The sequence below is a fragment of the Teleopsis dalmanni genome, chromosome X, assembly GCF_002237135.1.
Source record: "Teleopsis dalmanni isolate 2A chromosome X, ASM223713v2, whole genome shotgun sequence".
NCBI lineage: Eukaryota > Metazoa > Arthropoda > Insecta > Diptera > Diopsidae > Teleopsis > Teleopsis dalmanni.
In genome coordinates, this window is record NC_051848.1 from 14,352,588 (window position 1) to 14,422,839 (window position 70,252).

General features: G+C 31.5%; 3 protein-coding genes and 1 long non-coding RNA gene across 4 annotated transcripts; 1 reads left to right on the top strand and 3 right to left on the bottom strand.

Moving 5' to 3' along the window:
* Nucleotides 1–1,979: 1,979 nt before the first annotated feature.
* LOC119689147 (UDP-glycosyltransferase UGT5) lies at nucleotides 1,980–14,120 on the bottom strand. The gene is made up of 5 exons (XM_038103906.1): nucleotides 13,727–14,120; nucleotides 4,279–4,525; nucleotides 3,764–4,210; nucleotides 3,519–3,676; nucleotides 1,980–2,792 (listed from the first exon to the last, which is right to left on the bottom strand). The coding sequence occupies exons 2-5, from the start codon at nucleotides 4,523–4,525 to the stop codon at nucleotides 2,061–2,063; spliced, it is 1,584 nt and encodes a 527-aa protein (XP_037959834.1). The 5' UTR covers nucleotides 13,727–14,120; the 3' UTR covers nucleotides 1,980–2,060.
* A 5,904-nt stretch (nucleotides 14,121–20,024) lies between these two features.
* On the bottom strand, nucleotides 20,025–23,721 carry LOC119662439. Its single transcript, XR_005250777.1, has 3 exons — nucleotides 22,809–23,721; nucleotides 20,301–20,582; nucleotides 20,025–20,243 (listed from the first exon to the last, which is right to left on the bottom strand). It is a non-coding gene; the product is annotated as an uncharacterized LOC119662439 (long non-coding RNA).
* A 12,831-nt stretch (nucleotides 23,722–36,552) lies between these two features.
* LOC119687646 (chondroitin sulfate proteoglycan 4) lies at nucleotides 36,553–58,853 on the top strand. Its single transcript, XM_038102051.1, has 12 exons — nucleotides 36,553–37,161; nucleotides 48,990–49,186; nucleotides 49,267–49,497; nucleotides 49,551–49,732; nucleotides 49,811–50,393; nucleotides 51,698–52,726; nucleotides 52,913–53,164; nucleotides 53,229–54,379; nucleotides 54,443–54,897; nucleotides 54,957–55,319; nucleotides 55,435–56,338; nucleotides 56,515–58,853. The coding sequence occupies exons 1-12, from the start codon at nucleotides 37,068–37,070 to the stop codon at nucleotides 58,208–58,210; spliced, it is 7,137 nt and encodes a 2,378-aa protein (XP_037957979.1). The 5' UTR covers nucleotides 36,553–37,067; the 3' UTR covers nucleotides 58,211–58,853.
* Nucleotides 58,854–62,136: 3,283 nt separating this feature from the next.
* LOC119662583 (protein grindelwald) lies at nucleotides 62,137–66,349 on the bottom strand. Its single transcript, XM_038072227.1, has 3 exons — nucleotides 65,374–66,349; nucleotides 62,455–62,751; nucleotides 62,137–62,331 (listed from the first exon to the last, which is right to left on the bottom strand). Exons 1-3 carry the CDS (start codon nucleotides 65,618–65,620, stop codon nucleotides 62,165–62,167), a joined length of 711 nt encoding a protein of 236 aa, XP_037928155.1. The 5' UTR covers nucleotides 65,621–66,349; the 3' UTR covers nucleotides 62,137–62,164.
* Between the last annotated feature and the right edge of the window lie 3,903 nt (nucleotides 66,350–70,252).

Genomic DNA, 70,252 nt, shown 5'->3' on the forward strand with positions numbered 1-70,252 from the left:
TGAAACTCAAAAGAATATGGTTATTTAAAAGATAATCACACATATAAGAAAGAATTTCACTTCCAGTATCAAATCATGCAAGTATATTCCATATTCGTAACTGGGATCCTATAACTACTGTTCAGTGGTAAAGCAGCATGAACATCATCAAAAATATTGAGGATGAATCGATTATGCAGATGGACATAAGTGTTTTTTATATGGATCCAGTATTTGACTTAATAATTGTCCTTTTCCTCTTTCATTTCCTAACTAACTTCAAAAAGGGAAAGATATCCAGACAGTGAAGTAATTCGTTCCAAGTGTTATTTCTTACGTTTTCTGACTTTAGTTTAAACAATTTATTTTTAATGGTTTATAATTTCTAAATCAGTTTTTGAAATGTATTGGGAATAATTTTGGGTACGTTAGATCAATCAACTAATAAAATATTTTATATTCGCGTGAAGCTCAATTAGGATTTTTACTCTATTAAGATGGTCATTATCGTGGTTAGCAGACATAAATTTAGAATAAATAAGCCTATTGGCATTTTCAAATTATTATGTTAATATCTTAATTGGAGAATTATTTACTAATTAATGCTAATCAAAAAAATAGCCATCACTCATTTCAACTGAAGATCTGACTATAAACTTTTAAAAGCTTTTTTGTGCTTTAAATTATTTGCTGTGAAGTGTGGGATTAATGCTGAAAATAGTGTAGCATACTTTTAGGCACTTGATAAATTATTCTGTGAAGACGCACTATATCTAATCAAATAATGTTGCTTATGATTAAAGATACGGCACGATTAATAAAAAAATAACAGTTGCCTAGTAACAGGAAACTGATATATAACCAAATAATTCGTCCGTCACTTCTATATGGTTGTGTAGCGTTTAGCAAAGCTTCAAACACTACTATTCACCAGCTAGAAATTGCACAAAGCCAGGCTCTGAGAAGACTTTTCAAAGTTCCATGGTATATTAGGACGAATGACATCCTCAGGGACATCAAGACTGATCCCATCAAAAAATACATAAAGGATAGAACCCTGAAATTATTTGCGAAAACTGACAGACTTACCAACACCGCGTTATCAAATCTTAAAATGGTTACAGGTTCCTCGGGGAGGTATGCAGATCTGAGGGCAATTATTGCTTAGTCTGATGAAGTGATAAACAATAATCTAGTCAAGGTGTAGAGAGGGGTTTTGAAGAAACCTCGTGCTAAAAAAGAGTATAAGTGCTTAAGTGCACTAGCTCAAAATTGCTTCAACATAATAATTTTTTTCAAATTTTTTATTTTCTGCTAAAATATATGAATGATTTATCATTTTAAAAAAAAATATGTTAGTAATAAATAAATAACGATAAATACAACTTTTGAAACTAAAAATTATAAAAATCCCACAAAAAATTCTACTTAAATTTAAGTTTAGTAATATTAGTATTTTTTTAATATTAATTAATACATGCGGATTTAAACAAAGCACTGAGAGTACTTCTCAATATACTGAATGTGTCGAATTTCTGAGTTTTCTTCAATTGTTAATTAAACTTCATAATCACTTATGTTACTATCTAATCATTAATTATATACAAAAATTTATATTTTTATTATTTTTAAAGCACATGGGCATAAAAATAGTGCTTCATATATATACATTATATAGCACTAAAGTCAGTGTTATAGATATTTGTAACTTAACAGATGTGTCACTGAGATACTGATTAAAAGAGTCATAAGAAAAAAATTGTTTAAAACATACCAGAAAACCTAGTTCACAAATAATTACTGTGTATTGAACTGTGTATTGAAAAAATTGGAATTTAATGTATATTATACTCGTGTATGAAAATTCGGAACCCTACAGTAAGACGCCGATATTGTTTAATAAGCAGCCCAGCGCCACTTTCAAAAATTCCTTCTGTATGAGATTTACTTATAATTGTGGCAAAAAATCAATACAACTTCAGTAACAAAACTCAATTTATTGCGTTTTTAACAAGTAATACTAATAATTTTTTAAAATTAGGAAACAGCAATTCAACAACTACAACAAAAATAAAGCGAATTCAACTCCGCTTCTTTTCATCACACACCGTTGTTGCTTTGGCGGTACTCGCGAAATAACGTCTAATAGCGTGGATCAACTTTATTGGAAGCCACACTGTCATATAGATGGCAAACAACGCACAAGTCAGTACATCCAGCAACAAATACTGGTAAAGTGGCATGGATGCTCCATACGACTTCAAATATGGTGCACCCTTGTGACGCATGATGTACTCAATCCAGAAGGAAGCCTCATCAAGTGGATGCATTGGATTATCTTTGAATATTGCTGATACCTCTAAAGCTTTGCGCTTATATTTTGGATCATGTATGAGTAATTGTATATTATAGACCAAATCTTCTGTTGTCATATCAGCGAACACCAGAGAGCGTGCATATCCGCCACGCACAGATTTCACAGTATTACGATGTTGATCACCATACAATGGTATGCAAAGCATTGGTATGGCATGGAAAATACCTTCTTGTGTGCCAAACAATCCACCATGAGTTATGAAGACCTTAACATTGCGATGTGCTAATATATCATTCTGAGGCATCCATTTTTTGATCATCACATTGGTGGGCAAATGACCAATAGATTCGTTTTCGTATTTCCATAAAACATTCTGTTTCAATTTACTGAATGCTTGCAATATCAAATTAATTTTTTCCTGTGGCACATCGGTGCTCTTGACATACGAACCCAAACTGAAGTAAACCACGCCATTTGTAGAACTATCCAAAAATTGCTGAAAAAGAGAATGGTAAAAAGTTAATATAGGTATATGTATTTTGTATATGTAGTTTCAGAAAAAGAAAAACCTCTAAACAGTTTCGCGATTTTAAGAAGTTGCAACTTTCTGAGACAAAGTCATCAAATATTTTTTAAAGAGTATTTTTAAACCTTACCGTAATAAAATTTTAATTCAGATCCCGTTCGCCAAAAGTTAATACATACACCGTCCTATCCGCGCAGTCCTGATTCACCTTAACCTACTGAAAATTATTAAATGTACACAAAGCGCTAAGCCACACCAAAATAGCCTTGCAAATCGTCCACCTATTTAATAAAAACCGGAACATGTTTTTTTCAAGAGTTTTAGATTTCGTGCACATACGCCAAGAAACAAGTGACAGGAGATCCTTATTATTCCATCTGAACAGAAATGGTATGCTTCATCGAAAATTATTATTTTCAGATGACAGCACAGGTCTCGAATAACACAGAATACAGGTAACACATAATAAACCAAGCAAAATCTTACCTTTGCTTAAGTAAATGGATGAATTAGTTTCCATAAGTTTTTTTTTGATTATTATTCGATTGTCTGGCAGAGCGTTTTATTAAAAATCGGTTAATATTAAATTAAGCCTACGGTTCGCAAAGTTTCATGACTGAATCCATTCTCATAAATTTATTTGAAAACTTGTTCAAACTATCCTAACCAGTGTTTTACTGTTGATATTTTATTTACCTGTAAGTCATGTGGTAAAGGTTTGACTGGCTGAATGTGGGCACCACCTACATCTAAAAGCCCCGGCATGCTAGGTCGTGGTAAGTCGGTACTGCGATGGCTGTTTATTAACATGAGTGAAATATTCTTCTCCAAATCACGCAATGAAGGCAAAGGACCTGACACAGAAAATCGTAAATTTATTATTAATTAAACAATAATAGCGATTTTTATATTATGCATAAACCCATGTAAGTACTACCTACCTGCAATATGCTTTCCAAAGTGTTTCTCTGCCATTTCCTGCATTTTGGGTATATAAAACCAACTACGCATGATGTTATCATAAATCGAAAGATAAACATTATAAGTTCGCTGCAGGAAAGTCATGTGATCTGTGTGTGAAAGCAGTAGGTGCGGTATTACAGACCAAGGTGTCACCAGGCCCATGGCATGATCCATATTGTCAGCATAGCCCATTGTACCAATAGTTACCAGAGGACAATTGAATTTGTGTGCGAACATTAGGAAGCTCTCATGAAAGAATTGTTCCAATATGACCAAATCAAATTTTTGGTCATTACTTGCTATTAACGCCTTCACTTTTCCATCGTTTAGTGCGTGTTCACTGGTCAGCAAACCAATATGCCACCACATCTGCATATTCTCAAAATCGCTGGAGAAACGCATTTTAAAAATGTTTTCCTTGGGCACTGATATATATAGTGAGAAGGTTGATGATACATAATATAATTTTAAATAGATAAACGCTTTTACTTACGATAGTAAGGTATATCAAATTTTGGATCCAGTATAAGTTCTGTCAAATTTGCATGCGGATGTTTAGTGGGATGATTATTCACTGAGGTAACATGATGGCCACGTTTGAGTAGATCACGTTGAAAATGTTCTAGCCACATCCAGTGACTTGGTGCCGGAAATGGACCCATAAATAGGATATTGTAACCCAAGACTAACTCAGGTACAAGTAGTGCGATCAAACTGAGTAGTGTGATTTTGGAGAACATCTTTAAAAAACAAATACAATTGTTAATATGACAAAAGTTGATAAATATATATATTGCTTTGATCTACATTTTGTGTATATATTCATTCGAAAATGGATGAATAAGTTTATGAGATAAGTATACTGATTTCATTACTTTATCTTATTTATTTTAAGGTCAAAAATTCTACAAGAGAGGTATTACAATGTTAGAGAAGCGCTGGAATGATTTTATTATTCTTGGAGAAAACAACGTTGTCGAATTTGGGCAAAAAGGTTGTTGGTATATGAAGTATCTTTTCTTCAGAAAACTTTTTACTTCATGATACCGAACATAATTAAAGTTAATTATATCGCATTATAGGCACAAATCTCTTTAGCTTTTTCATGGCCTAGGTTGACTTAATAAAAGGAAACGTTTTCGCACCTTTCCAACATATCATTTATATATCATAATACTGTCTATACTCGTATTAAACGCAGTTATAATGATACGCAGTTTTTTGTTTTTGGAATTCATTCGAGCTCTTCATTGTTTTAGTTATCGTACATTTCTAAAATAATTGCTATACTTTGAACATTTTTTGTTAGCAATATTTTCCACATTTTTGTTGTTTTATAAATTATATAATATGCACTTGATTTACCTTACGTGCAGCGAATACAGTTTTTAATAAACTCATAACATGCGGTTTTATAATTCATTTATTACAGAGGCGCAGCTATTTTTCTTTTTTAAAACAAAAAGGGATCGGAAAGAAAATTAAAAATATTTAAATAAAAATAAACTACAAAGAGAAAATGTTACTTACTCTACTCGTCAATTCTAAAGACTCAGTAAAGGCCTCCAAATAGTGAAAACAACCATTGTTCCCGAAGGAACTAAGCCACCAGAACTACCCCAACAATGTCTCTTACCAGAATTAGTCAACCATCTTTATCGTGAAACAAAGTTTTAATTTTTATTAGTTACCTATGAATATCAGATAGTGCAAAATGTAGCAAGTCACATGTAACAATGAATAGTAATCATATAGGAATCGATCTTATTTAGTTGGCAGTGACACGAACAATATGGGCTTTTGTGAATATAGTGAAAGATTCCGTCTGTGACTGCCCAGCTCTAGTTAGAAGCAGTTCGAGGTTCTGTAGTGTAAATGCTTTTAGCTTTCTTCAGAAAGCGTTCAATGTTAAGTATAAATAGATCCTTCGCGTTAGGAACTGATATTATAATGTGCAATTAGAGTCTAAGTAAGCTGGTCAACTGAAACGACCACGACATTAACATAAACTAATCTGCATTATAGTGAACAAATATATATTATAAAGCAGGAAAACATGTTTTTTTTATATATCGAATTTAAGAAATTTCACCATTCAAGTAATTGATTTCCCCGTTAATGTAATAATCTGAATTTATATAGATGGACAAAAGAATGAGCCTAATGTGTAAGTCTTAAATTATATATTATATCTCCACATATTTCTTTATAGCTGCATTAAAACTTTCGTACCTAGCTATAACTGCTTCAGCTTTCAATTTCAATCAGTTTTTATAAAGAATATATTCGCTTTCCCAATATATAAACTGATATGCTTATTTCTTTTGATTTATTATAAGATCTGTTGTGCTATCCCATAAAAAGTACACTTAACCCAACCACAATCGGAAATAAGAATGTTAATATCTTTTAGTTCAAAAAGCGAATCACTATAAGGATACTAAGAATTAAGGTAATGTTATTACTTGCTTAGGTTAAGTTGGAGTTGAGGCCTTGTGTCCAAGAAAGTCCACTTGAACTCTCATAATGGCCCTTTGTGGTACCACACAAATAGCTTTGATTCAAACATAAACTAAAAGGTCTGTAAATGACCAACGCTGAAAAGCAACGACTTCCCCTATCAGGTAAAGGTAAACCAACCTGACAATAATCTTGTTACAAATATGAAAAAATATGAAGTGGTGAATATAATGAATATGGATTGGAGAAAAAGTATTCATCATCCAAAACCAAGTATTATTACTATTATTTCTTTATTGTAGTATTCCTCAGTTAAATTTTAAAAAACGGAACACAATTTTCTTTTGCAGTTAATTTAAATCAGCAATTGAATGGTTACAGACGTCTGATAAAATTTAAAGACTTAGGTATGTAGGGACTTATATTAGTGGTTGGGACAGATGATAGTAGCTTATAATCGCTGGTATCCTAACATTTTCACTAAATTACTTTACTTCACGTCAAACTCGCTTCGAAAGCTTCTTTTTTTACCAGAACCGTTTTCTACAACATTATTATATGTGGTTCTACTTTTTTTATCTGCTACCATACGCCTTAAATGTATTACGACATCAATCCGTTTCAGCACCGATTCGGAGATAAACATTTAGTCTATTCAATCTGTTTTTACTCTGTTTATAAGTTTAGAATGCAGAGGCACATAACAACTATTTCAGATACAAATACAAAGCTCCAAAATTGATTCAAATCAAAGAATTTTGGACATAAACATCCCGTGTTGTATGACGTCAATAGCGGTAGCCACGGATTTGATTACGCGTATAAATGGAACAACTGTGATTTGAAGGATTTAAAAGCTAAGCATTTTTAATATAAACAGTCTTTTTTATAACATTGAATTGATTGAGTATTGTAAGTCAAAGCCAAAGCTTCAACTGTAAATTAAGGGGCTTTGCAAAATATTGCATCTGCATATTTGTATCTGACGAATATTTGTCTTTTCTAATTGTTTATTTATGCAATATTGTGCCTTACATGAAATAACAATGCTTCAATCTTTGGCTTTTTAAAGCCACGCATGTAAATTGGTCTTTGTTAAGATCAGCAATTTTTAAGGAATCAGCTGAACACAAGAGGAACGTCATGTCATATACAAAATACTTGCTATTTAGAGAGAACTCCAATCTTCGCTCTTCCGTTCATTGTCAAATTTAAATTCGCACAGCTTGATAAAGACGACCTCGAAGCAGGAATATAAGTCGACCTTTAAAAACTCTTTGAAGATTTTAGAGAAAGGATCGAGTATTGCTTGCAATAACTTTGATGATTACTTTAAAGGCTACTAAGCGAATCGCAATGAATAGTTAAGCTTCTATTGCAGCATTTATTTATTTCGAATCATAGGTTGTAGGTGTACGCAGGTTCACTTCCACTTCTGGGGTCGGTGCCAGCGTTCCCCTATAGTTTTACTTTTAGATATACCAATGATCGAGTTAGAAATGATTCTATTCATATACATCAATATAGCTTTTTCGAAAACCGAATACATTGTTTTTTTATACTCAACACAACTGTTTAACCTTGCAGTCTCTAGGTCGTCGCAAGTACGTCACTGTCTATACCTTCTTATCAGACAAATTCAGATTTTGTTAAGCGTTTTTAATTTATCATATTTACATTTTTGTTTATATTTGTGTTAATTTTGCAATTATTTTTTTTTTCGTTCAATAAAGTTATTGTTTGCCCAGACTTTCAGTTTTACGGTTATTGCAGTTCAAGATACTTCCTCGTCGCGCGAGCAAAACTGAAATGTGAAGCCATGCGCTCCACTTTTGCTATGCATATTTTTATTTTATCTCTAAAAAGTATTAAATATATTTGATATGAAATTATTTAATTAATTAAATATATATTAAATAACATTAGTTGCAATTGGGATGACCTTCGACCGCTTCATATAGTTAGCACAACATTTAAGATTAAATATATCTATTCTCTCTTAAAATTTAAAAAGTTCAAATTTGAAATTTAAAAACTAATTCATAAATATTAATATATAAATATATTTAATATGTGGCAGTGGTTATCACGTACTTAAAATGTTTAAATCATATATCTTGACATAAATTGCTTAATGGAGTTCAACAAAATGGGAAAGTATTTAAGATACGTTATTGCAGAACTGAAGCAAAAAATAAAAAGGAATAGAAGCTATTGCTATTATTATTAATTCGTGGCAGTTATGACCCCACTTGATCGGAACTTTGCACAAAAAAAAGTTTTTTCTTTCTATAATCTGTCTTTAACTTGAATCTTTTCCCATAATCCCAACTGCCAATGCGCTGCGTGAAAAGATCACAACCGTGAAGTACGTGGGCGATCAGGCCTATGATCTCCTTAATGGTTTCATTGAAAGAATATTTTTCCTGCATGTGAATCTTCCATACGCAGCGTGTGACCTATGGTAATCATTGGCATTACTTTCTTCTGATCTCGGATTCCACAGTGAGTAAATCATAGTTTAAAACTGCCCTTCATTAAAAGATATTGCAAATACAAGGTACCCAAGAGTTTTCAACGAACTGACAAAGTTTTTTGATTGCGCCTATATTGAAATATAGGTTCAGTGAAATGTGTTAAAACATTTCATTTTCAAAATCGGCTTAAATACTTTTTACTCCATTTAAAAACTTAGTAATGATTTAATATTTAATATAGCATATATGAAATTAAAAACACACGAATGTGAGCTCTATTTTAGGCCCACATAGTATAATTGAAGTAATAGGGATAAAATAATGCAGTATATAGTATATATAAATATATATCTGTACCTATTGGAATCCTAACAAGAATTAGGATATGTAAGTGGTAGACAAAAGCTCTATTGAGTTCCTTAACTGTTACTGCCTGGACTGTAAGATAAGACAGAAACACTCAAAAACTTTAACAAAGGTATCGAAAAATGATAAATATAGATTTAGAGAAGCTTCCGACTGCTTACACTCCAAATGAAGAACTCTGGAGGCAAACTAACCAAACGTCTATTAATGTTGAAATTCAAAAGCGAAAATATGGGAGGATAGGCCATACCCTGCGTAAACCTTGTGACGATATCCCGCACACAGCGCTAACATGGAATCCCCAGGGAACCCGGCATAGAGGCAGGCCAACGACAATATGGCGAAGAACAATTAATACTGAAACTAGCAATTAGTTTAAAGAACTTCGACAAATTTCGGAAAATAGAGATACTTGGAAATTATTTGTTGTATCCTTAGACTCCTAATGGACTATGGAATAAAATCAAATAATAATAGATTTGGAAGGTTCAATAAATACCACAATTGATTTAGCAGGAAACAATGATATTTCAATAATTATACGACAACACAACGGAACTTAATGCAACTGAAACTTTATATTATTATTAGAAGCCAAGATGCACGGCAACTGTAATAAATCTATATAAAGCTAATCTTGATTATTAACCCTGAGTGTTTAGGGTTTTAATAAGTTGTTCTCTGAAGTTACTTTTTAAACCAACATATTTCAGACCTTTATCTTAATTTTAATTATTCGATATTATTTTTCAACCTATACCTGAACTAACTAATCAGTATACGACTATAAGCTCTCAAATTTATGATGAGAGAAATCACTGAGCTGCATCGATGTTATAGCCAATATTTTATTTTCTAATCAATAGAAAGCAGAAGAATTATGTGGTTAAAATTTTAGATCTTATTAGATATTATATATCATAAAAATGTACGGATATGACTTGTTGGCATGACTCTGGAATATTATTATATACATCAATAGAAAGCAGAAGAATTATGTGGTTAAAATTTTAGATCTTATTAGATATTATATATCATAAAAATGTACGGATATGACTTGTTGGTATGACTCTGGAATATTATTATATACATCAATAGAAAGCAGAAGAATTATGTGGTTAAAATTTTAGATCTTATTAGATATTATATATCATAAAAATGTACGGATATGACTTGTTGGTATGACTCTGGAATATTATTATATACATCAATAGAAAGCAGAAGAATTATGTGGTTAAAGTTTTAGATCTTATTAGATATTATATATCATAAAAATGTACGGATATGACTTGTTGGTATGGCTCTGGAATATTTATACTTCTTAATTGGCAGACTTACGTAAAAAAGATCTGATCAATATTTTGAGAAAAACAATTTTTTTTATTTTTAGAAACAATTCAAATAGTCTTAAAATGCATGTTTTTATGAAGTAATAAAGAGAAAATAATCTTTACTTAATGGCTTTGAATTCTATTTTAAAATTATTATCATTAATTGACGCCTGCTATTCGTTCCGCATTGAAACTAAATAATAACTTAGTGCATTTTATGAAACAATGAAAAAGCAGTTAAGGCATCTGCCATGTGAATTGCCGATAAAGATACAACTATCAACTGTTAAGTCTTGATTACAAATAGAAAAATATTTCCGTAAGAAAAAACATGTGCAAAAGCTGTCTTATCAGTAACAGATTAACCTTCTTCTCACCACAAACATTTATAAATAAAATATGAAACCAATGAGCAGTCAAGAAGAAATGGGTTAAAGGTACTTTATTTAATGCGAATGAATAGCTGATAATGATAATGATCTATGGGCTATCTGACAACGAAATAAACTCAATAAGATTTTTCATATACAAGTACAGGGTGTTTTCCCTTGAAATGCACTTAGTTCAGAACAAAATTTTTTGCTTCAAGAATTGAAGAAAATGTGTTCTTACGATGGGCGTCAGTTTGTAATATCGATGGAGAAGGAACCTTAGTCATACAAATTATATAAATGGTTTTTTTTTACATGTTAAATTAAAAATTATTTTCCCTTAGTGGACTAGTTTAATTGGAAACATCTTGAAAATAATAAAAGTAATTATATTTCATATATTGAATATTCGAATAATTTATTGTTTTTGTGACCAAACTTTATTTATATATTTTTTAAGAAAGTTAATATTTTAAGATTTATATGAACTACGTAGATAAGAAAAAATCATACCTAATCTTTAATATCATAAGGGGTCTGTACAAAGTATGCTCCTTTTCTGCCTTTACACGCATAGTGTAAGAAAAATATATTAAATTTTGTTATGTGTTTGAGACACTGTAAAGCTAATATCAGTGTCTCTATCTTGTCTATACAAGTCCCAATACATACATTGTCAGACGCGGTATTCTTGCTCAGTGTAGCTGTTTATCTGTCCATCTATCTTTCTGTTTGTGTTTCGGCATATTTGATCGCCTGTCTATCTGTCTATCCTCCCAACTATCTATATATCTTAATGTTAATATATCTGTCTGTCTGTCTGTGTGTTATATGTATATCAATACGAACACTTAAAACCTATAATTATAATATTAATATTATTACTATACACCACTACGATTTTGAAATAGATTATGTCGATTTTAAGTCTAATTTCGACAATAAATAATAATCATCATCATCAGTTCCTATATCTCCCATTGAATAGCATAGAGCCTAAGCAATAAAATAAATAATAGTATTTGTCTTATTTTTCGGAGTTGTGTGATCCAAAAGTTCCTCTTCTTTATCCATCACTGCAGAGTAAAAGCTGACCGTTTCATTTCATTTAACTTCCAATAAGTAGTAGTAGTAGTATTTAAATCTACAGTGTTTTGTTAGGGTTCATAATATTATTCTAACATTGTTTTTCATTAAGTTCAACAAATACTGATATTGACTTCGGTTATAGTAGGGACCTATAAGCGATTGGGAATATGACTATATATGTCATACTATATAATACAAATATATGAACTGAATAACCTGAATTAATTAATCTTTATTATTAATGAACGTAGTTAGTTAAAATTTTGTATGCAATAAATTAAATTACAACCGTTGAATTCAGTATGCAATCTCTATATAAACTAACGTTTCAGATACTATAACCACAATTAACAAAACTACTGACTACATAATATTATCTCTATTTTATAGCTATATTGGTCTTAAACCTGTGATTCAGACACATTTTTCACATTCTACAATATAAAGGAATCAGTAGTTAGAGATAAATCTTTCTATAAATGGCTACTGTGTATATAAAATGCTTTTAACTGTCTTTTCAGATGTATACAGGTAAGTGCCTAAACTTGCCGGCGCTTGTCATAGATGATATATATGCACACTTCTCATATTTTGAAAGAGTGATATTTATTTTGGACAAATTTTTTAAGAAGCAATGTAGATTTTACGTCTACTTACAAAGTTTGAGGGTAAAGTTCTCATACCATTGGTTTAGTTCTTCCGTTACCAGACACTTTCAAATCAAAAGAATTCTTAGACTAAATTCAGACCAATACTAACTGTAACCAAATATGAAGTCAGTCCATCTGAATTTGCGTATAGCTGTATTGTAACACAATACCGGAATCATTGGATTCCGGTTCACATTTTTATATGAAATTTTTTTTCCACTTTTAAACATTAACACCTACGAATGCTGCAAATAAGTCTTTAGATTTTCTACCAAAAATAATACTGATCGGGGCGAAAGTACAGCTAGGTCATGATCCTCATCCAACATGCTATATTTTTTAGCAAACATTGAGCACATAAGATGAGTTAGACTATTTAATCATTAATACATCTAAGGTTAAACACAGCACTTTACAATTATTCCAGGAACTGTCACAACACTTGATGAAACTTGCCATAAATAATGTTGATCAGGTTGAAAGCTATATCGGTTCAACACTGAATCATGTCCCAAATTTAGGTCAAGTGAAGTATAAGTATAGTTAAAAGCGAAAAATCTTTCTGTTGGGTGCTATCCTCTTATCTTAGCAGTTTATATGAACCGCTTTTGGGTTCGCTATATTATTTAGAAAATAATATAGAAAATAATTCACTTTTAATAAATATGTTGAGAACACTTTGTTATGTTGTTTATGATTTAATTTTAAGGAACTATAATTGAGATCAGTCTTATGACTAGAATTTTTTTTTCAATATCGACTGTTTAATATTTTTTATCTAACTAAAGTTAAAATTATCAAAATAAAAAATATAAATGAATGAATTAAGTAAAAATCTATTCAAGATATACCAGATAAAATCAAAATTAAATTCATTATCTAACTCTTGTTCAGTTGTTTTTTTTTTTTTTTTTTTTTTTTTTGTAATAGAGTTAACTATTCATTAAGTGAAACACTTCCTTATTGTCTTCTCCATTTACTTTGTATAGCACAAAATCCTACATTCACTTTTAGTGCAACTGCATTCGAATATTAAAAAACTGATTTCCTTACATAAATTACATAAATTAAATTTTATGTAGATAGATGTAGATGTAGATATTTTGTTAACAAATTTTTATTCAAAAGATTGAATTCATGCCAAATTTTTCGTTTTTTTTTTTAATTAGCACTGGTCGTGTGAAAACTGGTACGAACCTTTTTCCCCACAGCAAATCGAGTACGAATTCTTTTTAATGACTTAAGAATTAACAAATTAATTCTTTTTTATGTTCGATAATTTTTTTAATAATTCTTAAAAAAAGTGTTTTTTTTTCGTAAACTAATTTCTATCACTTTTTTATATGCAAAAATTCGTGCGAGAACTCTAAAACGCGTCCGCTTAACCGCAAAGCGCAGTTATCACTGCCAAATGCAAGTGCAAGGCGAATGTGAATGCGGACACGAAATGCACTGGCGAATTCAATCCAATGTCGCGACAAAGCGCAATTCGGGAGCGCTAAAAATGCATGAAAAAATTCGATTCTGCAACTTTTTTTTCGTTTAATTCGAATGGAACTCAATCGAAATGCAACAACATCAACGCTCGTAATTATACGACTGGCAACAACACGTTTGTTGGAGCAAACCTCAACCCTGACAATGAAATTTTCGCAATGTCAGTGGCAACAGACAATGCGAATAGCAAGAGAAATGCTCATGAAATTCGAGTTCGAACGCAACAAGTGAAAAAACAGTGGCGGCACAACATTTTTTCAATGGTGAAATTTTACATATAATATTTCATTCATTTACAGCCCAACTAACTCTAGATAAGTATACTTTGTGTTTAATTCGTAAACATACTCCTTCTATGCTCACAGAAATACATATGTCCAGTCGGCACGTCCTCCACGAGACGAATTGGACCAATCCCTTCCGAGTATATATATATGAGTCTGCACATCTTTTACTAGATAACTAAAATGTAGATAAATGTAGGCTTTTACATAATTCCACGGGGATGGAAAGTGCAAAATAAACCATATTTCAAAACTCTGAAATAGATATTCTTAATTGTGGGTACGACAGCCTTTTTAGTTTCCACACCCCATTAATTGAATTTGATATCAACAATATCTTATTTCAACTTGTCAACAAGCTCAATTACCTTGAGATCTTGCTCTCTCCCAATTATAGCTTCATTCCTCATATTAGATAAGCCAGCCTAATACATATCCAACTATTTATGCCCTTCTCTGGCATAATGAACAAAGTTATAACGACTAGTACTCCACAATTCCCTTGTTTACATTAACGCTAAAATTACCCGCTTCGACGAATAGCTACTATCATATTTTCGGCAGTATGATCGCACTACCACCGTCCCGGTTTTTAAAGCCCCATTAAGTCTCATTCATGGAATTTTTACCTAATAATTATTCTATGATTCTTGAATTAGTCCTTATCACCAATCTAACCTGTTTCCTTCTACCATTCGTATGCTTTTGCTTAGACAAGTTATTATTTATTAACGTTTAAACTATTTATTTTGAGTCTCTCATTCATGATCCCAATAACAGGTATCTTCATTTTTAAGCCCTAAAAAGTGGTTTTATTAAGTTTACATACCGCATGTTGTCCTTTTATGCCGTCCATCTTCTATAAAATAACCAAAAACATTTAGTTAAGTTAGCTAGTTAGTCAGTTCAAACTTTTATAAGCTTTTCAAGCTATTACTTTACGTCAATATGCTTAGCAGAAAGTAAAGTAGGTATACCTGTGGCACATTGATGTGTATTGAAATATAGGCAATCATAGGATCAATGAGTACTCGTATTTGGGCAATAAAGGTATTGTATCAAATCTTATGTACAAATTCTGCAATGGAAAAACTGAGTCACTGGAATACATACTAAGATAACGCACTAAGATGCACAGAAACAAGAGCGGAACACACGGAATCATAATTAATACCAAGCAAGAAATTAGCAACACTATGAGCTTGTCACTCACTCATCAACCTAAATTACTATGTTGAAGCTATTTGATCCAGTGCATTTGATCACTTCTACTCTTTATTAACTCGAGATATCTTCAAAACCCACCTCTCTACGCCTTGACTATGATTATTCTTTATCACTTCATCAGACTAATAATTGACCTCAGATCTGCACACCTCCCCAAGGAGCCTGTAACCAGTGTTGGTAAGTCTGTTAAACAGCATGAATTCGCACGTTAATGGAATATCTACTCCAACTGGTAGCTATAATCGTGTGCAAAATCTTCCTGCCACAGCAGCAAGAACGGTCTTGAAACTGTGGAATTAAATTCACGAAACATTTATGAATGAAACCGGAACGATTCAATTAAATCAAAACTGGATAAGATTAGAAATAAAGAAAGAGTTATATACCGAAAGATTTATATTGCAATATTAATTTATTTATTTATAAAAAACAATGTCTTCCAAATCTCTTCAATACTTTCCAGCTCTCCAGCTCCAGGAACATTTAGTATTTATGAGTGAGTGGTTTGCTAAGATACGAATATATTGAAGCATTAATATTGATTAGCGAGATTAAAATAAAAATTAATATAAAAAAATTTGAATTTTTTATTTAAATGTTGTTTTTGTGTTCTTTGTTACAAGGAAAATTATAAAAATATATCTCACCACAGACCCAGTTTTTTATTGTCACAAACATTATAAAATCACAAAAAAATTAATAACTTGCAAATGCGACGACTTTTATTACTTTGAGTGCAATTGCACCTTTTTGTTTTGAATTACTTGCGATTTAAAGTACAACAAAATAACAGATATAATTTTTTATCTCAAAAAGATAAGAACCTCAAATTAACAGAACAAATAATTTAATAAATATGTGAAGTCGTTGACTTGTTTAAAATTTCACGAACAAATCAATTTAAAATTTATCTTCTGGATTTGCTGCGATTGTTGTCTTCAGTTTTGATTAAGTTGACAAAAATGTTTTATCTCAAAATATTGCATAAATTACATATGTAATGTATTTGAATATATATATGAAACATAATCGTCTTAATCCGCCCCTGCCTTTAAAACAATAATTGTAAACTGCTTCCATAAATTTGGAGAAACGGTTTAATGGCATGATCAACTCATCGCCCTTCAAATTGTTGCTACTTGTTTACTCCAAATTTATAGAAACGGTAAACTAGCATGTTTTAAATAAACTAAGGTACTATATTGTATAATGGAAAATAAGAAATAAATCTTTAACTTCAACAATCTAGTTGAAAAGAGGTATTTGATACTAAATACATTACTTATACAAATGTATATATGTGCCATACTCATACACTCTAAATAATAACACAATACACTGTTAATTGTATACGTTCAGATAGATCTGTTAAAGGTTTTAAAAATATCGACTTAAAATAAATGTATTCCTACCAATTAATAGCTGTAATAACATGAATAGCATCTCTACTCGCCAGAATGACTATATATCATCTATATTGTAAACATGTATGGTATAATATTCATCGAGAAGGAAGAAACGAATCACAGCAAAAATTTTATGTACCTAATCCAAACTAATAACGAAAAACTGCTCTCTCTTCAAGATAGTATAGTAGTAGAGTGGATGATTTTTTTTTTGTGGTGAAGAGGTGGAATGGTGTGTCCGATTCCCTAACATTAATATGTAGTATACGAACTAAAACACCCCCTCTTCAGCGAGTAGTGTCGATGATAAAGGTAGTCAATTATACAAAGTGCATTACTGAACTCTCTCCAAAGTGGGTGCTATTAACATGCAATTCCCACAGCAATTTTATAAACCTCAAATGAATAATCCGGTGATAAATATTTACTTCGAATAAAGAAATGGTCTACAAAACAAAATTTATTCAATAGGACATATTCTATTCATCATCAGGATAAGAACAAATTAATAAACATTAATTAATATTAATAAAATATATACTTTCGTCATGTTTTTGGTTCCGTTGCACTTTTTAATATATGTGTGTAGAGCGGGGCTGTCGCGGACCCGCAGCTAACTTTTGTACGGCCCGCGACATGTTTTTAATCTACTACAAATACAAAAACTTTTTTTTGGTGTCCTGGTAAAACATTATTTTATTTTTATGATATACCAAATAAATAAATTTAAATTGATAAATGAATACAACTAAATATAACATTATAACCGTGTTTTTAGATGTTACGTTTCTGTACTTAAATGCACACCGTTTATGACAGATAATCGTAAACAATGGAATCATCTAAATCTAATTAAGTCCAAATTTACAACATTTTGAAGAATGGGTTCAGTATAACTACAACTACTTGCACCAACTGCTAAATAAAGTAAATAAGAAGAACAAAGAAAGGCCTAATAGAAGTTAAGATTAGAAGAAAAATATAGATGATAATGTTATGTTATATCAGAACTCATGCAAATTTCCTTGCACAAAAACAAAAAAATAAAAATTTTGCGTTATTATAGAAGCGAAAAAAATCTATAAATTTATATTTTTCTGAAAGCCTACATAAACATCGACGTATTAGAAATAGAAGTTCAATTAAAAAAAAATAATATTTAAATAGATAGACCATATAAGAGCGGGGTGACATCACTTAATATCGGTGTATGTTCGCAAGTCTACTTTGCTCAAGTTGAGGACAGGATAAACTTCAGTCATTCAGTTGACCATTGGCCCAACAATCTCCAACAAAAGTTGAGTATGAATAACAAACATTAAGTTTATTTTTATATTAACTTATTTTTAAATTAAGTAATTAAATTAAATTACTATACGGACGCTCTGTTTTTTACGACATCGTCAGATATTTCAAAACACTGCGTTATGATGATTAGCAAATACTCCTTGTGCTTAACAAATAAACAAAAGACAATGCAAGCTGATAAGCTAGCTGATAAAATTAGCTAACAAGTCAGTATTATACTAAACCTATTTATACGATTACAAGGCAGATATGTGGATCTTGGTAGTATATTCTTTCCAAACTAACGACAGCATCTTCACTCCCAAGTTAAGCACCCTAAGTGACTACATGTTAACTATAAGGTGGAATTAGGTACTAATGATGGACTAAAGATGTTATTTTTCTCTATGCTTTAATATGTAAATCTATTCAAAATTTGCAATAATCGACGCATTTTGTAATCTAATCTCATAGTCAAATATATACAACCTCACTTGAGCTAAAAGAACACATCAAGCGTATCTGAAACTCTGACAATTATTTACAATTTTATGGTGTGTTTAACTGGCACTCCTCGTCAATAATGTAATTTCGCGCTAAATTCATGTTCTAATTGTTATTAACAATTCAAACTTAGTATATATATGTTGCGATAACATAAATTAATGAAACCAACAAAATTAATCAATTAAAGTGAATTTATCAAAGCCCTTAATTAAGACGAGCACAAAAACATTTTTAAGGCTACTACTTTTGCATCCGCAGCTTGGAGTGTGCGCTATTATTTTTTTAAAAATACGAGTATCTAAAAACAAAAAACCCATAAAACCAAACAATTAAGATACAAAAATAGAAGAATCACCACTCAATTTAATATTACATCTATAAATTGCTAAATAAAGATCGAACACACCCGCTTTGGATTTTCGACGAATTTCTTCCAAAATTAAATTTTTCATTAGAAGCGCAGCGGTTGTTGCGCATGATTAGCGCTTCACGAAGACGTGGACAGAGCAAAAAACCTCCACTTAAACGCAGAAGTGCTTATAAGCCATGCACTTAATTTCTTCTCAGCTGGAAAGGATGGCAGCACCCTATATAAATTTCTATTTCAGCTAAAAAAAGAGGATTAAAAGCGACCTCAGTAAATTAATTTTTGCCCCATCTTGTGTAAATCTTTTTATTGCAACTACTCATCAAATTAAATAATTTACTACTCGTATACGAGTACATACATATTTTCGCTCATATGTATGGCAATAGAAGTACATCCATACGTTCTCCATACAGTTTTTAGAAGAAGTAAAATTAGATGAACCTAGTTCACTCGATATTAAGTCTATCTACTTTCTCTCTCACCTGTTTAGTATAACGAAGTTTCCACATTACTCTGAGAATCTTCTCCATTCAGTCCTAAGAGGTGGTTTTAGTGGGTTCAAGTCTCACACTGTAGCTAGAAGAAGTAAAATTCCGTTTTATTGGTGATTTTAATAGATGACACACTTTATTATAAAAAATTAATTTATTCCTATTCTTATTTTAAATATTCTAAATTTTCGCTTAGGATTTAAATTAAAATACTGCACCTCGTTTATGAATTCAAAGTATTAGTCCAATTTTCTCAAACACTTACTGGTATTAAACCTACTTTACTGGATCTTATTTCTGCATATGTAGTTATTTCGTTTATACATAATATATTCCTTATATATTTTGCATTATCTCTATTACCTATAAAATAAATACTTTCTTATAACTAAACATTTCAATATGTAGTAAGGTATAATTGTTTCGAATTGTACAATTTATATGGCAACTAAGGATTCGATACGGAATTCGATTTTGATCATTCCGATGTACAGGTATGTCCAAAGTCCCACACTTTTTGAGTGTTTGTAAAATATTATTCCACCATATTAAAAGTTTTAAGGTTTTAAGTCTAGTCTGCTTGTAGTCTGCATATTATTTATTAGCAACATAAATTTCATCTGGTTCACTGATAATCGATACTCCCTAGGAATGAAAAACAATTTTTGTACAAGTAATACAAAAATCAATTAAGACTCTTACAAACTCTCTCCTTGAGCATGTACGTCATGATGAGTTCATCATGTTCGGATTGAACGCGTTCTGCACGGCGAAAAAGGGGTACGGGTTCGTTATAATAAGATTTAATGGCCTATTCGTCAACTTCCTCATGTGTACTTATTCCACCAGCTTCAGCACACACACCACTACTTACAGTACCACGTAGGTCAGCTGAATCATATCGAATTTTTCCACCATGAAGATTACCGTCATTGTCTACCTCGCGTCCTTCTCCCGTTGTTAGTAGAAATGTTATTAGTTATACTAAATAAACGAAAGAATCGTATCCTACATTATACTGTCAATAAATTATATTTGTTTATAATACTGAAAATAAATGGAAATAACACAGAAATCGCTTTGGAGCATATAGAATATATGTATGACTTATATGTAAGGATATATATGTGTGTACTCATAAGATGAACACTAATTTAGCAACATCGTTTTAACTGATTTTTTGTCTGTTTGAAAGTCGGTATTAGATTAGATTTCATTAGATAAAAAAATATAAGATTCAACTGAGAATATCTATTATCTTTCAACTCTTCAAATAATGAAAAACGTATCTTCTGACACATTTGCACACATATACACTATATATAGTTAAAGAATTTCTAACTAATACTGTCTGCGTCGACATTACATATACATATTTAGTTTATTAATAATTTACCTAAATGTAGATAAATATGTACCCATTAAGAAATAACTTCCCTTATTCAAAATATGTTTCTACTATTAGATCCCACGGTTGACAAGATATAATCATGATATGAAATTAATTGGGCATTTAATTTCTCATACAATCACATTTCACTCCGCAAACTCTCTAAATTTCACCCTCATTTCTCCGATTTTCCAACGCAGCGACAGTCGCTCTTCACATGGCGTACCAGCGGTACTAGAAGTTTGGTTTTGAGAACCCAAGAACAGTAACAACAACCCTAGCGGTTGTTGTGCGGGCACGGAACGGCATGTGCAACAGGAGAAGTTTTGAGCGCCGGCTGAGCTGTCAATGTGTCAATTTAAATTTATTAATTTTTACTGCTTAAAAAGAAATAAAATTAAAAAAAAACAATTCGAACAAAATGTTATCTTATTTCAAATAAAACACACACGAGTTCAAAAGAACTTCAAAATATTAACTTCGTTTCTTTCACTTTTTGTAATTTCAGTTATTGGAACAATAACAGAAAAAAGTTCACGGCGTGCAGTGAACCGCGCTTCTAAACTAATTATTTTCAATTTAATTTCATTTTAAAATCAGAAAATTAAAAAACAAATTTATATTTAATTTATTTACGTAATAAATTTTGTATTTTTTTTTTTTGGTTGGTATAATAAAAGTCATTTAGGGTCTCCAAATCGGTATAGTAGTGGAAGATTTATCTATAAACCAAAAAAATATATTATAAATTATTCTTTGCTTTAATTATACATTATATATATTATAAAAATTTATAAAATTATAATTATATTTTTATATTATAAAAATTGCTATAATTATCTTTATAGATCCTGATCCTGATAATAATAAAAAAATAGGTCACCAAAAATAGGCCGGATATGAAATATAAAAAAATCATTATTATAAACGAATTTTTTTACATGAAAAATTTGGCACAGAGTTAGAGAAGGATTAACAATAGGCTATGAAAACTGTACTTCAAGATTATGGCAACTTTATTAAAACATATAGCTTTAGTGAAAAAATATAGTATGTTTTTCTATTGCTGTTAAAAACAGCTATAAGAAACCCAGCCATATACACATTAAATATTCTACGTGAAGTCAGTTTTCCTTTCTAAATCTTTAAGATAGAAATTTCGCATAGAAAAAAATGCAAGAATAATTTTTTTCAGCACCCATTTTCAGCACCATCATACATTTGATTCACTGATAGACAAATACTCAAAAATCTGTAGAGCAGCAGCCCCGGTGTACATGGAGTGCAATGTAATTTAGCCATTACCTGTTCCAAATTTTCCTATTAATTTCAAATAGAAATGTACTTGTGTTATTAATGGATTAAACCTATCGAACGCGTATGGATACTAGTATGTAGTGTTTAAAAACGATAAAGTTATACTTGCACCCACGGACACTTCACCCAGTACTTTCATCTAACCGATTGATCTGAATGGCTTTACATACAGTTAGTTACACATTTTCCATGCCATTTCCAGTTTTTAAAGTTGAAACTAAGTGATTCTGTCACATAAAGCATTCACTTATCCATTTTACTTATTTGCAGGGAATGTCAAAAAACGAGACTAGTACTTTCAAAAAATAGACTTAAAAACTTAAACTAAAAGATTTTCTTATGAACACTTATAGTCTCACTATTTGCTGATTGGGGGTCAGGTTGGTAACACTACTCAGACAAATCATAATATCTCTTATAGATCATGAAGTACTACTCATGATCATGAAGTAAAACAAGTATTTTGCTCTAAATCCTAAATTCTATACTCAAAAGATATATACCTTCGCTGTATATTCTGTTTTCCTTCCTCTCAATGCAATTTTGTTTCCATAATATATTCGTGATATATGAAACCTTATCCGCTCAGTATTTTCCGTATGCAAAGAGATGGTCAGTGATGCATTTGAATAGTTGAAATAATAAATGTGCGGACAACATTTTGTCAACGACCAATTCGATTTCCCAAGAGCAATAAGTGCAACACATTTAGGCCTAACCCAGTTCCTAAAAGTGAATGCATTCATAGACACGCAGCTGCAACAGCCACCAAACGGTTGGTATTTTTCTTTAAATGTTTCAAGTGCAACTACTCGGCACTCCCTTGCGTTGCGGTTCACCATATACGATGGCCGCGTGGTAACAATAAACTGTTTTTAAAAGGTGCCACGTTCCATATTTACACAAGTCTTCAAATCTATTTCATTATTTGCAGGATTTAAGCGTGCACTGAAGTCGTTTGAAATCGAAAAGGAGTTGGACGGACTACCAATTATGATTTCAACAAGGGTTGCGGTTTAATCTATAAACATATTTACGATGGAAAAAAGAGCACTTTTTTATTTATTTTCAATTTTGGGTTTTATTTCATTTCACACCGCGTTTTCAAAAGCGAAACTAACAAGTTCAGGTTATGGAAATGTGGGAGCTCATTTGATTTATGATTCCATATACCACAAAAGAGTATAAGGTAATGAAGATGTTTACTGGGTTTGCACTACTCTCTTAATAATGAAATTATGCATAATAAACGAGGAAACCTTAAAAGTAATTTAATGCCAAAAAAAGGTGTGTTCATGTTCCATTTAACAAAAACCACCACTCCACGAGTTTCTATCTCTCGGAAATGCTCTAACAAGGTTGATTGAAGGGCTACTTCAAATTATTTGATATGTTGTATTTATAGAAGAATGTTTGTGTCATTTAGAAGATTTTAATGCAAATAAAAAGGGTTTAATAAGTTCAAATATCTGAAAGATTATGAGATTAAAAGAGTTTCTTATTGCTGAAGAAAGTTTAACATCTTCAAGAATAAAGAGGCTCTAGAAAGTAATTTGAAAGCAAACTAAGACCGTAGGGGGGTTATAATCTCCTTATTTGCGAAATATCTTTTCACTTGTAATTACAAGGGAAAACTAATTCCTTTATATATTGGGTAAGTATATATATTGAATACTTAAATTTAAATATATTCATATCAGTTATAAGATGACTTATTTAAAGTTTTAAGAAAAATTTTTCTTGGTTAACCTGCTAAAAGTACATTTTAACAAAATAAGGTTTGACAATATACTATTGTGTGGACAATATAAGCCATAGAATCGTTTAAACCAAGCTCTTTAAACCAAGCTCTTTAAACCAAGCTCTTTAAACCAATTAAAAATATTATATAAAGAATACCGAGATCAATCTAAATATCCTAGAATATCTGGTTAATAGCTTATTTTATATTAGGAACAAAAAAGCTCCAAATTTTCATTAAATCAAAAACTAAATTTCTATAAATAGGTGTCGACCTTTGAAAGAGTTTTGAACCTGCGCCATCATATGTTACATTTATCGACGCAAACCTGTGAGAATGTAACTCCTTCACCAATTTCATTAGTGTTAGTAATTTTGCACTACTAGTCCTATCGGTGTACTTCGTATTCTTTAATACTGTTAATACTGATGTTCGACATTTTCGTATAAGCGATAACTCTGTAGTTAGATTTTATTTATTTATTGTATTGGAACATTAAAGCAAGAGAATAATAAACAAATAATTGTTTACGAACAATATATTATAAAAGTTTTAATGTTTTTATCGTATCAAAGTTATGATATAAAGTTGGTCATCGCATCATTCTGAAAAAATTATTGGCAGTCATCAGGAATATGGACAACAATCTAATGTAAGTGTCGACAAGGGCACATTTGATTGCTTTTTAAACCTCTTTTCTCACTCATCTGTGAATTGATGTTAACCAATAGGTTATGGCGTTAACCATATTTATCGACACAATCCTGTAAGAAGGTGACCCTTTCACCTATTTTCTTAGTCTCAATAGTTTTGCTCTACGCGTTCTGTCGGTAGACAGACTTATTGCCACCCCATTCGAATAAAAGATCCATCATAATTTCTTTATATTCTTTTTATTTGTACGAGGGGAAATACTGCATCAACAAGCAATTTAATAAAAATAATAAAGAAGAAGAATGAAAACAGAATTCAGAGTTTAAATCAACAAAAGAACAACAACCACAACAAGAACAAGCAGAACAACAGGATAAAGACGACAACGACAACGACAAAGATACTGCGATGCATCCGCGACTCTCGCGTAAAAATAAAATAATTATCATCTTCAATGCGGGCGACGACGACGAAAGAGTAAAACAAAACAAAAACATGAACGATCCGAAAACATGTGCTCAGAATATCTGTAGCACGGATAGTGGATGGTAGCGGATGGCATCGGATGGGAGCGCGTAATGAATTCATTTGTGGACACAACAAATGTTTGCATGCAGTCCAACAATCGGCAGCTATACTCCGCCGCCGTCCTCAACAAAAACAAACCGAAACATTGATCTCACCGCAGAGCCAGAGCCCGCGATCTACAAATGCGGAGCCTCGTTCGCTCTTCAAGCGAGCAAGTTTTCCTCTTGCGCGCATATGGGAATTTCAACTTCTTCAATATTTTTCCACACACAAATAACGAAATAATATTTCGCAGATAATTTAGACTATCAAATGTACATAAAAAATACTGAGAATAAAAAAAAAACAAATAATAAAAAATTTTACATACGAAATGTAAATGAAAATGAAATGCAAAGAAAAGCAAGGAAAGGAGCAACACGCCAGCCAGCGAAGAAAATTCAATTCCACGTTGCCGAAGTGGAAGCACAGCACACCAACCACAAAAAGTATCTAGATACAATGGAAGCACTGAGCAACTTTGACTGCTCAGCCAAAATAGCATATTTGTCGATTCCCCTGTCTGTCTGTCTGTCTGTCTGTCCGTCCATCTGTCTATCTGTCCGTCTGTCTATCTTGATATACAAATGCTGCTATAAGTATTTTTTTTTTTTTTTTTTTTTTTTTTTTTTGTTGCACGAAAAGTGACTCGCGGGTGCGCCGCTCGCCTTTGGAATTAATTTTCAGTCTATGAGAAAACGTTGCGCTGTTTGGTTTGAAATCGTTGAGTGTCGGCACGAAATATCGCTCGTTCTGCAGTCTTGAGTTTCAGAATTGGAATCGATGGAAGGCGCGCTACATACGCGCTTCATAACTGTGAATTGTGAGGGCGGTCGGAAAATTGTGCGTGTAAATAAAATTATAAGCAACCTAAGCGGTTTCTGACATATCGCAGAAAAAACGCTATAAACGCTACAAACGCTAGAAACGCTAGTAACGCTAGAAATGCTGAAAAGTGGAAATTATCTCACAGTAGCATTGCCCTGCGTGTGTATATGTTTCAGTTTCAAAAATTAATTTTCAGTTTGTATTTTTTTTTTTGCCGCCAACTTAATTAAAAAATTCCCAGAAAAATAAGAGCATAAGGTTCTAAGAAATTCAGCATTGTCAATAGTGAAGCTTCATGTACTTTTATGGAAGTCGCGAAAAACTGAAATATATTTCCGAAAATTAAAAGAAAATTAAAATTTGAAAAAATCAACTAAAATTGTGAATAAAACTAAAAAAAATTCGCCTATGCAGAATCTTAAATTCATATCAAGTAAAGGGTCTTAAGAAAACCATTTCGGAAAAGCATATTTGTAAGACCAAAAATAAGTGGGGCGAATATTTAATAAAAAAAAACGCAAAATTTTGTAAATAAATAAACAATGTTTAATTGAAAGCTATAAAAATACTTAATATAATTATAAAAAATAAAAATAACAAATTGAGTTCACAGAAATTTTTAATGCAATGACTAAGTACTTGAATCATGAACACAAAGATACTTCGTTCTCACTCACAGTTATAAATCAAAATTTATTATTTATTATTTATTATACAATATAATATTTATTATATATATACAAAGAATAATTGGTCTAGGTATATATAAAAAACTATTCTTATATATTGCACACGATTTACGCGCGATCTATTCCTTATGCCACAGTATCATTGCCGAATTTTTCCAACAAATACCCATATACTTTCATATATTCCTAGTCTCTATACAAACTTTTTCAACAGCATATCAAACAGAAATTACTTTACATTCTCTAATACAAATTCGAAGTTATTGGTATATAGCTCTTGTTTTGAGAATCGAAAACATTAAACATTGAGCAGGAGTTTTCTATGGATTTTTCTAAACCCCACACACGGTGAATTTATTCGTCAATCTCTATATGCACTTATATTAACTTGCTATAGTTGTCAGATTTTTGTTGTTATTCTTTTCTTCTCAATAAAAAATGATGAGATGAGAAGCGAAAAATAGGAAAGAATAACATGGAAGTGAAAAAAATTCAAATTAGCAACAACAACGATGATGTCTTGTGCATTGTCTATAACAGATTTTCGAACTCATATTCATCTTGAAGTAAACGTTAAACGATTATAATAATAATCGTTGAAAAAAACTTTTAACTAGTCGACATGATTTCGCATAACACGTTATCTCGTCGATACGGTGATTGTATCGGACGATGAAAACTGAGTTCTTTATTGATTGTGGATGGATATTGCAATCTCATGGTGTAGTTTGACATGTGTATTTTTCGTATAAAACTAAAAGGACATGCATATTTGTTTGTTAGCAATGAACAATTCACTAAAAACGAAAGTCAATAACATAGAATAAAGTAATCTATATAAACTATAAAACAGAGTAAATTGTTAGAACAAAGTAATCAATAGAACCTCTGAAGAAGAAAGAAAATATTTTCATTCAACAAGATTTTAAAAATGACAGAAGAAAGCAACCAGTTTTCCCATTGTATTTATATTAGATCATAGTTATCTGTTATGAGGATTAAGTATTTCTTTAATACCCGATATTGACTGCGGTGCTACTGCTACTGCTACTTTTAAATTTAATATTATTAACACAATCTATAGTGTAGTTCCCAAATTAGTTATATTACTTGTATTACTGAAGTTGTTAGTTGTAAGTATTTCTGTGTTGTGACATATAAAATAAGGACGAAAAGATATAGGAAATAAGGGTTTAGTATATATTGTCTAACAGAAAAATAAGAGTCTTTAAAACAAAATATTTAGAAAATAAAATTTATTGTAAAAAAACAAGACAATGGAGCATACTAATCTCAAATGTATGTAATTTAAATTTTTGGAGATAAAATGAGTAAGATAATAATAATAAAAAAAAAAGAAGAGAGATCTAGCCTCTTTTTTGTGAAGAGATCAAAAATAAGTATTATGAAGAAGTTATCTTATATGAAAATAAAAATACTCAAGACTAAATTACTATAATATTACTTAAATCTACTTATAAAATTAAAACCGATATTTAAATATTGGTAAGTGAAAAGGCTATTCGCAATATAAGATCATAACAGGACTCAGATTTATGTAAGACCCATTTAGTTTAGAACTGACATTATATTTCATACGAAAAAAAGGAGAATGTGAGCATTTGCTTTCAAACATAGAAACCTTGCTAAGGTCTATCCAGTCTACTCTTGTTGCTCAGCCATCAACAGTAAGTGGCTGCAGTATCTGACATCTCTCTGCAGTACTGTGTTCCAATAATACTGACTAGTGTAGCCAGTGATCGTTGCTTAATCCTTCGTTGGGTACTCAGTAGAACTTATAGTTTATATGGTTTGTTGGTGTGATTTTGTCAGTCCTAATGATTTTGGATTTCCTAATCATGGAATAATACTGCAACGGAAACAAAGGTGTGGGAGAAAAAGACAGAGAGAACTAAATAAATGAAACAGATAACTTAAAAGGATTTCACTCTGTTTTCCAAACCTGAGTACAATAAAACCAAGTCAGATTCTAATTACAATCTAAAGTGTTATTACCAGCGTTCAGAAAAAGATTTTTCCTGTCTGTTTTAGTTTTTGTACATTTCATCATATAAAAAATTTCTTTTTTTTAAATTTGCAAGGAAAAATATTCTCATGAATTTTATTTAAAATAACTTCGGACAAAAGTTTTATTGTCTTGCCTCAAGTCAATGCGCTACTTTGAAAATGAGTTGAATCCGATTATCTCAGTTTCTGTCCTTTTATAACAATCGTTTAGATACGATTGTTATAAAAGGATTTCATGAAAACTTAAACGAGCATGAAAAAGTGAATTTAGCTTTTATGCAAATCATAAAATACGCAAGAAATTAAATTGCAATGAAATGTTTATGCGCGCCGTCTACTGCGTGTTTATGTTGCGTTATAAAATACAAGATTTAATACACGAGATACAAGATACAAAACATGTCATTTATAGCTAAATTAGAAGGAAAAACGAAGACGAAAACAAAAACGAAAACGAAAACGAAAACAAAGCCAGAGCAACTTAATTCAGCACACATCCAAAGTTGTAGAAACAAACGCTTTCGGGTCTCGATTGCCCATAAAAGATATTTTGTGCACGGTTTTATTAGTTGCGAGTCATATGAAAAAATCAAAGATATAAAACTCTTAATTAACGAAACATAATATCGAAAGCTGCACTGCCATAGTACGTAGTACGTACCATATAAAAAGCACGACTCAAGCGCTATTAATTATTGAAATCCTCAACATATAACGAAATAAAATATCTCGCGCAAAGATCTGTGAACATATGGCGCAGCATGGACTGGCATGCCAAAGTGTGAGAGTATCTCAAAAATATAACTTTTAAATATAATTCAAAACAGAAAAAAATATTTTTTTAATAAAACATAATCTTTAATTTTATGTGTGCTCAAGATATTTGCATAAAACGAAAGCGGCATGAGATATATGCCGATCCGTGTCTAATGGTGAAGCAAGAAATAAAACTCAATAGATAAGAAAAATATTAATTTCAAATTAAATAAATTACACTTGGAATAGATCTTAGGTTACCAAAGTAACCAACAAAGTGAGGGACTAGTTTCCTACTTGAAAACAGATAAACGCAATAAATGCCAATAGACGAATGTCCAATAGACGAATGTGCAATAGACGAACAGATAGATAGATGTGGTTAAATCGATTCGTATTGTCGTGCTGATCCAAAAGGTCTGCAACGGGTCCTGTGCTCTGTAATGAATATAGTGTACACTTTCATCATAATAGTATCTATAAGGTGAAAAAATAAATAAAAAGTGCTTTCTAATACATACAGAGTATATAGGAATTGATTTTTGTTTCACGGGTTTTTGATTATTTTTAATATTTAACGCTGTAACCTTTTTTGAACTCTCTTACGTGAAATTATAAAACGTGTGAGCTTCGGAGTAGAAAAGTCCTCAAGTCACAGTGTTGCTGGTTTATTAAAGAAAACAATTTTCGTTTCTTCCGAAACATGGCGGAGCTGCAATGGATTTGGCATGCTCCAATGAAGCACAAAAATGAAAAGCGTAGGCAGCATTTTGAGCTCTTCCGCGATCGAATTGTATGCAAACACGAACAACCGCGGTGCGTCTTTTGAAGCTGAGCACTTCATTCATAAATTTCTGAAAAAGCGTTGAATTAAATTAAATTGAATTGCATGCCTCGAAAGCAATCGGCATAGTTAAGCAAAAATGGTGCATGCCCCTTGCATGAGAGTAGCTAAGAGGCATGCCTCTTAACTCACTATTATCTTGTCAATATTGCAGGCAAGAACTATAAGAAGTGGCACTAATATGAATAATAAGAGCTTCGAATATAATGAAAGAAACTTAACAAATTTCAATTATGTTGGGTCAGAGGAAAATATATTTATTTGTAAGCAATTTCCATCTACTCAAAAAAGATACTACGATTTTGAAGTGTTTGAGTTTTCTTAGCATTTCCCCTCTGGGTGGTTTAAAGCTTTCTCCAAAATTTTCTCTCAAACATCTATCGTTATGAGATTACTTACTACGGCATGATTCCATCTATTCTGAGGTTTTTTCTCACTTTTGTGCCAAATACTCGTAACTAAAATATATTCCTAATAGTGGAATTAGATTGGGTCACAAGGACTCTTCCAGAAAAACTACGCATTCGCTTCAACCAAAAATGCAGTAGTTACATGAAAATAACGGAATAAAACCACTGAGTACTTCCTTTACAAATATTAAGTTCTGCAAGATTGAGATATTCCTCTAGAGAAGTCTATAAACTAAGTAGACTGACGGGTGTCTTAATAGTAGATCATACAAGAAAAATCTCTTTTACCAATCGTTCAGATTGATTTTAACACATAGAATTTGCACTACTTGGAAAGAAAGAAAGTTCTGTCACCATTAAAACGAAACAACTTACGAGCATTCAATGTACATATTCCACACCCAAAGATCAAAATTTGACTAACAGGACAGTAATTAAGAACAGTAATGAAGTTTACTGACTGATGAATAATATTTTATAAAGATTTGAAGTATACGCCACTAATGTTTCCCAAAGATCATAGTGAACAAGTTTATCTCAACCCAAAAGACACTTCGAATTGGAGATTCATTACTGAATCTCAAGAGTTTCATGTGAGCACGCATACATTTATTTTCCTAGCATTGATTACCACTTCTAGAGATAAGTAATTCCCAGGTACTTTAAGTACTATACTGCTTCAAAATAATTAATCTAACATGAAATTAACTTTGATTCTAATTTAAGGTACAACAATTTTTCCCTTTATAAATTATAGAAAGTTTTTATAATGTTTAATGATATCTTATTTTTTCAAGCAGCTCACTAATCACTTAAGCCTACAATTATTTATCAATTCTCATTTTTATGAAACCTTTTACTGGGTATTGAAGTAAATCAGCTCGATAACTTTAAGTTAAATTTATATTATATATATTAAAATTGGTCACATCCTATCTAGACCCAATGATACACTTCAACACTACATATATTTCATTGTATTCAAAATTAATGAGAATTATAAATCATAACCTTAACCGGAATAACTTCTTTAGTTTAAATTTATAAAAATAAAACAAAGACAATCATATACGCTAATATCTATTGCCCGACCAAACAACAAGAGGTGGCTAAATAATTTACTAATCAGTAAAGTCCGATTATAATGAATACTGTAGCTAGCGACTATTGCTCAATCAAAAGTGGTGCTACTAAAGAGTAGAACTATTATAAACTATTGTAGCCAGTAACATTTACCTTATCCTCCAAAGGGTATATGTTTCCATTCAGGCTTCCGAGCTCGTAGTGGTGACGTTGGGTATATCTCTTTATATAGTATAATTACTATTCAAAAGATTTAACCAAAAATTGACGGTAGGACCTGCACTTCCTTATAATTTTATGTCCATTTTATGTATATAATACCGCGAATACAACCCTGTTGCCATATTTGTACCGCATTAAAGCATAAAATGTGTTTCAAAAGAAAAAAAATTATTGAAAAATAAAAATAAATGAATAAAAAATTCAGGAAAATGTGGGTATGCAAAGTTTTAACTCAGCACAGATCAAAGGGCAAACCATAAAATCCGCATGAGCAACTCACGACACTTAACAAGCCGCACTTTAAGTGCATGAAAAATTGTATTTAGTCACAAAAAAAAACCGCATAACGATAGTTTTTGTACTTAAATTAAGTTTTAGATAGAAAAAGAAAAATGTGCCTAACTTTACCCGAACTGAAATATGTACTTACCTAAACATTATTACATTACTTTATTGCCATAAGAGTTATATGTAACTATCAATCAATCTGCCAGACACTCATCGTTATACATATGAAACAGTTCCCTTTCTGAGTATTTGGATCTAGCAGATAAATATTAACTAAAAAATATTTGAACCAACTGAACAGTAAACTTACAACTTATAAAAATTTTATGTAGATACATTTCGAAGAACCCCTTTTTTTTTGAAGTATATGTAACTAAGTAATCGATATGTATATCAACAACTAAAATTAACTGGACAACTGCACAAGCTAGAGAGTGTGGATTATATCGAACATTAGTACATAATAGGTATATGCATATTAATGGATGTGTGCTGTCGGTAATTATATTAAAGCACTTTAATCTGGTATCGGTATGAATCTATCAGTTTTATAAACTTTTTGCAACTAATTTTAACCACCTATATCGAACTACATCAAGTTTTTTTAAAATACTTATGTACAATTCATAATTGTCAGATATATTATCCAATAAATTTATTAGTAATACTGATCTACTTTTACTCCACATATTGTTAATTAGATGTAAACAATATATTTCAATTATCAATGCTCCATGGTATGTCCGTTACAGCGACCTCTATCGTGACTTGGACTTTTCGACAGTTGCTGAAATAATCACGCTTCAGGCTGAAGCACATAAAAAAGACTTGAAGTTCACTGCAACACAGCAGACCACGTACGACGGCTTAAGAACACCAAACCTTCTGATTTAACTAATTAAATTACATATTAATCTTTGTACTGTAATATTACAGATAAGAAATTAATATCGCATACTTTATATCGGGGTCGTGAAAATTTTCCTTATTAGTTTTTATTTTTAACGGGGCGGAATTGAATATAATAATAAAAAAGAAATCGTACATTTAAGTAGTGTCTTTAAAGAGTTTATATGACCGGTTTTACTCTTCTTTTATTTACTTTCAGTTTAACGGGAATTCACTACGTCAAGCTTATGCACTTATATTAAACAAATGACCTACATAATATCCAAATAGACCTTGATAAATATAAATAAATAGGACTATATGGTACAGTAGTTTACGCAACGATTGCAAAACCTCCGACTCACACCATTAACACTACCGATCTGTAAAATACTTTCTTCCTTAACCGTATTATTTTTTGTGAAGATATCGGTACTGGTCCTTGAACGATACATTGAACATGTTACCAGTCCTTGTAAAAGACTTAAAATATTTTTTCACTTCGCAGTATATTTTGGGTTGAGATAAACTTGTTCACTATGATCTATGGAAAACATTATTGGCGTATACTTCAAATATATTTAGAAAATATTATTTATCAGTCAGTAAACTTCATTACTGTAACTCACTCACATCCACCTCGATGTTATTTCTTTGTAATTTTTTTTTCAGGGTTTTTCTTTATACTAGCGCCAAATGCCTACAAATGTTTATAGTTTTCTTATTGCATAATCTGTGAAGAATATCTTTACTAGCGTTTATCTTACAGATATTACCTATTTAATGCGTGACAGGAGTCCAGACAGTACTAAAACCTTTACCCTTCGCATAAGCTTAGCAGATTTCCTAAGTCTCTGCATAGTGATGCCACAGCACTGCCACTTCAAACTCTTCATATTATTGTAGTTGCGATCATCATTTCCTTTTTCGATTCTACACATAATTTGTCTGCTCGTTGCCCTTTCGAAGGTTGCAACACGTACAAGAAAATGCACTTCTCTATACGTACCGGTAAGAGCATAGCATGCCAGAATTATTTAAAAATCATCCGAATATGCACTACATAAAGGCGACAAAATGCGACATGGGCTCTTACGTGCGGAAGAACGTAAACGACAGCAACAACGACAACGACAACAACAAGACAGTTCCAAACGTTGGCACTACTGGAAAGAGAATTATTTACGGCTATGTTAATGTTAAAGTATCTAAAAATAAAATATTTGAAGCTGATTTCCTTTAATACACATTTCGGTGCATTACACTTAGGAGCATATAACACGGGGGTACGCACTGCAGCACATATTGAAGCGAGTTCCTAACAACTAATAGATATTTCACTGCTACATTTCACACACAAACACAAACACATATTTATGTGATATGTATATTTATAGTATCGGTAGTAACGGCTCTATGTGAGGTGGCGAGGGTGGCATTGATAAAGCAGGAAGAAGCTCATATGTGCGTTCGTTTGATTGCATTGCCTATCAGTTCAGTTGGTGTCAACTGCAATTTATGTGCGCATTTGTACCTTTCCAGTTGCTATTTAACATTGGTGTTGCATTTTATGAGATACTTTATACGTAATATATGAGCAAAAGATGCATATACACGTTCTTGCTTGAGCGTAACTAATTTTAAATACGCTGCTGCTGGTGCTGCTGCTGCTGCTGTGATCACCGTTTACCGCTTAGTCGAGTATCTCGAGAAAAAGCGTAATTTATGCTTGTCAAGTTAGCCGCAGCTTCATCGCACGTATTTTGTATTGCACCACTCAACCCAACCGAATATATAGTTGTCGAATAGACACTCTTCCAAGCCAGCAAATTCGGCTGCACACACTGACTAACCTAATGGCGACAAAATTTCTTGAAACATAATTTTTATTGATGGGATGCTGCATCTGCATATTTACGCATCGCACTTCCATGAGTTTCCCAATTTTTAAGCTCTCTCCCAAGATCACGAAAGAAGTATAAGTTTTCTTTAAATTAAATAAAAGCCATAAATGTGCATATGTTTCTCTACAAATTAAAAAATTTATTCTTTATTTTATGAGCAAATAAAAATCATTTTAAATAACGAAAATATAATCAAACGCATAAAATCCATTCGGAAACTAATTTATTTTAATGCCTATAACGCATTTTATAGATTCGACTTTATGATTATGGAAAATACTTAAGAAAATAAAGAGATAGTTAATTTATATTCATTAATGGTGTAAACTTGTGCCTTTACACACAATTTCGTAGTAAAATTATGCACTTCAGTGTAAAACGAACAATATTGTGCCCAGCATCCAAACAATTAATTTTTTAATTCCCATCTTTAACGCATCTTATGGTAGAATGGGTATTGAAGTAAATCAGCTCGATAACTCTAAGTTAAATTGATATTATTTATATTAAAAGAAGACATTCTATCGCAAAATTGAATAGAGTACTTATAGTGCATTGGATTCAAAATGAATGAGAATTATAAATCATAAATATAACTCAAATAGATTGTTTATTTCATATTCTAACATAAAAGCTAACTCCAACATAAACGCTTTCTGAATCGAATATCCGACGTCCAACTGAAGAACTCTTGCTGGTAACATCAGTTGATGACTCTCAGTAAGGTATGTTGATATTGAATATTGTGGCTTACGGATTTTGTTCAATTAAACGTTGTGCTACTAAAGAGCATTTGCTTAACTACAATTTCGAGATTTCTAAATATTGGAAAAGTTTTATTTAAAACCCCATTGGTTCATATAAACGTTTAAGATCATTTTCCTCAAGTTTGAAGATATTTGTTATAAGCAATTATAAAGCAATAGATGGGTTGGATTTGGTGCTGCGTATGGGACTACGTAGTTATTTGTATATCTATTCCCACTGTTATCTTTCATTAATTTACGAGGAATGTTGGAGAGCAACAACTTAGACTTTAATATAACCACCTTAGAAAGATTTTAGTTGATCATATGTAAACCAGAACTGTTAATGTTCCATTGTTATTTGTGTTTATTTAATAAATATAATGGTCTAATATCTTACGATTTATAACTTTATATACAATATATATAATTACTTTCAGATTTAATAATTGAAATAAAAAACTGATAAAAGAAAATAAAAATTTAAAAAGTTAAAGATAAGAGTGAATCTGAAAAAAAAAATCAAATTCCAATAAATTAAAAAATTATAATTAATAATAATAATATAATAATAATTATAATTAATCAATATCGTAGAAATGCATGATCTGATTCGATATGAAATTCATTTTGCAACACGGTAGCCGCTTCAAGCTGGAAATAATTTAACAGACTAAAAAGTGTTTAAAATTCTGCTTTAATTTTAAGAAATAAAAAATTTTTGATTTAAATTTAAAATAAAAACTTAAAATTCATTCATCACTCCTTCGTATTGTGAGGCATGTCAAGATTTTATTGACATAATGCATTTTTCCATCAAGTCGCAAGGCAGAAATTCTTCGCTACACTGAAAGAGTTTTGCTCGTTATTTGTCTGTGAGCAGAAGAATTCCGTTGGACATCTCAACATTATCAATATTTCCATCAAGAAGAAACTCATCAGCAAGGACGGGAAGTAGAGGTTCGAACTTCAATTCATCATTTAACTTACCGACGACTGCTTCAAATTTTGACAGCTGCAATCAGTATTCGCTTACGCCTTTTAAATGTTCTTTTAATCAAAGTCGTCCTCAGTCAACAGTTGCCGAATTTAAATTTCTGGGGAATTTTCGAAGATGCACCACCACAAAATGTTGCACACACATTGTCTGCTGCTGTGTGCAGTGGCATTTTTAGCCGAGTTCATTGACGGCGGATATACAATGAAAGGTGGGTGAGTCGTTGTAACATTAAAACTAAAAATATTGAAAGAATAAAAATTTTAATTATATTAAAAAAATTTTATTATATTCTAATATACATATATGCTCAAAATATGCAATTTGAAACCATTACACCTTTAGGTTATTGTTTTCATTTACTTATTTAAATTGTAAAAAAACAACATCTATTAGGGAACCTCTCTCCGAAAATTTACTAAAAGCCCCGTCCCAAAAATGCCGCATGATTACCCTTACTAAGCAGCCGTTTAACTTCATTTATCCCAGAACTCACAAAACATTCCGTTGAAATGAGGCTAGCGAACCTTACTTACCCCAAGACTTGGAACCCACATTCCATTCCGCTGAAGGCACACAATTTCCATGTATTTAAACAGTCTTCAGTCAACCAACGAGTGAAGCAACCTCCTTTTGACTAAAATGTAATGGATGGAGGCTATTGTTAAGCAAAACATTTAACAAAAGTGTGAACACACCTTTCAAGCCATCCAATTACATTTAACGTTTACTCGTTAATAATGCATAAGTTATTTACTCAAAGTGTGAGTACAACCTATTAAACATCTTCATTATACTCTGTTATTTTATATTGAACTATAAACCAAAAGAGTTCCCACAAATCCATTATTGGATAGCATAACTTCAACACCAAATGAAATCAATACAGAAGTAAAAAATAAATAAAATTGAACTAATATAACTAATATAACAGTTTTGTATGAAAGACAAGGCAATGCAATTTATTCACCAAGACCGAATCAAAATTTCTTAAGAAGAAGAAGCCACAACCCTTATTAAAATCAAAAATTAAAGCCATGCTCCCTACCTTAAATGACAGCCTTGCACGCTTGCATTGGAAGTTTTGAGCATGTATGGAATATGTGACAGCGTTTTAAGATAGTTTATGCTCACCACACGGTCATTGCATACGGTGAACCGCAACGGAAGGGAGTGCCAAGAACTCCATTTACAAAAACATACACTTGAAGTAGAAAAATTTTTCAAGAAAAGTACAAACTAGTTATGGTTATTGGTTTCTGTTTTAGTGCCTGTTGCAGTCACAAGCATTTATGTGTGTTCCCATAAGGGAACTGGGTTAGGCCGCACTAAAACACATCACACTAATTATATCTGGAGAGCCGAATTGACGAAGTGTTATCCACTGTGCATATTTATCATTTTAACCCTCTAATCCCATCGCTAAGTCACATGTTGCAAACGCTAATCAATGCCATTATCAATATTATTCAAAAAATCTAAAAAAATTTGGTTATTCAACAAAAAGTTTGTTTTTAGAAGGAAAAAGTCTTCCACACTCTTCATCAATTTGAAATGAGTTTTATTACCCATTCACACAGTATAAGTAAACATAATTATAATAGTAATTTTGCACTTCACTTAAATCCTGTTCACACAGCCAGTTCAAATCTTGATTTAATTTCTTATTATTGTGAAACAAATTAATGTTGCAATCCTACATAAAAATCCATGACTTTACAGTACTAATTTCTTTTATTTTGCTTAAATTAATGAGAAATACTCACAATAATCCGATAATGATTTTAAGTTGATTTTGAAATTAAATTGTTATTTTAATCCGATTTTCTAACGAAACAAAGTTCAACTAGTTAGGATAACTAACTAAATTAAATAAAAACATGATGATTACTTGTGTTATATGAACACCTAGCCACACCGATAATGGGGCCGGAACCTTTTTGTGGACTAGAACGTAGTACGCTAAAGGAGAACCAGAATAAAAAGTATTACTGGGATAATATACCAGGATTAACACAATTCAAATCACTTATTGGTACTTATAACAATAGGAGATACCGGGATTGTATGAACCTAACACATCTCCTAAGAATAATAATAATAATGCTAACACCTATCGAACTTCTTCAGCATTTTTAATTTAAATTTTTGATAAAAATAGATCAGATTCATCGAGTTAAGTGCATTAGTCTAAACATTGCATTAGACAATATAAAGAGGTTTTCGAACAGAAGTGAATCAACAACAAAAATTTATTTTTTTAAATTATTTTAATTAATTGAATTTTTGGCTGACCATACAGCTGTTTCGAGTATTGCCAAATACCCTTCATCAGTGGTCTTGGAAATAATTCTTGTATTTAATTATTCGTAAATAATTATTTTTGAGACTGCAAGTACCAGGAATCGAACTCGGGTCCTGCCAAATGTGAAGCTCAGAATCAGCGCACCTTAACCAACTGATCCAAAGCCGTACTTGACTTTTTTGTTCGCATATTTTTGCTGGAGTTTTGTTACTTTTGCTATGAAAGTTTTTTATTAACAATTTTACTTGCTGTATTTATATATTTATATATTAGACAATATAGATATAGTTGCTGTTTATATATTTTAGATAAAAGTAACTATATAATATTGTGATCACTATTTGATTGTTATTAGATGTACACAGTCCATGTCATCATGTCATTTCCATTTCTTTAAAATAAAAAAAGATAATTACGCATTTGAGGAGAAATTTTCTCCTATATCTATGAGGAGAATAGGAAGATTTTGTAGAGAACATATAAAAAATATTCTCAGAAGGGAGTTGATTACTTATAATTATGAGGCGACACAAAATGGAACATCAGTTGTGTCTTCAGAACGACTTAAATTTAGTCGTTCTCTAAATTTATTTAGAAAATAGTACTTGAGTAGTGTTCACAAAAATTAGCTTATAACTGTTAGAATTAAAATATTAGCAATTTCCTTAAAAGTCTAATTACTTATATTAATATTTAATATTTTGTGATACTACTATTTTTAACAACGTTGATGGTCGCAAAGATGGAATAAAACCCTATTCAGAGTATAATTTTTATTTTAATGGAGGCAAACTAATAGAGCGAAAAGATAAATCTGTTAAGGATCAAACGATTTCAAAAGATTGTATTTATTTATATTTCTTTTGATTTTAAATCTGAACTATTTGATGAGATAGCAGTTTTATTTTAATCTGAATAAGTTTATATATAAATTGATTTTCGAATTGATATATGGAGATTAGTCTAATGCATTATCTAATAATTTTAATGTGAATTCGAAGAGCCCGAAGTATCACACAACATAATTCTTGCTTTCTCTTGTTAGCTAGTCGGCTTGAGTGATCTAAACATGTCCTCCTTTTGCTGATTTTTCACAAAAATCAAATAAAATTACAAAGATTCACTGCGAACAATGAAGCCAGAAAAAATAAAAATAAATTTCTAATTTATTTTTTGCTCTTGTAATTTTTTACTTCTTATTAAGAAAGAATTAAGAACGTGAAGAATGGAATTGCTTATATTTCCCACTTTTTCACGTCTTCACGTAGCCGCGGGCTACGCTATTTAATGAAAGATCTCTGTAGTGATTAACGCATTTTTCACGCTTGACATTTGACTCGCAAGCGAACTCACAAGCGAACTCACAGTCTTTCTTTATCTGAGCAATGCAACTTCACGCGGCAAACTGGGATCGTTTGCAATATTTCGACTGCAACGCTAGAAAAAGAAAGAGATTTTCATAAATTTTTTATTTTTATAGCACTATTTTTAAATTTATTTATCACTCTTTAATTGTCAACAAATTTAAGTTTAATTAAATTTACTCAGCTTTTTATTTATAAATTTTATTGATGACGACACAAATTCTGCAAACGATGACTCATAACCAGTTGAAGTATGTAGCGCACATGTTTTCGTTCCACACTTCTGGTTACTCAGATTAATAGATTATTACTTATAGCTTATAAAAATGCAATCGAATCTTAAGATTACTTAATTTTACTCAAGTAATCAAGTTAAGGTGTGTTCTTTTGACATGAATTCTCCAATAGAACACGTGTCGCTTAAAAATTAACATGCAAAGCAAAAACAAAATTCGCAAAAATAAGCCCACCTTCGTGAAACTGCTTAACGAATAAGCCAGTCGCATTATAATGCTGCCAAAACTTAAAACTGATATATAAATATATATGATTATACGAGTATAAACGAATCTATTGACGATCTCCTATTGCCTAAATGCCTCACTAAATTTAAACAATTACAATTAATGGTTTTTTGTGTCATTCATTTTATATATTATCTACAGATATTTTTGTAATTAAATGAATTTATCAACTATAAATTTGTTTAAAATTTTTTTACTTGTTATATATCTAGTGATCTAGGCAGTGATGCCAAGTTATTCTTAAGCAACCAATAGTTGTTCTATTGGAGAATTCACGTCAAAAGAATAGATACCGAAAATGTCCTCATAAAATAAAAGTAGACTAGTATCTGAGAGAATTTCAATATTTATAACAGTACAGTATACTTGATGCTAAAAACATAATTTATATTTTTATATATATAAAATATATATTTATGTATACAGACCTATTCTGTGCACTTTATAAACTTGTCAAACATTGGCACTTGTCAAAATTGATTGAGTTAAGGTTTTGGTATTCTGTGACATAAATAAAAAGTTTTTATTCTTGTTAGTTGCCATAACTGAAATGCTGTTGACAACTATAAAAATATGCTCTTTTTAAGCATTTTTTATTATATGCATGCTTGACAAATATTCTTAACTAAAATATACGCTCTTTACAAGCATATTTTTTATTGTTATTTGAATGCATGAGAAATGCTTTTGACAACTTAAAATGTATGCTCTTTACAAGCATTTTTTACGAACAGTTACCAACAATTACGAACAGTTTTCTATACAAAACACTTTACACTATAGTGTGGTGAGAAGCACTAGGTACTTAAGCTTTGAAATTTGTAAAGATGAGTCCAGAATACCAAAAAGCTTTCTGCTATATAAAAATCAAAAATTTTATTAAAGAATTTGACAAATCTGTCAAGTGCACAGAATAGGTCCGATAATGTACATATATTTTAATGTAATATAGTAATTATGCTATTGAAAAGAAATGTGTGCCACGTTTAAGTTAGTTCAAAAGTGACGATTGAGCGCTTGACTAGTGCTACCAGTGCTAAAACATGAAGTCTTAGGCTCAAAACCCATTACAGGAAATTATTTTTAGCTTTGAAAATCAAATTGAAAATGATTTATAATACTTGGTATAATCTTTAATATGGAATACTACATTTTCTTTTTTAGAATATAACGTTAAAAACCTAACTTATGATAGTTTCTACAATAAAGGCTCTTAAAACTTATGTTGGGAAGGTATAATGCATATGCGAATGATACCTCGTTATGAAGTACTAGAAAATACTCTCCTATCCTGCAGAATTTTTTGCAAAATAGAAAGAATAATCTAACGAATCTGAGCAATTAGATAGTTAAACGTTAACCCCAATAAATTGGAACTTAAAATTTTCATCAAAAAAAACAACTAAGTAAGGTTCCAGTTGTCTATTCACCTATTTGACAAGGCTACGAGCAAAAACTTGGACCAAAGTTTTAAGGTATTCTTTCAGAAAGAAAAGTTGAAGCAAATGGACTAGGAAAGCTAACTTAATTCTTTGTTTACATTAGATAAAATGTATAGCACTTTATGATATTGAAGTAAGCATAGAATTTTTCTTTTTGCAAGCACTAACCAGACTACAACTTGCAGTTAGACTGTATAACAATGGGGACTTAAGCTGTACTACATCCAATGGTTTACACTTAATGTGTAATGTATTGGTTGATGTATTAAGCAATCAAATTTCTCTGTTTTTAGGGTTTTTACTATTTCACACAACAATTGAATCAATGCAAATAACTACTATCATAATACCATTTTAAGTTTCTCCAGTTTCTAGACAAGTAATATTTATAATATTTCTCCCGGCCTTCAGCAAGAAATTTACTGTCGATTTTTGATCTAAAGATACCTGGCTATCAGAAACTTTGAGGGTCTCTATCAATATATACTGATTTGTGTTGTAAGGAATTTAATAGATTAAAATGTGGTTAACACTTTTTACAAAATTTGAATAGATCGTACAAAAAAAACTTAGAATACCTAAGATCTTGCTATATGTCATTTGAACTGTCTTAAACTCTTTATAAGAACAAGATGCTCTTGTGATTTTAAACCCAGTATACTAAGGACATTTTGTGACTATTTCCAGTATAATTATCTATGAAATTCCAAAGCTAGTGTGACATATCTAACACAATAAAACTCTGTGTGAGATATCACACTCCTATCTTATCTTAGTCGGTGTTGACCTGTTGCTAAGTATTGAGATCTCAGTTTTGTTTTGTTTTAGTTGTTATTATTTCGATTCAATTTAAAAGAATTCTTTTTTGAATTTAATTTCTACTTCGCTTGATTTACGAGTCATTTAAGCGCTACGAAACGTGTGCCAATTGTGTATATTTCTCAGTGCCTGCGGCTGAACCAATTTCTGTGAAGCGCTCGTTTGATGTTTTTGTACTGCTGCCAATGGTCGTCGTGGCCACTATAATTCCTACTGTTCCATGTGCCCGACTATTTTTGTCACAATTTTAGATTACTCATCACACTTAGCGTGAAAATTTATGTTGCCTTAAAAAATAAGTATGAAGAACAAATAATCGCCCATCAAGTGTGAATGGATGGCACCGCAAAGCTGAAAGACGACCATTTTTTGAATATCAAAATGCGACAGATCAGGTGAAACAAAGGAAAATGAAGTACTATTCAAAGTTTTATATGTTTTTTCTTTTAGTATTTGACAATAATAATAATAAATAAAATATATTCAAATATTATTAATGCAATCTAAACAATTAATTAGTAGACTTCTTTCATGATTAATCAAAAGCATCCAAAAATGGATAGAGTCGTGTCTTCTAGAAACAAGACAAAACGTAGTTTATTATCCAACAAAACAATAGTACATTTTGTCAAAGATGACATAAATTCGTATGCTGTAAGTCGTAAAAAATGACATAAAAATAGAAACATAAATGGCTAGACAAACCGACAGCGAAGCTCCTCGATAGCACACCTTTCCGAGGAAAAACATAAATAAACATAAATACTTTGTTTTTGCTTTGGAACATTAAATTTTAAGATTTCACATTAACCATAAACCAAGCCATATTCACAAATTTTCTTACATCGCCAATTTCACAGTGTATGGAAACTCTGCACGAAATCATGACAATAAATGGGAGTTGCAAAGTAACTTAGAGATAAAGCATCAATAGATAAACGCATATACTAGTTACATTCAAGCGTGAAATTACCCAGTTTTAGCTTTAACCCTTTAGACACCATATCTTATATAAATTTTACTAACACAAATAGGTCTACTATAGTAAAAATATAAGAATACATATAGAAAACAACTATATTGCTCGACAAACACTAAGGTAGAAACCTTGGTCTAGGCTCTTAGTCCCTTTGTGTGCTTTAGCAATAGAACCGTAACATGGATATGATCTTCCCAAAATTATCATAGAATGACATCGCAATAGAATTCTATTTAAATTGCTGACAGAAACTCTATCTTTTTACTTAAGAGGACAGATTGAGGAAAGAACAAGTTGAGTTTTGAAATTTCATTCGTTACAAATACAACTACAGATTTCAAACTTTTGAAGTTATCTGGTACTCAAAGTCCAGTAAAAACTAAAAGCGTGTTAATATAAGAACCATTTGTAGATTTCACCTTATAGTAGTTTCAGTTCTCAATTCTCTTTCACGCATGAATCAACAGTTGAACATAATAGCAAAGCAGTCACTTTCTTTAAAATCTGATCCAACAAGAATTGACATGGACATGTCACCCGCTTCCTTAAAAAAAATAGGTTTTATCATCATTTAATAAATAACGACATTAAATAAATGAAATTTTAATTAAAATTATAATACTCTGGTAAATTGAATCCACCATCCCAAATTCCCCCTGGGATATTTCGTGCTCCAGATTAGGTGGTAAATAAACATTTTGAACCAAATGGTCGCTTCTATTTTCGATGATTTTATGTCTTTTGTATGTTGTCTGAACATGTTTTGCACCCACCACAGTCCACGTTACATTGTTCCCCTCCAACGACGAAGTAATTAATTTGAAGTTTTGCATTGTCTGTAAAAGAAAAGATATTTAAGAAAATATTGCAAATGGGACGAAATCATAAAGGCTGAAAATAATGTTCCAAAGAATTGACGAAAGCAACTCGAAAACTTTTTGTAAAAAAATTTAAAATAAAGTTATTAAATATAAAATTTTCAATACAGAAATACAGAAAAACATTTAATTAAAACAAAATAAATTCAATGAAGTCAAAGATAGATATTGGAAAGGAACTATAAGTAACTATTTGTATCTGACAATTAATTTCTTCTTCAAATTATTCAGTTGAAATTTTAAATTTCTTTCGTACTTATTTATGTGACCGTAACAATCCGTTGTTAGGTTTCGACCTGACACAGCACTGTTTTGTAGGCGCATCTGCTGCGTACAAGCCTTCTTCACTATCGTGCATTTAACGCAGTTTAGGTGCTTCCTCAACTTGATCATACCACCAGAGACACGATCTACATCCACTCCTTTTTGTTCCACTTCAAACACCATTTTCAATTAAGCATCGTCATCCATATCACCAAGCTAGCGAAGTCGATGGGTTGTTAATTCGCTGTTTGATGCCAATTTCGTGATAAAGCTCGTAAAGCTATTGGTTCAATCGGATTCAGTAGTCGTCACCAACAGAGATCTAAAGAAAAACTTTTCTTCAGAAAACTCCAAGTGTTGCTTTATGATAATCTATAACAGCATCAATACTTCTGTACCATACGAAAACATAAGTAAAGATATCAATCAATTTTTAATCCTATAAATACAGATTGAAGAAAATTCAATCCCCCACCCAACCAAGCCCCTGTGGTGCTATGTAGCTATATTTCCACATATAATTTTTTTTTTCAAGAATTTTATGTGTTTTATGAAATATTAAGAAAACATTTGTGAAACATGACGTGCGTTGTTAGCAAATTGATTTGTTTATCTTTTCATCCATATTCGTATCTTTTATGTGTTTTCTTAAAATTTTCTAAATCTTCCTTGTAATTCAACATTAATTTGGGTCGCTTGTGGAGTATAATTAGCACTTTACTCTTCTGAGTTAGCTGAACAGAAGAAGTGTGCGAGATCTGACTGATTGGCTCATATGTGGCCCTTCTGCATATTCCGAAAAAGCTTAGACATATTTATGGTTAATTGGCGCTTCATAGATTTTTCTAGCTGTTCGTCTTCGTTCTGTCATGTTCAAGTGTTGGTAGCATCTGGTAACTACGAGTATTGATGTTTTTATGATTTTTATCGTTTCTAATGCGTTTCGTACTTAAATGGAAAATTGCGAAATTATGTTACCAAAAGTTATTACTATTCCATGGATCATGTATGTTTTAACTTATAGTCAAATGGAAATGCTATATGAGTGCCCTATATTCTCAGCGATGAACAGTGGCGTAGTTAGAGTTGATACAGGCACGTATGTATACATATGTCTATTCTAAAAGCCCTCTGTCGATATCCTCCAATTAATATCATGAAATACAAATACAGTAAAATCATGCTGTCACCCTTCTAGATTTATGCTGTAGATGTCATCAGTAAACATTCCAGCATAATAAATTGAGAATTCATTTTCGTTTTAACATTTTCTATATTCGGTAGTGCAAAGCTATATGTCATTTAATCAAAATAAATATCCCTAATCAAATCAATTTTAGTTGATAACAGAAGAAGAAGAAGAGGAATATTTCTCAAGGATTATAAGTTTTAGTTTCGGTAAGCCAAACTCACACATAGTCGGAAACATACAGATTGAGAGTAATATTTAAAGAATTTGCTAAGGAGCTTGAAATGATTCTGGGAAGTTCGATTCAGCTAGGAATTTAAGAACATCAAATCAAAAACTACCGATGCATTATTTCATGGATGTCAATGTCAACTGGTATTTTTTAAAGGAATATCTTTAGATAACTAATCGTGAATGAAGAAAATACACCAAGATCTCTCCCTTACTTGCCTATAGTACACAACTCAGTTAAATAGCTTCAAAAATATCTTCTACTTCTTTGATCAAATTTGATTTTCTTTTGAAGATTCAAATGAAAACGATCAATCCATTGTATTTTTGGCATTGATTTTATAATCATATCTGAAATCCATGAGTTTGTTTTCTATAAATCAGGTCGTGTCTAATTTTCTTAGAAAAACGGTCTGAATAATTTAACATAGCAACAATGGTACAGAAAAACGCTACAATACAACCAAATATTTCTTTATTTACCAACCATTCTTCTGAAACCAGTTTATGCTACAACCAAACAGAAATATCGAACATAACAATGATTATTAACCTGACTGGCAGTGACAATTTTTTCTATCCTCCATATTATTGTTAGGGGATGTGGCACTGCGACCGTCGAGTCTATTGTGCCCTTTTCTGGGCTTAGAGTAGATCTCTAAGCCCCGTTGCTTAGAGAAAAGTAGTATAGAATCTAATTTACAGAGTCATATTGTCTCTTCCATCTCTTCCATTCCGAAGTAATGCACAACACTGGATCTCAGTGCTGTTCAGTAATAGTGCGACTTAACAAACCCTAATGAGATCTGCTTACGTTATTTGAAGCAAATCAACAATTCCGAATCAAGGCAATTAGTGATGTAAATAAATGAACTCGAGAGAAATATAAAATTCTATTCTTAAGTAGAATGGCGATTTTTGAAGAAATTGAAACAAATCCAAAACAAGGTCTGTCTTAGACTATATCTGTGTTTTCAACAACTGCTAATAGGATCTACTTATGATATTGTTTTTTATGAAAATAAACAGTTTTCAAGCAAGACTAGTGGTGATATGATTAAATAGACTCGGGAGACATGTTAAAACCTGTCTTTAGTTGGGGTGGCGATTATCAGGAACAATTTGTTTTAAAGAGACTAAAGCACAATTAGCACAATTAGTGGGCAGAGACAACGCAAAGCATATTGTATCTTTTGTAAGTTTGTGTATTTATTGAAACTAATTTACCATAAATCTTTCAGAACACTTTAAGTAAATCGCTTATGCAGTTAACCCATCTGGCGACACTTTTAACATTTTTCTCACTAATCAGCATAAAAATAATACTTTTAGTATTTCGTTCTTTAGGAAGAGTGAAATACTTATGTTCGACATATGACTGAATCTTGAATTTTTGCTATAATCGTAAAATAAAAGATAGTTTAGTGCAAATTTCCGACAAGTGCACTTTTAGTGCCCCGCTTCCGATGCATGATGTGCCAAAAACACTACGTGAAATCTCTTTGAATTGCCGCTGTTTCGTATCTCATATCTCGGCACATAATTAAAATCTCAAACTCAATATTTTCGTCAAATGTTTCCTGTGACAAATTTACGGCATTTCAAATTTATGAGAAAAACTGTACTAAAAATAAAATACACATATGATTGCTAACAGAACTGTCAGTGTTCTTCAGCGTGTAGCTGCCTGCATTATGCCCCATTGAAAATGTGAACCATCAGAGGCCGTGTGAAGGGAAGTGGAGGGAGGGTTTAGAGAGCACACATATTGATCTCTTATATAAATCAATAAATCTGTGTCAAAGCTGCTCACTGCATTGTGAGCTCACTGGCATAGGTTCGATAACTTGAACTTATGGGAAGTAGCTCAAGTCGTTGAGAATAAATAAATTTAATTATCTCAACGCTTGAGAATTCAATTCCAATTTAATTAGTTCCTTAATTAAATATAATTAAACAACGATGAATGCAATGAAATGAATTTCATTTCAGTCACAATTTATTCCATCGTTTTTTGATGCAACATATCTTTTGAATTTTTCAGTGTCCCTATTTGGTGATGGCTACATCACCATGCCATTGCAAGAAGCTAAGATGTCTACAAATATCAGAGTCAAATTCCGTACACAGCAGGAAAACGCTTTTCTATTCCTGGCAGCAGGACGCACTGACTACTGCCTCATGAGCTTGGAAAGCGGCGCCATAAGTTTCACATACAAAATAGATCGCGATGTAGTGCAGGTAATTAAATAATAATAACGTTTCCTTTTAGCCTAATTTGATTTATTGCCGTTATTGTCGTCATTGTCGTGCTCTTGTAGTTGCGTTCTCCCAAAAAACAAAAACTTAATGATTTGGATTGGCACGATGTGGCGGTGCAACGCTACGATAATAATATCACACTCCAAGTTGATGGCACCATCATAAGAAAAACTTTGCACGCCGACATGATGGCGCTAAACGTACATTTCGGCACATTTTTGGGTGGTGTTGGTGACTTTCCGGCAGAGTATCTGAACGATGTAATTGGTTTCCGAGGATGTATTTCAGACGTACGTTAGACTGGCTCTGTAATAATCACAATATTCTAAAGTTATGTTCATAGGTTTTCTACAACAATATCAATGTCATCAAGCGTGCAAAGGAACGAACAGGGCATGCTACAAGCATAGGCATCACTTGGGCATGCAGCAATGAATTCGATGGTTCGATTAAGGATAGTGTCAGCTTTCTCAACGAAGACTCATTTGCACTTATGGCCAAAGACTCACAAAATACAGGCGAATCGTAAGCACTCGTAACATACATTACTCAATACCCATAATATTTTTTCACTTTTATACTCTCTTTCATATCTATTCTAAGACTTGACTTACAATTTCGCACAATGGAAGAATCTGGCGTATTATTCTTTAATGGTGGCTTTGATTTTGTTCTGTTGGAAATAGAGGATGAAATGCTCAAGTTGACATTTAACAAGGCAGGCAGTCTAGTACAGATATCACCAAATATGAGTGTCTCTGATGGCAAATGGCACCGTATTTCGTTGCGTTACAGTGGCTCTATGGCTGAACTCATATTGGACGATACAACGCATCGCGAAATGCATGCGAATGATACTAAGCCCACTATTAATCTAGAGAAGAGTGTGTTCTTCGGTGGTGTACAAGAGATAATGCGTCGGCGTTTGTTGAACAAAGGTTTACGTATAAACGATATCAGTTTCAAAGGTTGCATGCGCGGCATTCGAGTTAACAATCAGGATCTTGGTTTTCCACAAATGAAAGTTTCACACCATCTGGCAGTAAACTGCGTTTGGAAATATCCTTGTGTTGAGTACAATCCGTGTTTAAAAAGCGGTGTATGTAATCAGTACGGCGTGGATGAGTTCATTTGCTATTGCGATCAATCCTATTGCATTAAAGCAGACTTTCAGGGACCATTCAAAGTGAGTGTTTATATTTGATTAACTAATCCATGCAGTTAATTAATGTTATTATTAATTCAAAATATCAGTATAACTGTATAATATGAAACCAGGTTATAGAAATAAAAAGTAATAACTGATAATTCCCTTAAATCTTTTATAGCACGAATTTCTTAACGGACCGTAAAACCTAAAGTAATCATTTTGTGTGATAAGACAATGAAAAACATGTGTGAGCAGAAATATTAAATAAATTATAAAAAATATAAGACAATTACTATAATGAGACTGCATTTATGTTCTCTTAAAATTTTGCACCCAACCAGTCAGTAGCTAATAGAATAGAACAAATTTTATACTTGTATGAGAATGTTTTCTTATATGCTCAAACATACAGTCTTTCCAAACAAGACCAGAGGTTTGTCACTGTTATGCCCATATATCAAGCGAAACTAGATATATGCCCATGCCCACAGTATAATGTTCAATGACAAGATACCGGTCCTTTGCAATATTTATATTTAATACTTATTTACTATCAAAATAATAATTTTTAAAATTCCTGAAATGGGAAAACACGATTAGTATTAGGAAGTGTCCAATGTTACCGACTGGAATCAACGTTACCGACTAGGCCACGCTGGTAGGTTGAGAATCAACGTTACCGACAAGGCTACGCTGGTAGGTTGAGAATCAACGTTACCGACAATGCTACGTTGCTTAGGAATCTATGTTATATAAATTTCTTAGTTACCTTGTCTCTTCAAGTGGTAATATCAAGAGATGTAATCATAAATGCATTAATAATGTGGATATACATAAATTTATATAATTTTTCATTCAACAGATGCATTCAACAAGTGCATCTCCTAAAATTTGAACTAACTAGTGTTATGCAAAAGGACTTTTAACCTACCTTTAACCTACCAGTTCTCCCCCCTTTCCAGATACAACCTGGAGCATATAACTAAAGATCTAATCCGCCATAAAGTAGAGATGACAATCTATCACTTCACACAGACCCATTTCGTTAAGATGATAACACAGATCATAATGACCTACTAACAACCTCGATTCCGTTCTACTGAAGAGGGAAAGCCTAATATAGTTAAACTAAAATTTTCAAAACGTAAACAAATATGTTGTGCTTAATTAATTCACATGTTTGAGTGAGCACTGTAGATATTATTTCCAAAAATTCAAGAAATAAATGATAGCTAATAAATGCATAAGCTGCTCTCCTGTGAAAAATATATTGTAACCATGATGTAGACAAATCTAAATTTTCTTCTTAATTTATATTAATAAAATTTACATATTTACAGATATTTACTGAAACCAGTCCCGAACTAGAACTACTATACGTCTCACCCATCGAATTACTAGAAGGTGGCACAGTATTTCTTTCGCCTCATTTTATAGATGTCTTAATTGATATGCGCAAATATCCCAGTCTTTCGGATACATCCATTGTATTTCACGTTGTACAGCAGCCTAAATATGGACAACTGCTACAATTCTCACCCGAAAAAAATAATTTCGTCCAATGTCGTACATTTAATATGGTCGATTTGTCTACAGACAAAGTTAAATATGTACACAACGGTATGGAAAATTTCAATGATCACGCCACACTAGATATGCAAGTCTATGGTGACATACATAAAATACCGGAAAATATACTTGGTAAGCACCGCTTCCTGTTACATGCAAATGTTACACCAGTGAATGATCCACCACAACTCAAGATGCCACATAATAAAATAATGCGCGTCATTGAAGGTATCGAGAAGGTATTAGAGTTAGAATTATTCAACATAAACGATCCAGATAGCGCTGCAAATGTGGTGATATATACAATTTTACCTTCCACAAATCCACAGGAGGCATTTGGACGGTTCCTTCTTAATGGCATGCCAACAATGACTTTCTCACAAGCAGACGTAAATGTTGGGAAAGTAACATTTCTCTACAATTCAACGGCTACTGAGGCGTTTAGTTATCAAATTTTATTACATGTTTCGGATGGCATAGAAACTAGTGACACCGTGTATCTTCCTGTATCGGTGCATCCACTTGAATTACGCTTAGTCAATAATACCGGACTTATAATGATACACAAAACATCACTTTTTATCGCATCAGCGAACTTGTCGGTGGGCACTAATGCAATCGATGAAAATATCGATATACGCTACGATATTGTCAAGCCACCGCAGTATGGTGCCATTCAGCGATTGAGACAAATAGACGCCTCTTGGGTGAATGTTGATTGGTTCAGTGACAGCCAGTTATTGCTCGGCCATGTGCGTTATGTGCATAGCATTGATTTTCCTTGGCAGGATGAGTTTAAGGTTTGTTAACTAACATTTAATAACATTTAATAAATAACAAATATCTGGCTAAGATAAAATATTTACCTCATTTCTAATAGAAATAAACATATTTACATATGTATATAATACACACAACATATACGTATATAATATATTACGACACTAGACAGTTCAATCTATATATATTTTTTTTTCTCCAACTAGTTTGTTGCTTCGCATGGCTTCGTCACTACACAAACATTCGATTTTCGCATTACATTTACTCGGCTACGGATTACCTCCGTAAAGCCAGCTGCCATTAATGTTAATGGTTCTAGAGAGTTTATACTAACGAACGAAGTGTTGACTTACGAAACTGTACCCATCACTACATTCCCTCGAAATATCATATATAAAATAACTAAAATTACAAAATACGGTGCCATTTATGTGGAAAACTCGCGTAAAGCTGCAAAGGTAATACAAAAGTTTTGAACATAATAACTAACCTTCATAACTGCATATCATTTCATATTCATAGGTAATGGATTCATTTACACAATTGGACATAGACAAAAATCGCATACGGTACACAACACATCTCACGTCCTACTCGAGTTTTACCGATTATCTAGAATTCGTAGTCTCGGTCGCCGAGTGTGACGATGTTACAGGAAAATTGGAAATAATGTACCATCCGCTTGACACTCTCACCAGCAAGCTTTCCTATCAAACTCGAGAACCATTGGATGTACAAGAAGGAGACCGTGCATTAATAACAAAAAATCATTTTGAGATAGGATTTAATATGTATGAGAGTTTACAGTTTGTCGTGTCACAGGTGCCCAAACATGGTACTCTTTGTCGGTATGATGAGCAACAGGGTAAAGTGCTACCACTGACAGAATTCTCTCTATCGCAATTATTTTTACATGAAATTTATTACTGCCACGACGATAGTGAATCCACTTACGATTTATTTGACCTACTGATACTCTCCAGAGATGACACCGATTTACAGTTTGTGGCGCATATAGATGTTAACGTTAAGTTGATTAATGATAATGCACCCTACCGCACCATAGAACGCATATTTCACGTAGTGCGTGATGGTTCTCGCACATTGAATCCAGATGTACTAAAATATTTAGATGCCGATGTTAACACCAATCGATCCGATATTCATTTTATACATGTGTCTAGCACGAATGGCGCTTTCTATAAGTCTGGAAACCACATTGACAGTTTTAGCCAGGACGACATAACAAATCGGCGTATTATGTTTCAGCATAGCGGGCCGGATGCAGGAACTGCTTCATTCATTGTTACTGATCGTCAGCATGAAGTAAATGGACTATTAGAAGTACATGCCTCCGATCCATTCGTTTCTATGCTTCCCACGAATGCATCAATTGTTCAAGAGAGCAAATTTGTTATACTCCGAAATAAAGACTTTGTGCTGGAAACTAATTTGGATATGAAATTAGATGAAATATATTATGAAGTCATAAAGCCTCCTTCATATGGCATACTTATGTATTTGGGCAGACCAAGAGCAAATGATTCTTCTCTCTCCAATGTGCAGTACAAAGCTACTAATTTGACTTCGTTGAATAATTTTACGCATTTGGATATAGAACGAGATCGATTGGTGTATTGGAACACTGAAATAGCTTCCATGGATAAAATGCGGTTAGTAATTAAAGTTATTTAAATGTTAATATATAAAAATCTTGAATTGTGATCTAACTTCAGATATCGCGTGCATTTGAAGAACATAACAGCAGAGGGAGAAGTCGTTTTTCGAATTTATCCTTCAGCTTACTATGAACCACTTCAAATAAAAAAAAATCAAACACTTTACGTGGAGGAATCGACCAGTGTACTCATATCACGTGACATACTTGAAGTGGTGCATCCTAATATATCCCCCGGAGATATAACTTTCCTAGTAACGTCTTCGCCTATGCATGGTTATCTAGAAATGCAGTCCATGTCATTTGATGATGAATACAATTGCAAAGTGTTCGACCAAACAGCTATTAATACAGAGAAAATGTTTTATATACAAGCTGGTGTAAATCAATCTATGGACTACTTCCAATTTGATGTGACTAATGGTATAACTTGGCTTAGAAATCTGATGCTGAAAATAATCATAATTCCTGAAAAATTATATATGCGTACAAATGTTATATCGGTTGTTGAAGGTTGGTACATTTAAAATTGTCATTAAGTAGTTAACTCTTTCCTAAATTGATTTTACCAGGTAAAACCGTGCAATTAAGTTCTTCTGATATACAACCATTTTCGGAATATTATCGTGGAAAAATTCTGGAATACATAATAACTATTGCACCAACTTCCGGCTATATAATGGCAGCAAATTCAAAAGTCAAACGCTTCACTCAAAAGTCACTGGAACAAGGAAGTATATTTTACATACACAATGGAAATGAAAACGCCACCGATGTGTTAACCATGGTCGCTACATCACGCAATAAAGAGAGTGTACCGTTTGAAGTAGAGTTCTCAGTGCAGCCAGTTAATGACGAACAACCTATGATTGTTACTAACACAGGGCTTCAAGTCTTCAATGGTGGTCGTCACATAATTCGTTACACTGACCTAAGTAAGTAGCAAGAGAAAACAAAAAAAAAACTTTGGCTCAAAAGTTTTATAGCAAATGTATTCACAATTTTCAAATGTCATATTTAATCTGCTAAAAATCAACCTTTATTTTACAGTGGCACAGGACTACGACACGCCAGCAGAGAACCTCACTTATATTGCAAACCACATCTATGGCGGATATTTGGCTCTAAAAACTGACCCCGTGCATAAAATAGATCAATTTACGCAGGCTCAAATCAATAACGAACAAGTTTACTTTATTCACGATACGAACTCCAGACGAAATGAAATGTCATTTATCGTGACTGATGGATTATTTAATACAACTGAACAGCTTCTGAATGTAGAAATAAAATCAGTGGAAATTATAGAAGAGCGCAACGAGAATTTGCACGTCTTTCCCTTAACGAAGAAACAAATTTTGCGTGATCATTTGCACTTTAAATGTACCGATGCTGAGAGGGAGATACATTACAATGTCACTGTACAGCCAACTTTGGGGCGTATTGTCAACGAGTTCATGGAAAATGGCTTTGCAAGAGAAGTAACTGAGTTCACGCAGAGCGACATTGATAATGGACGCATATTTTATGAGCACACAGCTGTGATTATGGAGTTTCGTATTAACGATTCGTTCTATTTTGATGTAGTAGCTGAACGCAGTGATCGTTTATTGGATCAAAAGTTCAATATAGAAATTTCTGTCTCTTCGGGCGGTTTACTAAGATTTTTACCGGTTTCTAAGTTGGAAGTAGATGAGGGTGGTTCTGTGCCTATTAAGTTGGACTTTTCAAAAATTTTGGAGTATTTGAAAACTCGTGCGGGCATCAGTAATCCTGAACTGTATATAGAAGCAACCAAACGACCAAGTCACGGCAGTATTGGCTTAGGCCATGAATTTAAACCCATACAAAAGTTTCATCCTAGCGATTTCTTTACTAAAAAAGTTTATTATATCCATGATCATTCAGACACTTTAGAGGACACTATCCTGATGTCAGTCTATCTCACACAAGGGTCAGTTTTAAGTAATCTATTTATTACTGATAAATAGATTGATAATTTTTTTTATGTAGTTGTTTGCTAGTTAATTTAACTAGTTTAATTTGATAAGACAGTTCATTAAAATAATTTAAGAACTATCTTATTTTAATACGATATGATTGACCGATTTTATTCTATTTATTTTACAGCAACATCTTTCTTTGTAACCTCACTATACCGGTGTCAATAAATCCCATCAATGATCAACCATTCGTATTAATGACACATCTTCCGCAAATGACCGTTGTTCAAGGTGAAAATCGTACCATTACCCGCAATGTTCTACTGACAGAAGACAAAGATACTCCGCCTGAAGAAATTGTTTATGATGTGACATGTGGACCCACCTTGGGTGTGCTGAAGAAAATATCTAATGACGGTCAAGCTGACGATTTGTTGGCTTATTCGAATCGTTTCACCCAAGCAGACATAAATAATGATCGCATTGTCTACATGCATTTCGGTACTCCACAATCTACAACATTCTGCTTTACTGTGTCAGATGGCAAATTCAACGCTGCCTATGAAGTATTTACTATCAAAATTACACCCATTTCTTTACTACCCGCGGACATACAAATTCCTGTGGGGGTACAACAAGGTGCCTCTACCGCCATTATGAAACTGGAACACATAGGCTTGCGAACTAATGTACAGTACCAGCGTTTGTCATATAATATAACCAATTCTCCACTTTATGGTATCATTGTGCTGCGCCACCAGCCCACATTAAGATTCACACAAAACCAATTGGAGTCTTCGCAAATAAGTTACATGCAAACTGATCTAAATCGGTCCAACGACACGTTTCAAGTCAGTGCTTACGTACCGGGTACTAGTTATGCTGCAACTGTCGATATTGTCGTTGTCGTTGAGCCAGTGATACAAATATCGGACATTTCCATGTATAATATGGTCACTGGTAAAGTACGCCTAATGTCGCTCTTAGCTTCTGATAATTCTTTATCGCTAAAACTTAACAAATTTAATCCAAAGTTCATAATAACGCGTATGCCCACTACGGGACAAATACGAAAAATCATACGTAGCACTGGTATAGCGGCTGAGGCACAAAATGAACGTTCCACTAGCACATTCTCTTACAAAGAGCTTCGTAGTGGCGTTGTGTATTTTGTACCGAATTTGGCTGTCGAGAATACTATAGAGGATAATGATAGTTTTGATTATCAATTAATCATAAAGACTGTACAACCAGCACAGGCCACCGTTAATATAGAATATCGCACACCAAATGAGGACAGCAGCACTATAAGCATCACGACCTCTAATTTTTCACTAAACTACGTAGCAATTGGTTGTGCGCTCATAATCATGTTCATTTGTGTACTTTTTGTTATGCTTCTATTTAAGCTGCGCTTTTTAAAACGTCACAAAGCTGATATATCAAAAGACCAACCACCGACATTACCATGTCCACCAGACTTGACATCTGTTAGTCCGCAACATCACCATCATCATCACCACCATCACTATGCTAGTTCAGAAGCAGATTCAGTGCCAGCGACGGGTGCATCTACCCCACTACCAGGTTTCAGCAATATTCCGCAATGCAAAATAATACCTGTAGAATCATATAAACTTGATTTTCCTGACTATGATCCTGATGAAGACGAAACAGATGATCAATGCGATCCTCAACAAATGATGCTTCCGCAACGTTATAATCCTTATCATATGGAAAATGATACTTGGAGCTCATCTTGCGATATGGCAAACGATTTCGGTGGCTATTCCACAGTGCCACAAAGTAGCGCACCTACTGCTACGCCACCATCGGCGCCACCCAGTAATCCACTACTAAGAAGAAATCAGTATTGGGTCTAACTGATTGTTATTTAAGTAATCGACTGAAGCTGGTACCGGTAGCTAATACTCAAAGTGCCTATATTATTGGTTAAAATTAGTTTTAGGTGTTAGTTTAGAATTTATTTAACTAGTAAAAAGAAACCTGAAATTAGAAAAGGTAGTAGATTTTACGAACTGAAGAACTTATTAGTTGATAAAATTAATTTCGTAATGTCATACTCATAATCGGGTGGCCGATTTAAGACTGTAATCGTTTTATAATTAACGAATATATAAATGCCGAGCATATGGAATTGGAATCGGTAATGAAATACTAACAATTAAATTGGAACAAATTGAAATCTACAAATTTTATCCTAACCTCACCAAGTTTTTTGGTCTCAGAAGTTGTGTCCCGTCTGATTGCTTTAGTATATTCTACAAAATTCTTTGAAACATTTCACCTGTAGGTTCGTATTTTAGTTTATAAGATGTGCAGACTGTTGGCTCAAATCATATTACTGGACTACGAAAGTCTCAGTTCAAATATTTTTGCAGATCACAACAGTAGTTTTCATGGAATTTCATTAAAACATTGTAGTTTAAGTTTATTTTTATTTGTATTGTACTTATTTATCTAACTTTGTATGTAACTCATTTATTCACGCATTCTATTAATTAATTAAATATGTAAGTTTTTATTGATTTAAAATAAAACCGAATTAAATACTGAAAACAGTTTTGCTAATGTCTATTTAAAAAAATGTACTTTCCCTTTTGATATTCTAGTTCTTAAGATTAGATAAGCAGACATAATATTGTATTACCGATACTTGCCACTGCAAGTGAGAAGATATCAAAAAATGTACATGATAAAGAGGAGCAATAGGCTAGTAAAATGAGAAGTGGTGTACCCGTATAGATCGTCTCAACTTATCAATTATACAGAAATCTCTAGGAATGAGGAGAAGTGGTTTAGTCCGTGCAAGTCGTGCACTCACTTTGTTGTTGTTATAACCCGAAGGAAAATGCAAGGCAAAAGACATGAATGGATTCCAAGGTGAATATGGTTCATGTGTTAAGATGGGTGCTGGGAATGAAGTTAGAGATTAGACCATTCCTGGTACCTATGCTTTTGGTCACTTTATTACGTATATTGTGTTTCATTTTGGAAGCAACATATAAGCTTGAATGGTTTACTATACTCAAGGCAGACGTGATTTGTAAAGATCTTTTATAAGTAACATAATAGATTTTTCATAAATAAAATGTTAACGTATTAACAATCAGAAACCTCAAAACAAAGTTTATACTTTTATATTTCTATATCATGCATGATAGCTGGTGATTATATATAATATAATATTATTAAATATAGTAGTATAAATGATATACCTTTTTTTCAAAAAACACATGTAAACAGAATACAAATATCGCGACATATTCATGATTAATTAGTCTAACTGTTAACATTACAATGATGATAATCCCTATGTCCCTAATTTCACGTTGTATTTAAATTCAAATAATTTCAAGAACCACTTTACTTCCATAAATGTTAAAATGATTACTATATCAATATTAAGCAATGCTAAATAATTGTGCTGCATTGTTCGAATCCTGGAGATAGTTTCCTTAGCTTATGCAGATAATTTAAGGGTATTGATAAAACTAACAATATCTCAAGACTCCACACCGTATTCAGTTCAATCAAAGCCGATTGAAAGTACTAGATTTTTACTGACAATCACACTGGATACGCAAATAAAAAGGCGGATGTTTTATTCTAAATTTCATAGAATCTGCAGATGTCGCTCCCATCCTTGAAATGTAGTAGTAGCAAATAGTAGTTAACAGGAGCATGTTGATTTAAGAAAATAGTAATAGAATCTGTGTTCAGATTTATTGGGATTAGAAAAAGGTCTTAAAGTAAGAATGTGGTATGCATTAAATAATATTTCTAAAACATTTACATATAGTAGTATAGAAAAACACACAACAATGTTTATAATAGTTGGTTGCGTTTTTCCTAGATATAGGACTTGGGTGTGTTGTCTTCTAAGACATAACAAGAAACTTGAAGTGTGAATAACAAAGCCTCGTTCAACGTTTGCAAGCAATTTATAGATAATTCTTTTAAGTATTAATCCTGCCTCACAAATAACAAAGTCCCGAGTTCTATAAATAGAGCTACCGCACACTTCTTCATAAAGGCTTATCAGCTGTTTCGTTATATTAAAATAATAATAATGATATTTAAAGTGCAATGATTTACAAACTCTTATTTATTTATTTTCAATAGGGTTTTAAAACTTATAATGCTTTAAATAAGATAAATATTGCAATCATATGAAATATATATAATACATTTTCGATTAAGTATTTATGTGTACAATAATTATAATAATATCACTAGTAAAATGGACGTGATGTGATTTTTATATTAAATATTAAAAATATTGATTCATTGACTTAATTTTATTCTTAAATACAAATTATTTATACGTAATAAATATAGCTTAAAAATAATTTAATATATGTACGCAACATACATACTTTTTTCATATATGAAATGAATATCATTCGATATTTTGAATTAAATTCAAAATTATTTGTATAAATTAGAAGTTATTTAATAAATAAACAGTTTTTATAATTAATAATAAGTAATATGTTTTATAATAAACAATACCAAACGGTTCGATCTGATGTTCATGAAAGTCATTAAATAATCGTATGGAATGAGTTTCATAAATATTAAGTATAAAAATTTATGTAATTATTTTTTATAAATTTTCATTTTTCCATTTAATTTTCTTAAAGTAAATTATTGTTTTCTCAATAAAAAAATTGATAAGAAATAAAACAAATGTGGCTTAACATAAACATACATTAATACAACGATTTAATACAAAATATCATTTAAAATTTAATTAATATTTAATCACTAAAAAAGTCATTAATTAATTTATTGTTAACACGGCTATAACTCTTAATGCTTTGATTAAATATATAAATAAAAAGCATTTCCTTTTGATGTATTCATTAAAATGTTTATATATGAAACATTTCTGTTCATTACATATATAATTTATAGTATGAACTATAGCCCAATGAATCCAAAATTAATTAATGAATTGTATAATTATTGATTATAAATTGATTATTGATTATAAATTATTATTTGTTAAATATAATTAATATGTAATAATTACATTTAATTTAACATAATTATCAATCAATTTATTGCAATCAATAACTAAATATAATATAATACAATTAATATAATATAATTGTAATTATAAATATAAATTAATCTTAACATGCAATTTTTTATACTTAGCACTTTGTAAAACCAATATATTATATTATATTATATTATATTATATTATATTATATTATATTATATTATATTATATTATATTATTATATATTATAATAATATTATAATATTTTATATTATTATAATATATATTATATATTATAATAATAATATAATATTTTATATTAATATAATATATGATATAATATTATTATAATAATATAATGTTATCTATTATTAAAATATTATATATTATATTATATATTATTATAATATTATATATTATATTATATATTATTATAATATTATATATTATATTATATATTATTATAATATTATATATTATATTATATATTATTATAATATTATATATTATATTATATATTATTATAATATTATATATTATATTATATATTATTATAATATTATATATTATATTATATATTATTATAATATTATATATTATATTATATATTATTATAATATTATATATTATATTATATATTATTATAATATTATATATTATATTATATATTATTATAATATTATATATTATATTATATATTATTATAATATATTTTATATATTATATATTATATACTATTAATATACTATACTATTAATATATACTTATACTATTAATCTTTTATTATTTAATATATTCTTATATGTTAAAAACCTTGTGTTCCACTGGGCTTTTCCGAAACTGGCGTTACTGCTAATGCCTGATTATCGTATGAGTATTCCGCGGTTGGTACCGATGTGGGTGTGCTGCTATTTTCCGCTGGGTATCGTGTGCTGACTGGTGTGGTCACAGTTAAAATCGATCCTTCAGCGCCTGTAAATAATTGAGCAAAAGTCAGCATCTGATAAGCAAGGAAAAATATTAAATATATTTCGGTGAATGTGAAGTTGAGTTACTTTTCTTTTTTGAGCGATTTTGTTGATTTTGTGATTTTACCTGTGACACTGTAAATTTGGGATGGCGCATTCTCGATCTCATTTATGGTCATCACGTTTTGTATTGTAGTACCACCAAGATCCTTGCCATTGTGCGTATGATTGGTAACGAATTTGTTTGGTTGTAGTTTCTTCAGAACAATGGAAACGCATGGTTTGTGGCGCAGCCAACGGATGCCCTTATAGGCGTAACGAATCACAATCAATGCCAACAAAACAATCAACAAGACAAGAGTCAGATTGAGGCGCGCTTGAATAGAATGTATCTCGGCTTTCAATGGCTCGTACTGATTGAATTCTGTAGCAAACAAATAGGGAAAAAAGTCAAGTAAATAAAAAATGAGTGATTTCAGGCACAATTCATTGTCTTTGTTTTACAAATATTTTATAAATATTTTCTACCTGCTGCTCTCAAGCGAACTTTACGAACCTTGCTTTGTAGCCTAATAAGAGCGCAACAATGTGCGGTCTTATTAGGCCCAAGTATTTTCAAATACTTGAGACTGAAAATAAGGCTAGTCTCACATATCTGCCATCAATGTGATATATTCAGACACTCATTAAAAAGTTTGTAATTTGAACGCAAGTGTAAACAATCAAGTTGAGTGTGAAACGCAATAAGATTTAGTTTCTTTTTTAATGAATAATAAAAATCGAATTATTTCCAGAAAAATAGAAATATGTTCAGCATGTCAACTGACACGAATGCTATTGCCGCTCAAAAAATTATCGAAATGTTCTTCGTAATTCAACCAAATCGATAGAGCATTCAAGGTTCCAAGAACCACTACTACATGCAGTTAGTCCAACTGTGCACTGTACTGGAATACCTTTGTTTAGCGTAAAAATTAGCGTAGAATATGAAAACTATAAAAACTCATAACTTATAAAAACTCCTTCCTGAAGTAATGTGATAGCGGTCCTGGGGATCATGTGCTCTATAATAGTCATAACACTGAAATTTTTTCTTCTTATTATTGCTTTTATCCCCATTAGGTGCAAAATGTCAATAGTACATCTAACAGATGGTAAGGTCTGCATTAGTTCCCACATCCATTAATGTATTAATGTATTAAATCTTTATATTGAGAAGATATTTCTGATTTATTAATTATTTACTTATACTATTAATGTGCCATTCTTCTACCTGCGTAGAGAATACCTAAATGTATTAAATGTACGAACTTAGTTTGGTGGCAAAGAAAAACACAATAGACACTTTTATATGTGTTGGTCCTACAAGCACTTTTAGTAGGTGACTTTTGAAATCAGGGATTAAGATTTAATTTTTCCAAAAAGTCGAAAACAGGGATTAAAACTAAAAATATACCTAGCCAGTGGTGGTGTTTAAAAATCCACAAAAAAAAAATTCAAAAAACTCAGTTCCCATTCCAAGACTGTCTTCGATAATGTTCAATAACTGATGAGTAAAAGGAAAGTCCAGAATTATTTCTCACTTTGTAAGTGGAAGTTTATTTTTAAACTTCCCAATACATTAGTCAAGAGTAATTGATTTAATTAATTAATAATTAATTTTATTTAATATTTATAAATAAGTAAATTGCAATAATAATGTGAAATGATGCAATGTGCCGTACTAACAAATCGTGATTCAAGCAGTCAAAACAATAATAAATAATTATTTAATCATGAAGGTAAAGAAATCACTGAAGTTAATTGTTAAGTACAAGCAAAAATTCTTCACATTTATCTATAGAACTAACTATGATAACATGTGTTTTCTACGAACTCTTATGACGAATCAACTTTAAGTTGTTTATCTTGAAATCTAATTAAATCCTGCTTATCACCTATTTATTATGACACATCATATTTATTTCCAGAGTTATTCAATATGTTATGATAAGAACATATGTGTTTTATCTGAAGATTATAGATCAGAAAAAAAAATAAAATTAAAAATATAAATGCACCATAACAGTATATCTACAAAATCAAAGATAGCAAAGATTTCCTATCCTTTGGTTAGTTCAAATATTCAAACAACTAAATGTGCTTCACTACGAATGTATCTAGGGTATTACTAAAATTTCATAACTTAAAAATAATTAAACACATATTAGAGTCATTGCATATTAGCAGATATATTATTTTATGAATCAGAAGCTGGGAAACGGTCTCAAAAACTCACTAAATGATGCTTATAAATTCTGGTAGAGTCTCATCACGCCACCAGGTTTCTGCAGGTAAAGATAAGAATCTTGTACTTAAGTATCAGCAAAAGCAACTATCCAACCCTTTATAAACTAACTATGGTTGAAGAAAGCCCAAAAGAAAGTTTTTACAAGAACCACCTATTAACTTAAGATGAACGTATTAAAAATAAAAGGCAGAAATAAGCTATAGTAAACCGGATCTTTATCGCGGATCGAGTCCACTTAAGTACATGAACATGAAATTCGCTATCATGGATCTTTATAATATTATACAATACAATATATTATAATTACCATACAGAGTTGTAGAGTTGTAATAACATCCATCCTAGTATATATATATAGTACATATCCTAGTTAGTATATATACATAGTATATATATATAACTTTAAAAAATTAATAGTTTTGTATTTTGTTTCACACAAGCCTTCAACAAATTAAATAATACTAATAAATAATAGAAAGTGAACTCGTAAATATTCTATTTTATTATCATATATTATTACCAAAAAACAAAAAAAAACAAAAATCTAACAACAATCCAGGGTTCCCCTTCCCTCAGTGATTACCACATACTTTTAAACTCGTTAGTCATTGAACACTTTGAGGTAAATAACTTCTCTGTTCTTCAGCTTCCTTCTACATATTTCTAGTTTCCTACTTTACTAACTTCTTATATTTTTTCACATATTTTTTTTATTTTATTTCTGTTCTTCATCTATTCTATCTTAACTTCTCTTACCTGCACACTTTCTGGCACAATCGTCCTTATTGAAATTGTGTGAAGCAGCATCACAGATTGTCTCGCATGGAGCACAGGCTTCACTGAAATCAGAGCAGTATTCTTCGATGGGATGACAGACCTTGCCGTGGCATTCCTGACCGGTTGCGGCATTCACGCATCGCAACTCTGTGGCAATAAGAATGGCGAGAGCAACTAGCAACTGATGCCTTGCGGACATTCTGTGGGTGTTCAGGAATCTGTGCATAGCGTCGTGAATGGACGCTACGAACTCGCGATCTGAAGTGGGTATTGGTGACTTTTTTTATTTTGTTTTAGTTGCGTATTGCGCTGAATAGTTTTTGTTTGCATATGAGAGTCGTTGATAAAAAATCGCTGAACGTGTTTATAGACGAACCTCGGGTCTTTCTCTTTGCCAACGTTGAAGTGTTTAGACTTTAAGATATTTTGTTGGGTTTGTGATGATTGTTCCAAATTGTTGTTGTGATGATTCATAAAAGCGGCATGTCACTTACTTTTTCATTACTGTTTGCAGTTATGATTTAATTTTTTTTCTACACGAAATATTTTCGCATCCGTTAATTGATGTCTTAACTTATCTTAACTTATTTTCACTTAAGATTTTATTTCACTCTTCTTACATTTATTTAATAGAAGTTATTTATTTTATTTTTTTAAAATTTTGTTTATTGTGACGATGAAGTATCTGGTATCTTCACTTTAGCAAAAACGCACTCACAATTTTTACTTCACCCATTTGACTGACTCTTTCTCGGTTATAGCCACAAACTCGAGTCTGAGTTAAAAACACACACACACACACACAATCTCACAGACAAACGATTTCAGAAAAGGCTTAAAACTAGTTTCCCAACAGATATTTGAGTTGGAACGCACACTGTTGTGCATCTTTTGTATCTTGTATCTTGTATCTTGTATCTTATATCTTTAATTTTGTATTTTGTATCTGCGTTTATTTGTTATTTGTTTTTATAATTGTGTTTTTTTTTGTTGTAGTTGTACAACAACAGTTTTTGTATGTTTCAAAAACAAGTAAAAATATTTACTATAATATGAGTATTTTATGTTTATTTTGATTTTCACTTATTTATTTTAAAGTACGTGCTTGACGGCGTGTATTTAGAGTAAAAGTTTCACATTTCATATTTCAATGCGAAAATGCGAATGTAACTACGATTAGCGAAGATATTTTATTATTTCCTTTCCTTCACATGTCAGAGTGAAGCTATTTTACAAATATTTCACTTTTTTTTTGTATTTTAGTTTTTAGTTTTTTTTTACGAAATTTTTAAACTAACTTTATCGAAGTAAAGTCCGCGCTTCGAGCCACACTCGGCGAGTTACAAACAACATTTAAACCAATTTTGTATCTGAGCGGTACATGCCGTACGAGTACACCGTTCGCGTGTTCTGTGTGTGCTCGGCGGTGTGCGGAGGTGCTGACTTTGTATTGTGCACTCTTCTCGACATCATCGAGGCACAAGGTAAGATCGGCCGTTCGCTCACTGAGCGTTTCTCTTAACGTTTTTGGTGGAAAAAGTGCCCAACGAATTGCTTTTCGTTCTAGCCAAACAAGTTGAGTTATTTCATCGCAAAAGCACCTCAGATCGTGAGTTACTAAGGTTTTGTTCCTTTCAGTTACTTTGGCAATGAGTCATTCCCATATATTTTTTAAATTAATTAAAAATAAAAATAGTAAATTAATAATATTTTTTAATTGGAAATTCTATTTGAAAAATTTCTTATTGAAATATCCCAATTTCAGTCTGTACCAATGCGTATGCAATATATAAATAGAATCTGCCAAGTAATTCTTTGCAAAATCCAAATCCTAATACGAAAAACACTTACTCCAAATCTTATATGGATTTGGAGTGATATTTGGATCATGTGAACATTTCCTTGACAAGCAGTACTAGGACTGTTTGATGAGTCAATGATAATTGCATTAAATAAGTTTTGAAATGTTCTTACCATGGACATGAACACGATAATCTCATATATCATAATTTTACATAAATATATCCAATTCAATTGTTGTAACAAAATAGGATTTAATCCTATAATAAAGAGGAAGAACAAATATTCTCAATATAAGGGCTATTTAATAATGTAGTGTTAAATGCATTCGATAATGGTAAATCTGGATCCAATCTAGATTTATTTTCAATCTGTCAAATTGGGCACGAACCAATCAAACAATTTTAAGAGTAATCTAAGATCTATTTAGTTTAGTAGATATTTATATTTTTTATATATATCAAATATGTTATATCAAATCAAATCATAATTTATTTGTTGTCATATAAAACAGCTGTAATTTTAGGGCAATCTTGCTACTCTGACAAAATATCTAGAGTGTTATAAATTAATCTCAAGTGTTATAAATTAATCTCAAGTGTTATAAATTAATCTCAAGTGTTATAAATTAATCTCGAGTGTTATACAGATTTACCAATTGAAAATGAAAATTGCACTAAAAGTGAAACTTGATTAAAAAAGTCTCCCCAGATTTACCAATCGAAACCGTCATAAGTTTTCGAATATACTGGTTTTGTAAACAAATACTTGACGTGCAATACGAGCACTGTTTGATAAGTCAATTACAACTGCTTTCAATAAGTTTTAAAATATTTTAGTTCAATACCTATTTTTTCAATATGGCTATAATTAAAAGCTTAAATCGAAGTTAGTGAATCCTTGTCAGTGATGCCCAGCCTTTTTATAACCTCGTCCCCCAAATAATAAAATGAAGTTGAAATTTTCGCAAGCCCGGACATCGTTTTTAACAAATTGTTTAAACATTTTAGAGTTAAACGGCAGGAGTCCTTGCTCCCCTCAGCGCTATTGTATAGAAAATAGAAACTATTACTATTGTATTGAATAGAGATATGTCTCCAGAATTTTTTATACGTGTGATGCGTATCATACTTTCTCCATGGGTCGTATAGTGTATTTTTCCGAAAAGTGAAATTATTGTCCTTTGTCAGCTCTTTAACAAACAGAAATTTTAATTAATTTTTAAAAAAGCCATTGTTTACCGAATTACGTTGTGATTGTATGACCTACCGAGATGCATAAATGGGACCACAACCCTGAATATGATAGACAAAATTCATGATCTAGTGATGGAAGTTCGTTTAATAAAGGTGCAAGAAATTACTGATCAAATTACTGACTAACTAACCATAGTTTCAGGGTTTCGTATGACACCCTTTTACAGACTCAACACTAACTGATGTCTTAAAAAGCCCTTCTAAATATGACGTCTTACCCTTTAATGGACAAATGCAATAGTATGTCATTGAATGAATGTTGTTTGTTAATAGAATTGAAAATGGTACACTATATCTTATAAGATTTGTTACAAGCTCTATTCCAATATAGAGTAATTTAAATTAATGCGGAGAAATCCTCCACCATTAACACACACTCTAATAATACAAAAATGGATTTTTGGCAGAAAGAATTTGTTTTTCTTAGTTAGTCACACTTATAATTGAATGATGTGTTGTCTCTTAGCTTAAGATTAAAAACCTCATTTGATCTATAGAAAGCCATTTAGATTAGTCTCTTATCAATTACAAAGTATTAGCAATTAAGATGAACAGAAGGTTTAGTCTGTGTTTTATAAAATCTATGAGAGTCAGAATCGTTCAGTACAGTATTTAAAAACCAGTAGTTAACTGGAGCATAACCAGTTAATAAACTAATGATTATTATAAGTTTTTAGATTGAGAAACTTGTCAACATAATATTGTACACTTGACTACACTATTTCAATAATCACAGGTCGTTAGATGTCTGATATTACTTATGTCAGGTTTCTTTATGGTCTTATTGTCTTCATTGACTTAACATCCATATGAGAGCTTAATTAACTTCCGTAACCGGTCGATATGTCTATTCATACGATAATGTGTCATCAGTGTGGTAACTTTGTCATGTCCCCAATTTTAAAGTATTCTGTATGCAAAGCTTATTTAACTGAAACCAATATCTGCTGAATTCATTGCTAAGATAAGCCAAATGACATTTCTGGCCAGTTAATCGCTCCTATAGTTGCCAGAAAAGTCTTAATGATCTGGTACCCGTTTTACGATATAATTACCATACTAAAAAATTTTTGTAGTTAGTTGTGGTGGAGGAAGGACCGAATTCTTCTCAATTAGCTAAGAAAGCCGCTTTGAATACACAAATTCTATTTAAGTTGAAATAAATTGAAGAGACTAGTAATGTCTGTGACTTAAAAGAACTGATCCATATCGGTACTCACCTCATTTTTTAATTAATCATGAAAACTGGTACACCATTGTCACTCGATATTAATTATCAGTGGGACACAAAGTTATTGCAACTAACAGCTCCAGAGAGTAGTGACTAGTGGTTGATTATACCTATTTGCTCTCTTTTAGCAGAATTTAGGACTTTGTGTAGACAACTTTCCTTTAATATATAGTCACAGAATTTTTTCAGTAAGGTCTAAAATAATCAACTTCAAAACAATAATTTTCAAACCCATTTAAATACAAAAGCATGTTTAATGTATGGATATTTAATGGACTTGAAACGAACTTCAGCTATTTGATTATAAAAGTCCGATCTATATTTTTTATTTAACCAATTTCTATATGCAGTGATATTCTAATCCTCAAACTGTAGATATTTAAATGCAAACCAATAACTAATGATATTAGAACTGTAGTCCGTCTGTCCGTCCATAGTATATTTTATGGAAGACTAAAATATAGTTTCTTTAATAAACAATAAATCTAATTAACTAAACTAATGAAATCAATTATACAACCAACAGCAACAAATTGCAATCGAATTAGTATTTCAGCAATTCAACAGTTCA

Coding starts and splice junctions, on each gene's coding strand:
- LOC119689147 (XM_038103906.1), bottom strand. CDS start 4,525: ATGTTCTCCAAAATCACACTACTCAGTTTGATCGCACTACTTGTACCT. Junction 4,211..4,278: donor ATTTGATATACCTTACTATC/GTAAGTAAAAGC, acceptor TATATATATCAG/TGCCCAAGGAAAACATTTTT. Junction 3,677..3,763: donor CTTTGGAAAGCATATTGCAG/GTAGGTAGTACT, acceptor TTTCTGTGTCAG/GTCCTTTGCCTTCATTGCGT.
- LOC119687646 (XM_038102051.1), top strand. CDS start 37,068: ATGCACCACCACAAAATGTTGCACACACATTGTCTGCTGCTGTGTGCA. Junction 49,733..49,810: donor TCACAAAATACAGGCGAATC/GTAAGCACTCGT, acceptor ATCTATTCTAAG/ACTTGACTTACAATTTCGCA. Junction 54,380..54,442: donor GCTTCCATGGATAAAATGCG/GTTAGTAATTAA, acceptor ATCTAACTTCAG/ATATCGCGTGCATTTGAAGA.
- LOC119662583 (XM_038072227.1), bottom strand. CDS start 65,620: ATGCACAGATTCCTGAACACCCACAGAATGTCCGCAAGGCATCAGTTG. Junction 62,752..65,373: donor TTGTGCCAGAAAGTGTGCAG/GTAAGAGAAGTT, acceptor TGTTTGCTACAG/AATTCAATCAGTACGAGCCA. Junction 62,332..62,454: donor CCAAATTTACAGTGTCACAG/GTAAAATCACAA, acceptor AATTATTTACAG/GCGCTGAAGGATCGATTTTA.